This window comes from Vanellus vanellus, assembly GCF_965231255.1.
Source record: "Vanellus vanellus genome assembly, contig: HAP1_SCAFFOLD_742, whole genome shotgun sequence".
Lineage (NCBI taxonomy): Eukaryota > Metazoa > Chordata > Aves > Charadriiformes > Charadriidae > Vanellus > Vanellus vanellus.
The window spans coordinates 1-66,607 of record NW_028126792.1 but is presented as its reverse complement, the minus strand read 5'-3'; the positions used below and the strand labels follow the sequence as shown (position 1 = coordinate 66,607).

Here is a 66,607-nt window from a genome sequence, read left to right as displayed (position 1 = left end):
GTGCTCCATGAGGTGCACAGCACCCAACAGGGATGACCATCACCCAGCACAGATGCTGAGCACCCAGAGGTGATGCTGAGCACCCAACAGGGATACCGAGCACCCAATAGGGTTGTTGGGTGCTCCATGAGGTGCCCAGCACCCAACGGGGATGACCATCACCCAGCACAGATGCTGAGCACTCAGAGGTGATGCTGAGCACTCACCAGGGAGGCTGAGCATCCAGCAGAGATGCTGAGCACCCAGAGAGGATGCTGAGCACATGGTAGAGGTGTTGAGCACCCAGCAAGGATGCTCAGCACCCATCAGGCATGCTGAGAACCCACCAGGGAGGCCGAGCACCTACTGGGGATGCCCCCAACACCCAGAGAGGGGGTCCCACATGCTCAGAGGGGTCTAAGCAGGGTGGTGAGGGTGCTGAGAGCTCGGTGGCGACGCTGAGCACCTGGTAGGGATGCTGAGCACCCAGTGGGGAAGCTGAGCACCCATCCAGCATGCTGAGAGCCCGGTTGGGGTGCTGAGAGCCCGGTTGGGGTGCCGAGCGTCCAGTGGGGATGCTGAGCTCCAGGAGCACCCATGAGGGGTGCCCGACACCCGTACCTGGTAGGTGACGCCGCGGGGGAAGTACTCCATGAAGACGTCGGACTCGTTGCCCTGCACCTCGCGGTGCGTCACGGGGCGCTCGCCCAGCAGCGCGTTGAGTTGGGTGGAGAGGAGGGCGCAGGCGCCCTGCTCGTCCCGCGAGGAGTCCCGACCTGCGGTGGCAACCAGAGCTCAACCCACCGGTCCCACCACCGCCATCACCCTGATCCCACCACCACCATCACCCCGGTACCTCCACCCACCCCACCGGGGCTCACCCATCCAGAGGTGGAGGTGGGCTCGCTCGTCCGGCCCGTTGTGCAGCACCAGGTAAGCGTCCCCCGAGAAGAAGACACCCCACGTCGTCTTGGGGACCTCCACCGGCCGCAGCTTCTCCACCCGCCAGATGTGCAGCCCCGGGTGGGTGGCGGTGGGGCCAAAAGGGGAACCGCTGTGGGGTGAGGGGGTGGGGTGAGGTGGGGGGCGAAGGGGGCGGTGGGGAGGGGGCGGGGGGGAGGGGGTTGGTACCTTTTGGGGAGAGCGGTGTACATGGCGTCGGGCGGGTGGTGAGGGGTGGGGTGGGTGGGTGGATTGATGGACCTGTGGATGGAGGGACACCATGAGATGGACAACACAAGGGATGGAGAGCCAGGAGGTCAAGGACATCCCGGTGGGGAGATAGGTGCCCCGACAGACGGATGGACACCCAGAAGGACAGACAGACACTCCAACAGACACTCAGAAGGACAAGTGGACACTCCAAGAGACACCCAGGACAGGCAGACACCCCAACAGGCAACCAGGGCAAGTGGACACCCTGATGGACCAATGGACGCCCAGAGGGACAGACAGATAGACACCCCAACAGACACCCAGAAGGACAGACAGACACACCAACAGGCAACCAGGGCAAGTGGACACCCTGATGGACAGATGGACACTCAGAAGGACAGACAGATAAACACCCCAACAGACACCCAGAAGGACAAGCGGACACCCCAATGGACAGATGGACATCTAGAAGGATGGACAGACACCCCTACGTACAGATAGATGCCCCTACAGGTAGGTGGACACTCGGAAGGACAGACGGACACCCCAATAAATGGACACCCAGGTAGACAGACACCCCTAATAGCCAGATGTACCCCGACGTACAACTGGACACTTGGAAGGACAGACGGACACCCCTACAAACAGATGGGCACCCCGATGGATAGGTGGACACCTAGAAGGACAGACGGACACCCCTGCAGACAGACAGACACCCCAGTAGGTGGGAAGCCCCCGAGACAGACAGATGGACACCCCCCGAGGCACACTCTCCCCCCCCCCCCCCCAATGGACAGACAGACACCCCGGAAGACACCCCCATAGACAAACAGACACCTGGACGGACAGATGGACGCCCTGAAGGACACCCGGAGGGACAGCCGCCCCCCCCCCCCTCCAATAGCCAGACAAACGCACAGCTGGACAGCCGGACAGCCGGACACCCCGAGGGACAGCCGGACACCCCTCTGGCTGGACCGGAGGGCCGCAGGACAGACGGACACCCCGACGGCAGCGGGACACCCGGAAGGCGGTGGCGGTGACTCAGGCGCAGGAAAGGGTGGGGACGGGGGGGGGGGGACGGGGGGGGGAACAGACGGGGGGGGGGGGGACGGGCATGGCCACGCCTGGGCCCCCCCCGGGGAGGGGTTACGTGGCCTCGAGTGGGGTCTCCCCCACTGGGACCCCCCCCCCCCCCTTCTACCCCCCCCCTCTGTTGGGACCCCCCCTCGCCTTCCTGGGACCCCCCACCCCACTGGGACCCCCCCCCTTCCTGGGACTCCCCCCCCCCCTTCCAACCCCCCCCCCGGTAGGGACCCCCACCCTCAAGGGACCCCCCCACCCTGCAGGGCCCCCCCCTTGCATTCCTGTGCCCCCCCTCCTCACTGGGACCCCCCCACCCTACTGGGACCCCCCCCACCTCACTGCCCCCCCCCCCCCCGCTGGGACCCCCCCTCGCCTTCCTGTGCCACCACCCCCCCCCCACTGGGACACCCCCCCCCCCCTTCCTGGGACTCCCCCCCCTTCCAGCCCCCCCCCCCACTCTGTAGGGACCCCCACCCTCAAGAGACCCCCCCACCCCACAGCTATTCCCACCCTACTGGGACCCCCCCACCTCACTGGGATCCCCCCCCCCGCTGGGACCCCCTCTCGCCTTCCTGTGCCTCCCCCCCCCCCCCCCCCGGACCCCCCCCTTCCTGGGACTCCCCCCCCCTTCCAGACCCCCCCCCCGGAGGGACCCCCACCCTCAAGGGACCCCCCCACCCCACTGCTATTCCCACCCTCCTGTGCCCCCCCTCCTCACTGGGACCCCCCCACCCTACTGGGACCCCCCCCACCTCACTGCCCCCCCCCCCCGCTGGGACCCCCCCTCGCCTTCCTGTGCCCCCACCCCCACCCCACTGGGACCCCCCCCCTTCCTGGGACTCCCCCCCCCTTCCAGCCCCCCCCCCCTCTGTAGGGACCCCCACCCTCAAGGGACCCCCCCACCCCACTGCTATTCCCACCCTACTGGGACCCCCCCCACCCTGCTGGGACCACCCCCTCGCCTTCCTGTGCCCCCCCCCTCCTGCTGGGACCCCCCCCCCCCGCCCCCAGGGGGGGTCCCAACCCTCTGCCCTGTCAGGGGCTGGGGCAGGTCTGAGGGTCTGGGGGGGGGGGCGCTGTACTGGGAAGGGAGGGGGGCTGTACTGGGAGGGCTATACGGGGTGGGACTGCACTTCGGGGGTATACTGGGGGCTGTACTGGGAGGTTGTACTGGGAGGGGGTTGTACTGGGGGGGGGGTTATACTGGGTGGGGGGACTGTACTGGGAGGTGTGTGTGTACTAGGGGTGTATACTGGGAGCTGTACTGGGAGGGGATTGTACTGGGGGGGCTATACTGGGAGGGGATTGTACTGGGGGGTGCTATACTGGGTGGGGGGACTGTACTGGGAGGTGTGTGTGCACTGGGGGGTGTACTGGGAGCTGCACTGGGGAGGTTGTACTGGGAGGGGATTGTACTGGGGGGGGCTATACTGGGTGGGGGTCTGTACTGGGAGGACTATATGAGAGGACCGCGCTGAGGGGGGGTATACTGGGGGGAGGGGGGGGCTGCAGTGGGAGGGGGTTGTACTGGAATGCTGTACTGGGAAGGGAAGGCTGTACTGGGAAGGGGGGACTGTGTGTGTGTGCACTGTACTGGGGGAACTGTAAGGAGTGTGGGGGGGCTGTACTGGGATCTGCACTGGGTTGGGGGGGGGGGGGGCGCAGCGGAGGCTCACTGGGAGGCACTGGGAGGCACTGGGAGGCCTCACCCTCCTCGCACCCCCCAACCCCCCCTCCCCCAGTTTCCCCACAGGCCCCAGCCGCAGCATTGCTGGGAAGTGACTCACGGTCGGGGGGGGGTGGGGGGGGGGTGGGGGTGTGTGTCACACGTGTGATGAGCGCGGGCGGCCTCAGCGCCCCACGTGGGCCCGGGGAGCCTGGGGGGCCCTGGGGGGGGGAGGGGGGGGCAGAACGCCTCTGGTGGCACTGGGGGGGCACTGGAGGGGTCATGAGCCCCCCCCCCTCCCCCATTCTTTCCAGAAAGTGGGGTGGGGGGGGGGGGGCGTCACGCGTGTGCGTCGCGTGTGCGCCGCGTCCCACCTGCGGTAGGTGTGGGGTCACCTCAGGCGTGGTGTGTCCCGTGTGCCCCGTGGGCGGTCTGCCACGCGTGTGCGGGGACTCGTCTGCGGTGCGTGTCCCGTGGGCAGCGTCCCATGTACGGTGCGTGTGCCGTGTGCGGGGTCTCACGTGTGCGGTGCGTGTCCCATGTGCAGGATCTCATGTATGGTGCATGTCCCGTGGGCAGCGCCTCCACATGTACATTGCGTGTGCAGGGAGCCCACGGGCGGTCTCCCATGCGTGTGCGGGGTCTCACGTGCACATTGCGTGTCCCGTGGGCAGGATCCTGTGTGCGGTGCGTGTCCCGTGTGCAGCATCTCATGTACGGTGTGAGTTCCGTGGGCAGCGTCTCCACGTGTGCGGTGCGTGTGCAGGGAGCCCGTGGGCGGTCTCCCATGCGTGTGCGGGGTCTCACGTGCACATTGCGTGTCCCGTGGGCAGGATCCCGTGTGCGGTGCGTGTCCCGTGCGCAGCGTCTCATGTACAGTGCGTGTGCTGTGTGCGGGGTCTCAAGTGTGCGGTGCGTGTGCAGGGCGCCCGCGGGCGGTCTCCCACGCGTGTGCGGGGTCTCACGTGCACAGTGCGTGTCCCATGTGCAGGATCCTGTGTGCGGTGTGTGTCCCGTGGGCAGGATCTCATGTATGGTGCGTGTCCCGTGGGCAGCGCCTCCACGTGTACATTGCGTGTGCAGGGAGCCCACGGGCAGTCTCCCATGCGTGTGCGGGGTCTCACGTGCACATTGCGTGTGCTGTGTGCAGGATCCTGTGTGCGGTGCGTGTCCCGTGTGCAGCATCTCATGTACGGTGTGAGTTCCGTGGGCAGCGTCTCCACGTGTGCGGTGCGTGTGCAGGGAGCCCGTGGGCGGTCTCCCACGCATGTGCGGGGTCTCACGTGCACATTGCGTGTCCCGTGGGCAGGATCCCGTGTGCGGTGCGTGTCCCGTGCGCAGCGTCTCATGTACGGTGCGTGTGCTGTGTGCGGAGTCTCACGTGTGCAGTGCATGTGCAGGGAGCCCGTGGGCGGTCTCCCACGCGTGTGCGGTGTCTCATGTGCACAGTGCGTGTCCCATGTGCAGGATCCTGTGTGCAGTGCGTGTCCCGTGGGCAGCGCCTCATGTACGGTGCGTGTGCTGTGTGCGGGGTCTCACGTGTGCGGTGTGTGTCCCATGTGCAGGATCTCATGTACGGTGCGTGTCCTGTGGGCAGCGCCTCCACGTGTGCATTGCGTGTGCAGGGCGCCCGTGGGCGGTCTCCCACGCATGTGCGGGGTCTCACGTGCACATTGCGTGTCCCGTGTGCAGGATCCTGTGTGCGGTGCGTGTCCCGTGTGCAGCATCTCATGTACGGTGCGTGTCCCGTGTGCAGGGTCTCCACGTGTGCGGTGCGTGTGCAGGGAGCCCGTGGGCAGTCTCCCACGCGTGTGCGGGGACTCGTGTGCGGTGCGTGTTCCGTGGGCACAATCTCATGTACGGTGCGTGTGCCGTGTGCGGGGTCTCATGTGTGCATTGCGTGTGCAGGGCGCCCACGGGTGGTCTCCCACGCGTGTGCAGGGTCTCACGTGCACATTGAGTGTCCCGTGGGCAGGATCCTGCGTGCGGTGCGTGTCCCTTGGGCAGCGTCTCATGTACGGTGTGTGTGCTGTGTGCGGAGTCTCACGTGTGCAGTGCGTGTCCCGTGTGCAGCATCTCATGTACGGTGCGTGTCCCATGTGCGGGGTCTCACGTGTGCAGTGTGTGTCCCATGTGCACCGTCTCCATGTATGGTGTGTGTCCTGTGGGCAAGGTCCTGTGTGCGGTGTGTGTCCCGTGTGCAGCCTCTCATGTACGGTGCGTGTCCCGTGTGCAGCGTCTCCACGTGTGCGGTGCGTGTGCAGGGAGCCGGCGGGCGGTCTCCCATGCGTGTGCGGGGTCTCACGTGCACATTGCGTGTCCCGTGTGCAGGATCCCATGTGCGGTGCGTGTCCCGTGGGCACAATCTCATGTACGGTGCATGTCCCGTGTGTGGGGTCTCACGTGTGCGGTGCGTGTGCAGGGCGCCCGCGGGCGGTCTCCCACACGTGTGCGGGGTCTCAGGTGCACATTGCGTGTCCCGTGGGCAGGATCCTGCGTGCGGTGCGTGTCCCATGTGCAGCGCCTCATGTACGGTGCGTGTCCCACGCGCAGTGTCTCCACGCGTGCAGTGCGTGTGCAGCGCGTCGGCGCGCTCCTCCGTGCCGCGATGCGGCTCCCGCGTGCTGCGCGGGCGGTGTCGTGTGCGTGCGTGTGCCCGGTGCGCGCGCGGGCAAGGCGGCAGTGCCAGGGCACTGTGTGTGGGGGTGTGTGGGTGTGTGTGTGTACACGCACACACGTGTGCACACGCGGTGTCCGTGCGGGGCTGCAGCGCGCGGGGGCAGTGTCTCCGTGTCCAGCGCTGTCCCTGGCACCGGTGTCGGTGCGGTGCCGGTGCGGTGCCAGTCCCGGTGGTGTCATGCAGTGCGGTGCGGTGCAGTGCCAGTGCCATTCCGGTGCACTCCAATGCCCGTCCCCTGCTGGTCCCAGTCCCAATGCAGTGATGGTGCGGCGCCAGTGCAGTGCCAGTCCCAATCCTGGTGCTGTGCCATTCCCAGTGCCGTTCCCAGTGCTAGTGCAGTGCTGGTCCCAGTGCTGGGTCAGTGCCATTCCCAGTGCCATTCCCAGTCCCGCTGCAGTCCCATTCCCAGTACCGGTGCAGTCCCATTCCCATTCCCATTCCCAGTCCCAGTGCAGTCCCATTCCGAGTGCCACTGCAGTCCCATTCCCAGTGCCATTCCCAGTCCCATTCCCAGTGCCATTCCCAGTCCCATTCCCAGTCCCAGTGCAGTCCCATTCCCAGTCCCGCTGCAGTGCCATTCCCAGTCCTGGTGCAGTCCCATTCCCAGTGCCATTCCCAGTGCTGGTGCAGTGCCATTCCCAGTGCCAGTGCAGTTCCGTTCCCAGTCCCAGTGCCGGTGCAGTCCCAGTGCAGTCCCATTCCCAGTCCCAGTGCAGTCCCATTCCCAGTCCTGCTGCAGCCCATTTCCAGTGCCGGTGCAGTCCCATTCCCAGTCCTGCTGCAGTCCCATTCCCAGTGCCATTCCCAGTCCCAGTGCAGTCCCATTTCCAGTCCCGGTGCAGTCCCATTCCCAGTCCCAGTCCCAGTGTAGTCCCATTCCCAGTGCCATTCCCAGTGCCAGTGCAGTGCCATTCCCAGTCCCGCTTCAGTCCCATTCCCAGTCCCGCTGCAGTCCCATTCCCAGTCCCAGTCCCGCTGCAGTCCCATTCCCAGTCCCGCTGCTACCATTCCCAGTCCCAGTCCCGCTGCAGTCCCATTCCCAGTCCCGCTGCAGTCCCATTCCCAGTGCCATTCCCAGTCCCACTGCAGTCCCATTCCCAGTCCCGGTCCCGCTCACCGCCGCAGCCGTTCGGTGCCGCCCCCTCCTCCTGCTCCCGCCCCCCCGCCCCCCTCCCTCCCGCCCTCCCGGGGCTCTCCGGGGGCTCTCCGGGGCCGGGACCGGTTGCGGCGGGACTCGGCCATGGGGTTTGCGGGGCCGCCCCGCTCCTGCCTCCTGTTGACGGCCGCTTTGCTGCCGCTGCTGCCTCCCGGGGCCGCCCCGGGCCCCGCCGCTCCCCCCGCGCTCACCGACGCCGAGATCGAAGCGTTTTTGCGGGGTTTCCTCGGGCCCGGAGAAGGCGGTGACGGCGACGGCGACGGGGATGGCACCGATCTGGGTGACATCACCCATCTGGGCATCGCCACCGATCTGAGCATCGCCACCGGCACCGGTGAGCCGACGGTAACGGTAGCGGTCACCGGTACGGCGGGGTGGGTCGGGGTTTGGTCCCGGTGTCGGGCACCGGGGGGGTGGAGGGGGGGGGGGGGGGGTGGGGAGGGGGGGGGATAGGGGGAGGGGGGGGGGACACCCTCCCCCACTCCCCCCCAGGTCGGTCCCGGGCGCCCCTCACCCCGCCGAGGTGGGGGGGGGGTTGCCCCCCGGTTCTCCCCCCTCCAGGCTCCCCGGGGCGGCTGACGGAGCCCGAGAAACCCAAGAAAGGGAAGAAGGAAAAAGCTCCCAAACCCACCAAGAAGCCCAAGGAGAGACCCCGGGGTTCCAAGAAGGACAAGGACAAAGATAGGGATAGGGGCAAGGACAAGCCCCCCAAGAAACCCAAGGAAAAGCCCCCCAAAGGCTCCGAAAAACCCCCGAAAGGCTCCGAAAAAAACCCGAAAGGCTCCGAAAAAACCCCAAAAGGCTCCGACCCTCCTCCAAAAGGCTCCAAAAAGCCCAAGGAGAAGCCACCCAAGGCCACCAAAAAACCCTCCGGCAAGAAGCCACCACAGCCCCCGCCCACTCCTCCGGAGCCCCCCACCACCCCATGGGGCGAAGATGACGTGGGGACACCCCGGTTCCCGGAGCAGCCTTTGCCCTACGAGGAGGAAGAGGATGGAGGTGGCCGAGGTGAGTCTTGGGGGGGCCCCGTCTCGCTGCCAGCCGGGTGGGGGGGAGGGGGGCTTGGCACCCCACCAGCGTCACCCCATGTCCCCCTCGGCTCCCTGGTGGCACCCCTACTTCTGGCCTGGCTTTGTCCCCCGTGGGTGTCCCCAGTGGGGTGGGGGACGATCCGTCTCCCCGATGGGATTTTCTATCGGTGTGGGGCTGCCGGAGGGGGGGGGGGGGAGGGGGAGTGGGGTGTCCGGGCTGGGGGGGCTGGGGGGCACCGCCAGCCCCTTGCTCTGTGTCCCTGTCCCCAGGGGAGCTGGAGGAGCCACCGGGAGAGGGCAGGGAGGACTGGCACCCCGAGCCCGAGCCTGGTGAGTGCCTTGTCCCCGGGGCCACCTCCCTGTGTCTTGGGGCCACCTTCCTGCACCCCAGGGCCACCTCCCTGTGCCCAAGTGCCACCTCCCTGATGTCACCTGCCTGAGCCCCAGGGCCGCCTCCCTGAGTCCCAGCGTCACCTCCCTGCATCTTGGGGCCACCTCCCTATTCCCAAGTGCCACCCCCCTGCACCCCAGTGCCACCTCCCTGTTCCCAAATGTCACCTCCCTACACCCTGGGGCCATCTCCCTCTGCCCCAATGCCACCTCCCTTCACCCCAGGGCCACCTCCCTGCTGCCCAGTGCCACCTCCCTGCACCCCAATATCACTTGTTCCCAAATGCCACTTCTCTGCTCCTTGATGTCACCTCCCTGTGCCCCAGGGTCACCATCCTTCACCCCAAGGCCACATCCCTGCACCCTGGTGCCACCTCCCTGCACCCCAATATCACCTCCCTGTTCCCAAATGCCACTTCCCTGCTTCTTGATGTCACCTCCCTGCTCCCTGGTGTTACCTCCCTGTGTCCCAGGGCCACCTCCCTACACCCCAGGGCCACCTCCCTGCTGCCCAGTGCCATCTCCTTGCACTCTGGGGCCACCTCCCTCTGCCCCAATGCCACCTCTCTGCTCCCTGGGGCCACCTCCCTGCGCCCCAATGCCACCTCCCTGTTCCCAAATGCCACTTCCCTGCTCCTTGATGTCACCTCCCTGCTCCCTGGTGTCACCTCCCTGTGCCCCACAGTCACCTCCCTCTGCCCCAATGCCACCTCTCTCTGCCCCAATGCCACCTCTCTGCTCCCTGGGGCCACCTCCCTGCGCCCCAATGCCACCTCCCTGCTGCCCAGTGCCACCTCCTTGCGCCCCAATATCACCTCCCTGTTCCCAGATGCCACTTCTCTGCTCCTTGATGTCACCTCCCTGTGCCCCAGGGCCACCACCCTACACCCTGGGGCCACCTCCCTCTGCCCCAACGCCACCTCCCTCTGCCCCAATGCCACCTCTCTGCTCCCTGCTGTCACCTCCCTCTGCCCCAGGGTCACCCCTGCGCCCCTTCCCCACGTGTCCCCTCCCCACAGATGTCCCCGAAGAGCCGGAGCCACCCACGCTGGACTACAACGAGCAGCTGGAGCGGGAGGACTACGAGGACTGTACGGTGTTGGGGGGCGGCTTGGGGGGGGACCGCTGGGGTCCCCTGGCCTGCAGGGAGGGATGGAGGGGGTGTCGTCCTCCTCCCCCCCCCCAAATCAGTGCCACCCCCTCTTTCTGTCCCCAGTCGAGTACATCCGGCGGCAGCAGAGACCCCGAAAGCCCCCGAGCAGGAAGAAACCCCAGAGAGTCTGGCCCCAGCCCGAGGAGCCACGTAAGTGAGGTGACAGGGGGACAAGGGGGGGCTGGCACCCCTCGGAGTATGGAGGGGTGGGTGGAGGGGGGACAGTCCCCAGCTTTGGGGAGCATCATTTTGGGGCAGCCTGCCCCTGGGGTGGGCATGGGGACAGCACAGGGGGCATAAGGGGTGCAGGGGACACTGGAGGGATGTGGGGACCCCTTGGGGACGCAGGGATCCTGTGGGGATATAGAGGGGTCTGGAGGGGACATGGGGCACCCATAGGGTCACAGGGATCCCGTAGGGGCATAGGGGACACCATAGGGGCATGGGGACCCTACAGGGGCACGCTGACCCCGTGGGGACACAGGGGACCTTGCAGGGACATGGGGACCCCATAGGGACATGGGGGTACTATAGGAGCATGCTGACCCTGTGGGGACACAGGGGACCCTACAGGGACATGGGGACCCCATAGGGACACAGGGGACCTTGCAGGGGCTTAGGGACCCCATAGGGGCACACTGACCCCGTGGGGACACAGGGGACCTTGCAGGGTCATGGGGACCCCATAGGGGCATGGGAAATCCTGTAGGGACACAGGGATGCCACAGAAGCATGGGGACCCCATAGGGACATGGGGACTCTATAGGGGCATGCTGACCCCGTGGGGACACAGGGGACCCTACAAGGACATGGGGACCCCATAGGGACACAGGGGACCTTGCAGGGACATGGGGACCCCATAGGGACATGGGGACCCCATAGGGGCACGCTGACCCTGTGGGGACACAGGGGACCCTTACAGGGACATGGGGACCCCATAGGGACACAGGGGACCTTGCAGGGACTTGGGGACCCCATAGGGGCACTCTGACCCTGTGGGGACACAGGGGACCTTGCAGGGACATGGGGACCCCATAGGGATACAGGGGACCCTTGGGGGCACAGTAGAGGTGCGGGGACCCCATAGGGGCATGGGAAATCCTATAGGGACACAGGGACGCCACAGAAGCATGGGGACCCCATAGGGGCACTCTGACCCCGTGGGGACACAGGGGACCTTGCAGGGACATGGGGACCCCAGAGGGACACGAGGGCACCTCCATTTCTCGCCCCCCATCCCCAGCACGGTCCCTTTCACCCTCCCCAGCGAAGCCGGAGGTGCCACCCCCACAGCCACCCCCACAGCCACCCCCACCGCCCATCCCGGTGACCGAAGGGGACTACGAGGAGGGCTTCGAGCCACCCGACTACGATGACCGTGAGTGACGACCTTGGGGGGGAGGGGGCGGTCACCCCAGACCCCCCATCCCTGGGGAGCTCTGCCCGGCCCCACGGGTGGGGGATGTCCCCCCGTGCCCAGCTGGGCTCCCATGGGTGGCACCCACCCGTGCCCTCCCTGGCCCTAAAGGGGTGTCCGACCCCCCCCCCCTCCGGCAGTGGCGTACGGGCTGCCCCCCCCCCCGAAACCCAGGAAACACCCGGACAAAGGGGATGAGATGGAGACGGACGAGGAGAAACTCAAACCCTGTGAGACACGGGCAGGGGCTGGGTGCCGCGGCGGGTGGCATGTCCCCGGGGCGGGTGGCATGTCCCCGGGGTGGGTGGCACATCCCTGGGGTGGGTGGCAGTCCCCAGGGTTGGTGGCACATCCACGGGGTGGGTGGCAGGTCCTTGGGGTGGTTGTCATGTCCCCAGGGTTGGTGGCACATCCATGGGGTGGGTGGCACATCCCTGGGGTGGGTGGCACATCCCCAGGGTTGGTGGCACATCCCTGGGGTGGGTGGCACATCCCCGGGGTGGGTGGCACATCCCCAGGATGGGTGACACATCCCCAGGGTCAGTGGCACACCCACAGGGTGAGTGACATGTCCCTGGGGTGGGTGAGATGTCCCTGGGGGGGGTTTCATGTCCCCAGGGTTGGTGGCACATCCATGGGGTGGGTGACATGTCCCTGGGGTGGGTGGGAGTCCCCAGGGTTGGTGGCACATCCCTGGGGTGGGTGGCACATCCCCAGGGTCAGTGGCACATCCATGGGGTGAGTGACATGTCTCTGGGGTGGGTGTCATGTCCCCAGGGTTGGTGGCACATCCACAGGGTGGGTGACATGTCCCTGGGGTGGGTGGTGCATCCCCAGGATGGGTGACACGTCCCCAGGGTCGGTGGCACATCCATGGGATGAGTGACATGTCTCTGGGGTGGGTGTCACGTCCCCAGGGTTGGTGGCACATCCACGGGGTGGGTGGCTCGTCCCTGGGGTGGGTGGCACGTCCCCAACAGCCACTCTCCCATCCCAGGGAAGCCCAAGAAAGGTGGCAGCAGCAAGGAGGAGGAGGAGGAGGAGGAGGACCCCTGGGTGGAGAAGGGCCATGACCGCAAAGGTGGGTGCCAGCCCCCTGTCCCCGTCCCCTCCGACCTCTGCCCGCCCCCCACCCCCTCACATGCCCCTTTTCCAGGAAAACCCAAAAAACCAGGAGGGAAGAAGTGGGAGCCGGACGAGGATGAATGGGCCCCTCCGGAGGAGAAGACAAGTGAGTGTCCCCCTTCCCAGGGCGGGGGGGGGAAGCGGACATCCCGCTGTGGGGGGTGGGGGGTGGTGTGCCCATCACCCCCTCCCACTGTCCCCAGAATGTCCCCCCATCGGCTTGGAGTCCCACCGCATCGATGACGACCAGATCTTGGCCTCCTCCATGCTGCGCCACGGGTTGGGCGCCCAGCGCGGGCGCCTCAACATGCAGGTGAGGGTCACCTCACCCCATCCTGCGCCCCTCCTCCCCCCCAGCAGCGCTCGCGGAACATCCCCCCCCCCCCCTCCCCACCCATGTCCCCCTCGCTGTCCCCACCCCAGGCGGGCACCAACGAGGACGATTTCTTCGACGGGGCTTGGTGCGCCGAGGACGACAGCCGGGCGCACTGGATCGAGGTGGACACCCGTCGCACCACCAAGTTCACCGGTGTCATCACCCAGGGCCGGGACTCCCAGATCCAGTACGGGGTCGGGGACAGGGGACGGATTTGGGGACATGAGGTGGGAGAGCAGTTTGGGGACATCCCATCCCAACCCACTCCCAACCTGTCCCCTTCCTCCCGCAGCGAGGACTTTGTCACCAGTTTCTACGTGGGCTTCAGCAACGACAGCCAGAACTGGGTGATGTACACCAACGGCTACGAGGAGATGGTAGGGGACCCCAAAATGGGCCAGTTGGGGTGGGGGACGGGGACAATAGGGACCCTCTGCCCCCCCCCTCCCCTTCGGCGACATCTCACCCTCTTCGGCAGATGTTTTACGGCAACGTGGACAAGGACACGCCGGTGCTGACCGAGTTCCCCGAGCCCATGGTGGCCCGTTACATCCGCATCTACCCCCAGACGTGGAACGGCAGCCTCTGCCTGCGCCTGGAGGTCCTGGGCTGCCCCCTCTCCAGTAAGAGCCACCCAAAAGTTGGGGGGTGACACCACCCATGGGTGGGGGTTGCAGCTCCCCGGCCCCCCCCCCACCGCTGTGTCTTTGTCCCCTCCGCAGCCATCAGCAGCTACTACGCCCAGCAGAACGAGGTGACCTCCACCGACAACTTGGATTTCCGCCACCACACCTACAAGGACATGAGGCAGGTGAGGACCTCCGTGGGGTGGGCATCACCGTGGGGTGGGCTCCTTCACGGGGTGGACACCTCTGTAGGGGTGGGGTCCTGTGTGGGGTGGACAACTCCATGGGTTGGGCACCTCTGTGGAGCAGGCATCTCCGTGGGGTGGGCTCATCTGTGGGGTGGGCATCTCCATGGGGTGAAGACCTCAATAGGGGTGGGCTTCTCTGTGGTGGTGGACACCTCTGGGGGTGGGCACTTCTGTGGAGTGGGCATCTCAGTAGGGTGGGCTTTTTCATGGGGGTGGGCTCCTCTGTGGGGTGGACACCTCCATGGGGTGGACACCTCTGTGGAGTGGGCATCTCTGTAGGGTGGGCCTCCTCATGGGGGTGGACTCCTCTGTGGGGTGGGCATCTCCATGGGGTGGGCATCTCCATGGGGTGGGCTTCTTTGTGGGGGTGGGCATCTCCACAGGGTGGAGACCTCAATAGGGGTGGGCTCCTCTGTGGTGGTGGAAGCCTCTGGGGGTGGGCTCCTCCATGGGGGTGGGCACCACTGTGATGGTGGGCTCCTTCATGGGGTGGGCACTGCTGTGGGGGTGGGCTCCTGCGTGGGGTGGGCACCTCCATGGGGTGGACTCTTCTGGTAGAGTGGGTTCGGCTCCCCGAGCGCTGCCCCCCATTGCCCACCCTCCCCTGCACCCACAGCTGATGAAAGTGGTGAACGAGGAGTGTCCCACCATCACCCGCATCTACAACATCGGCAAGAGCTCGCGGGGACTGAAGATCTACGCCATGGAGATCTCCGACAACCCGGGCGAGCACGAGACGGGTGAGGAAGGTGGAAGGGCGGGGGGGGGGGGGGAAACAGGGGACGGGACCTGACCACGGTCCCCCCTGGTGCAGGCAGGGGTGCGGAGACCACCCTGACCCTGCCTGCACCCTGCCTGCAGGCGAGCCAGAGTTCAGGTACACGGCGGGGCTGCACGGGAACGAGGTGCTGGGCCGGGAGCTGCTGCTCCTGCTCATGCAGTTCCTGTGCAAGGAGTACCAGGATGGCAACCCCCGGGTGCGGAGCCTGGTGACCGAAACCCGTATCCACCTTGTGCCCTCCCTCAACCCCGATGGCTACGAGTTGGCCCGCGAAGCGGTAAGAGGACGGCGGGGCAAGGGGATGGGACAGCAGGGTGGTGGGATGCCATGGTGGGGCAGGGGATGGGATGGGATGGGATGGGATGGGATGGGATGGGATGGGATGGGATGGGATGGGATGGTGGGATGCAGCCCCCAGGCTCACCACTGCCCTGGGCTGCCCACAGGGCTCCGAGCTGGGCAACTGGGCGCTAGGCCACTGGACAGAGGAGGGCTACGACCTCTTTGAGAACTTTCCCGACTTGGCTTCGGCGCTGTGGGCGGCCGAGGAGAGGAGGCTGGTGCCCCACAAGTTCCCCAACCACCACATCCCCATCCCGGAGCACTACCTGGCTGAAGATGCCACGGTGAGCCATGGCACAGAGCACGGCGGTGGAGTGGTGATGGGGACGTGGTGTCTCACCCCGCCGTGCCCACCTTGGTAGGTGGCGGTGGAGACACGGGCCGTCATGGCATGGATGGAAAAGAACCCCTTCGTGCTGGGAGCCAACCTGCAGGGTGGGGAGAAGCTGGTGTCCTACCCCTTCGACACAGCCCGGCCCGTCAGTGAGACGCCAGCGGCCGCCCCTCACCCGCCGGACGACTACGAGGACAACCCCGAGCTGCAGGAGACACCCGACCACGCCATCTTCCGCTGGCTCGCCATCTCCTACGCCTCAGCCCACCTCACCATGACTGAGACCTTTCGTGGGGGCTGCCACACGCAGGACATGACCAACGCCATGGGCATCGTGCAGGGGGCTAAGTGGCACCCCCGGGCTGGCAGTAAGTGGGTGCCACGCCGTATGGCGTCGGCTTGCCTGCTCCACGCTCCCGCCCCGTGAAGGTGGGAGCGAGCGGCTGGGTGGGCGTTTGGTTGTTTGTCTTTCAGGCATGAACGACTTCAGCTACCTGCACACCAACTGCCTGGAGCTCTCCGTCTACTTGGGCTGCGACAAGTTCCCTCACGAGAGCGAGCTGCAGCAGGAGTGGGAGAACAACAAGGAGTCGCTGCTCACCTTCATGGAGCAGGTAGGTGCTGGGAGGCACTGGGCAGGGAGCCGGGAAGCTGCCCCGCCTGCCCCACGCTTCTCCTCTCATCCCTTTTCCTCCTGTAGGTCCATCGGGGCATCAAGGGCTTGGTGACGGACCAGCAGGGAGAACCCATCGCCAACGCCACCATCGTCGTGGGGGGTATCAACCACAACATCAAGACAGGTAGGGCGCAGGGTAGGGTGCTGGGCAGGGTGCTGGCAACACCGTGCTGCCTCCTTCACACCCTGCTGCCTCCTCTCGCTGTCCGCAGCCAGCGGCGGGGACTACTGGCGCATCCTGAACCCGGGCGAGTACCGCGTTTCGGCTCGGGCCGAGGGCTACAACCCCAGCGTCAAGACCTGCAGCGTCTTCTACGACATCGGGGCCACCCAGTGCAACTTCGTCCTGTCGCGCTCCAACTGGAAACGCATCCGGGAGATCATGGCCATGAACGGGAACCGGCCCATCCGCCGCATCGTGCCTGGCCGCCCCATGACACCCCGCGAACGCATGCGCCTGCGTATGCGCCTCCGGCACCGCATGCGGCTCCGGGAGCAGATGAGGCTGCGGCGTCTCAATGCCACCACGGCCGCCAGCGGCCCCACGGCTCCACCGCCCACCACGGCCCTGCCCTTCCCCTTCAGCAGCACTGCCTACGCGCCCTGGAGCCAAGAGCCACCCACAGCCGGCACCTGGGAGATGGAGACCGAAACGGAGGTGGTGACCGAGCTGGTGACGGAGACGGAAGCCTGGGAGCTGGGCACGGGGACGGCGCAGCCCTTCACCACGGCCGAAACCTACACCGTGAACTTTGGCGACTAGGAGATGCTCGTCCCCTCGCTCCTGCCTCAAGCCAAGGCCGGACGCTCGCGGCCGGTTTGGTTTCGCCTGCCGCAGGCTCCGGCATCTGCTTCTGAAGTCTTCCTAGAGCCCCGGGCAGCCCGCTTTGGGTAGCCCGCTCCGGGTGGGCTCCAGCTCCTCACCCGCTCTGCTTCCAAGGACTGCAGGGCACGCCATGCCGACGCTCGCCCCCAAGGCTGGGCGGCTGCGGAGCGTCCCCCCCCCCCTTGCCGGGCTCAAGAGCCAGGCAAGAAAGGACGTGCCACCCCGTCCCTCGGGGCTGGGCAGTGCCAGCCCTCGCCTGGCAAGGGAGGGGGTGACACAGGACCCAGCCCTCACCCCGTGCCCCGTCCCAGCGGGGTTGGCAGGGGTGGTCCCGCTCTCCAGGGCAGGGCCCGCACGGAGGCAGGCGCAGCCCCTGTCCCTTCCACACAGTTTTTTTTATTACACAAATAAATCAAGTTATATTGGTAGGAGCATCTCCTCTCTCCCGCGCCCCGGCAGCTCCATGCCAGCCCTCCCAGGAGGACAGACAGGGATGACACCAAGGCGGTGGGAGCCAGGAACCTCCGAGGGGCCAGGGGTTTATCGAGTCCGCGCCTTGCCTGCTCAGTCAGTGTCCCACCTCCATGTCCCCGTCGTCGTCCTCGGCCCCGAAGCCGGAGAAGCTGATGGGCTGGCAGCTGAGGTCGCGCAGGTTGACGAGGCAGGCGGTCTGCGTGGAGCTGAAGGCGGGCACCGTCACCAGCAGGACCTGCTGCCCGTCCTCCCCTGCAAAGACAGGCGGGCGTCAGGCGGACGAATTCCCCGGTCGGCACCCTGGTGTGGGGTCCCAGACCCGAGCGAGGATCGGGGGCTGCTGTGGGACTCACCTTTGAGCAGCTTGGACTGGAAGCGGGGAGCATTGCCGCAGAAGTAGACGTGAGGGCAGTCGGTGAGGATGAAAGGGTCGGATTTGTAGAAGGGGTAGCAGCCTGGGAGGGATGGAAATTAGGAGGGGAATCTGCACCTGCACCACTTTGGAGGGCAACCCCCCCCCTCCCCAGCCTCGGCGCCCACCCAGCTCTCGCCTTACCCAGGGTGTCCGGGGCTGTGGGGCTGATGTGTCCCGCCAGCAGCGTCCACTCCAGGATGTCCAGGTAGTCGTCCATGCTGCTGTATTTGAAGATGTCGCTGACATTCTGCCCTGACGTCCCCAAAAACCTACAACGTTTTGAGGGAAAGAAGGAGAGATTCAGCTGATTGTACTCGCCGTGACTTGGCCCGCGATCCCACGCCACCAGCAGTTGTCACAGAGCTGGTGGCACACCGGGCTTTTTTACCTGATGCCGTCCACGTCAGCCTGGTAGGGGTTGGTGACCAGCCGGAGCGTGGAGTAGGCGCTGGCGAGGGGCAGCATGCAGTGATGCAGCGGTTGCTGGGGCAGCGTATAGTTGGTGGGGTCAAACTCACCGGGCATCACGTCCACGGGCACGGAGGTCTGTGGGCAGAGCAGGGATTACCGAGGACGGCCAAACCACCCGCCTTCCAACGGGCTCAGAGCAAAGCCCCGGCTGGAGCTTGCTGCCGGCTCTGCCTCGCTCCCCGATTTGGCTCCTGCCCCACAAGAAGCCCCGCTCGGCTTCACCGCAGAGACCAGATGCCGGGCGAAGGATGTGAAGCTGGGCCGTGCGCTGCCTCCCCTTCTTGCTGTGTTCCCATCCGGCACCATATGTGGTGCTCAAAGGGAAGCCGGGGACCGGGAAAGGGGCATTTGCCACCACCCTGTGTCCCCGGGCTGCTGGCAGAGCACTGCTTCCCCGGCATGGGTGCCAGGCTCCCTCCCCCAGAAGGTACCCAATTCCTTGGCCAACCCTATCCTGCTCCAAGCACTCACACAAAGCTGCAGCAGGATCTCATCCAGCATCTTCACAGCCTCCACGCTCGCTGCCTGTGTCTTCTTGGTCAAGTATTTGGCCTGGGTCGGTGGGGAGACAGTGAGGGAACAACCCTGTGCCGCCTCTGATCCCTCCTTTCCCACCTCCGTGGGACTCCCCGTGCCAGCCCGAGCCTCGGAGAGCATCGCCGAGGCTGAAGACCCCTTCCCCGCCGTACCTTGTTGATGGTGTCCCGGCTCTGCGTGTTCTGACTCAGCAGGTTCCCCGCCAGGATGACGCGGGAGATCTGCGCGGCGCAGCTCTGCTGGCCCTCGGCGCCCAGTTGCCCCGTCACCACGTCCACCAGCAGCTGCGTGCTCAGCAGGGACTCGCCGCTCCCGCTGCCCAGCCCCAGCCCCGACACCAGCAGGACAAACCTAAGGCAGAAAGACTTGGGCAGCACGCTGTGCTGCCTGCCTGCGCCAATCCCTGCCTGCACGGCCGTGCCAGGGCTGCCCACATCAAGGGAGCCGGGTGGGGGGGACACCAGCCCTCACCCGCCATCTCTCTTGGCACCTACGGCGATGGGCACATGGGGGAGATGGGGAGGGACTCATTGGGCAGGGAGTGGAGCGATAGGATGAGGGGGAACGGTTTTAAACGGAAAGAGGGGAGATTGAGATGAAATATTGGGAAGAAATTCTTTGCTGTAAGGGTGGTGAGGCACTGGAACAGGTTGCCCCAAGAACCTGTGGCTGCCCCATCCCTGGAGGTGTTCAAGGCCAGGTTGGATGGGGCTTGGAGCAACCTGGGCTGGTGGGAGGTGGCCCTGCCTGGGGCAGGGGGGTGGAACGAGATGATCTTCAAAGTCCCTTCCGACCCAAACCAGTCTGTGATTCTATGAAATGGTCCGCTGGGGCTCAGGGATACGGTGGGGGATGCGGTGCCAGCCCCACTCCTGTCACTGTGGAGACTCACCGGTCCAAGGTGGGACCTTTCCAGGGCAGCGGCCGGGGCAGGTTGGCGAAGCAGTGATCCTCCACCAGGAACTTGCCGTCATTCTGCTCAGAGCCATACACGGCAAAGATGGTCCCTACGGCAGAGAGAGGGAGGTCAGACCCCAGCCAGGACCCACGAGGTGGCTCCCACCGAAGAGCCATGGTCCCCTTACCTGTCACCAGCTTCTGCACCTCGACGGCTCCTTCCAGTTTGATCCGCTGCAGCTCATCCTCCAGGATCAGCTCATCGGAGGGGTGGATGTACTTGGGCAGGGGTGGCTGAGGCACCAGGTTGTGCTGGGGACAGGGGACAGGGCAAGCTGTGACACCCTCGGGTGAGGCTGAGCTCCCCCAAAGAGCCCTTCCTCCCCCCAGCCAAAACCCCGCTCGTGGAAACCAGAGCGTGGGCGTGTGACTCACGAGAGCCACTGTCGCGGCTCCCCCACCGCTGGCCCGGTGGCCGTTTTGGAGGCCCCGGCAGCTCTCGGCGCTGCTCGCCAGCTGCACACCACCCGGCCGAGCTGGTTTTGCTTAACGTTTCCCCGCAGCGCCCCGGCGAAGCAAACACGAGCGCGACTCCCCGGCCAAGGAGGAAGCGGCTCAGCCAGGCGGCGGGGGGACGGTGCGCTGGCTCGCCTCGGGAAACGTGTTTGCAATCACCGCCCGGGCAAGCTCTCCGCTGCCTTTGAACCCTGCCCGGCAGGCAGGGTGCTAACCTCATGCCGTGACGAGCAGGCTCTAAACATCCCAACGTGCTCCCCGCGAACCGGCTGGGAGCGGAGAGACGCCCGGAACCGTGTGGGGACAGCAGAGCTTCCCTGGATGCCCCTCTCATCCTCCTTCCGCTACATCCAAACCCTCCAAGGGCAGGAAAAGCAGGGCCAAGCAGGGGCATAAGTGATGCATGCTGGCACAAAGGGGGGGCACCAAGAGCGGCATCATCTAGGGATGGGGTAGGCACCGAGAAGACTATACACCGGCTCCCCAGGTCAAAGCCCTGGCAGTTCCCACTTGCTCAGCCACAGCGAGCATGAGGGAAGGGATGGGAAGGGATGGGAAGGGATGGGAAGGGATGGGAAGGGATGGGAAGGGATGGGAAGGGATGGGAAGGGATGGGAAGGGATGGGAAGGGATGGGAAGGGATGGGAAGGGATGGGAAGGGATGGGAAGGGATGGGAAGCGATGGGAAGCGATGGGAAGCGATGGGAAGCGATGGGAAGCGATGGGAAGCGATGGGAAGCGATGGGAAGCGATGGGAAGCCAGCTGAGGTCCCGATGTGTGCTGGCACGTCCCCCAGAGCCGTGCGGAGGAGGAAGGGGAGGATGACCATGGAAGGGAATGTCCCTGCTGTTACCTCCTCGCTGATCTCCTGCAGGATGGAGGGCTGCAGCTGCATCGCCTTGAAGAGCGTCCCCACCACGCAGCACTTCTCACCCGCCCGCAGCTCGCAGAGCTTCCGCAGCGCCACGCCATTCCCTGCGGAGAGAAACGGGGCTCAGCCGGCCTCAGAGATGGCCGTGAGGGCAAGAAAGGCTCAAGGCTGGCCGGGACCAGCTGAAAGGGCCTAAACATCGAAGCGGTGGGGGAACGTTGCTAAGCCTCTCATTTTTCCTCGGGGCACAGAGCCGAATCCACATGTGTAGGCCAGATGGGGCCAACAGAGCGTACCAGAGAGCCAGCACTGCCTGCAGGCATTTCCTCTGCATTAAGGGGGGAGGAAAGCCGGGTCATGCCGCGGTCTGGGGGACCCGCAGCTCCCAGTCACCACCCAGAACAGTGTACAGAGCTCCCGCTGTGCCCACAGGTCCAGCTCTGCCCAGGAAGGGAGGATGCCCGGGTCCAGGATCTCCCCGCCTGGGAACGGAGCCGGTGCTCTTGCCTTTGGACACGAAGGGGCCGGTGTTCCTGCCTCTCCATCCAGGAGATGATCTAAAGATCTCGCTCAGATTTGACAGGCAGGAGAGATTGTTCACCACCCCCAAGTCTGACCTCTGCCAGGGCCACATCCTCCACCCGGGATCCCTGCTGGAAGCCAGGATGCCCCTCGCAGCCAGGCATTTGGGAAGATGCCGGCATGAAGACAGGCTGCTGGGGAGGGACAGGGTTTCCTCTGCCTGAAAGGCACAAACAGGTCCAGGGAGACACGGGCCAGGGGGAACCAACACGTGCCTCAAGAGGTGCAAAGAGCATCGCAGCCCCGGCGCTTCACGTCTTTGTGGCTGGGGAGCCTTTGCAGAGAGCACAAAAATACATCTCCCCCACTGCAAGCGGAGCCCAAGCCTTCTCACCCTCCCCCACGAGGACCCAGAGACGCTTCAGCCTCATCGCGTCCGTAGGACTTTTATTTCCCCCTGTTTAAATCAAGCCGCGAAGCCCATCCATCCCGAGCCTCAAGCCCTGGAGGGAGGAGGACTGGCTGCTGGGCTGCACTGGCGCTGCGAGAGCTGCCGGGCTCCTCTCCCAGAACAACACTGCCAAAGCCCACTGCTGCGCCGGCTCCTCCGTCAGGTCATCCTTTCTGGCCGTGGGCGGCGGGGGTGATGTTTCCCCCCCAATCTCTCCCTTTTGCTAATCACGCGCCTGCTGAACGTGACTGCTGTCCGGTGGAAAGCACCCCGCTGCGATCACAGGCACCCCGAGCTCAGCGGAGCTGGAAACATGGGTTCATCAATCCCAGGAACGCAAACACTCAGAGTCAGAAAAAACAATCCAGTTTTAGTTTCTTATTCTTGGCTCTAACCCCCCAAAATGCATGTGTTTAGGAGGAGGGGGGCTGCTCTCTCCAGATTTTGCCCGCAGGCGCATCTCGCTGCGAGACAAACCCCAGAAAACTCGTCCCATCACATGACTCCAGGAAGTGGAGCTTTACAAAACCGCTGGTTGCCGTCACCCTCGGCAAAATCCAAGGTTACGACGCAGGGGAGGCCGGCCAAGGAATGACAGACACTGTGGAACCGGCACAACCCGGCGCGGCCTTTGCTTCCCCACGCAGCCCACGGGGCTGGGGAGAGAAAGAAAAACAAGCGGCCGGCCCGAAAACCTCCATAGAAGGGCAAAGCCGAAAGTTTGGCTGGCTTGGGAGGGGTGAAATTCGATAACAGGCTTTTACCGCACTCGGAGAGCTGTGCGCCGCACCGAAGCCTGCCAGAAAGCTCAGCCACCGGGCTCTGGCAGCGGCGAGGCGGTTGCTCCATCCAGCGCTGCCGTTACGCCTTCGGATGGAAACTCTCTAGCGTGAGGATCCCACCCGCTAACCGCTCACGCGGCCTCGCCGGGCGAGGAAATGGCCCCCCCACCCCTCTCCGCCTCGGACGCAAGCGGCACCTCTCCCACCCCCCTCGACAAACCTCACGCTTAACTCGTGCTGCTGACAGCGAGCGGAAGCTTTGAGCCGGCCTGGTGTGCCAAAAACAAAATGAATATGGTTTTCTCCGCACAGCTGATGTTTAAAGGCAATTTTAGAAACGTTGAGATGCTGTCCGGCGGAGAAACCATCCCCCAACACCCCCCCCCATGGATTATTCGACCCCTCAATGTGTGTGTAAGCTTAATAACCGACGGCGACTGTGAAAAATCCCCGAAAAGCTCCCAGCCTGTCAGCCGGGTGGCTTTGCCCTCTTTTCCCAAAACAGGGAGGGGTGTGCGGGGGGGTGTTATGCCCCAAAGGGACTCACCCCACTTCTGTCGCGCCCGCTCCTCCAGGATGGGCCGCATCTGGATGAGGCGGGCGGCGTAGATGTGAGCGTACTGGCGGCTGAAGCTGCGCTCTCCCAGCAGGAAGGGTTGGGAGCAGTCGGCATACGCCGAGACCGGCACCCGGGCGAAGGTGGAAGCCTCGGCGGAGGGGGGGGTCAGCAAACCCTGCGCCGTGGGGGCCGCCTGCTCCGAGAACATGGTGGGCATGGAGAAGCGGGGCTGGACGCTGGAAGCAGCCGGGGGAGGGGGGGGGGCTTTAATGGCGGGGCTGGAAAGCAAACGGGAAAATTAAGGATTCTGGCAAATTCCTGGCAACCCCTGGTCAGCACCGTCACCCCCAAGACATCACGAATCCCCCCCTGCCCACTCCCAAAATGACCCCCTCGCCCCCCAAAACACAAAACGGGTCTAGGTAGGTCTAACCCACCCCCCCCCTCCCAGAACACTGCATGCCCCCCCCTTCCCTCCCCTCCCCTCCAACACCAGGGCACCCCCAAACTCATCCAGGATGCCAGGAAAACCCAAGCACCACTCCCCCCCCATCCAAAATCACACCCCAGCAGCAGGACACCCAAAGTCCCCCAAAATACACCCTGACCACTGGACCACCCTGGGGCTCCCCCCCAATCCCCCCCAGCACCAGGAGCCCTGGACACTCCCTGGCACCAGAGCCCCCCCAGGACAACACCTAAACACACCCCCTGGCATAAAGACCCCTCCCAGAGCACCTGGACCCCCCCGAAAACACCTCCTGGCACCAGGACCCACCCCAGTGCACTGGGACCCCCCCCAGAAACACACCCTAAAACCAGAGCTCCCCCAGGGCACCTGGACCCCCTCAGAAACACACCCTAAAACCAGCCCCCCCACCCCACCCCCAGGACAACACCTAAACACACCCCCTGGCATAAAGACCCCTCCCAGAGCACCTGGACCCCCCCCAAAACACCCCCTGGCATCAGGACCCCCCCAGTGCATTGGGACCACCCCCAGAAACACACCCTAACACCAGACACCCCCCAGGGCACCTGGACCCCCCCAGAAACACCTCCTGGCACCAGTGCTCCCCCCAGGACACCCCCTAAACACACCCCCTAGCATAACCCCCCCCCCAGGGCACCTGGACCCCCCAAAAAACACCTCCTGGCACCAGAGCCCCTCCCAGGACACCCCCTAAACACATCCCATGGCATAACCCCCCCCAGGGCACTGGGACCCCCCCCCAAAAACACCTCCTAGCACCAGGGCCCCCCCAAGACACCCCCTAAACACATCCCATAGCATAACCCCCCCCCCGGGCACTTGGACCCCCCCCAAAACACCCCCTGGCATCAGGACCCCCCCAGGGCACCGGGATCCCCCCAAAAACACCTCCTGGCACCAGAGCCCCCCCCAGGACACCCCCTAAACACACCCCCTAGCATAACCCCCCCCCCAGGGCACCTGGACCCCCCAAAAAACACCTCCTGGCACCAGAGCCCCTCCCAGGACACCCCCTAAACACACCCCCTAGCATAACCCCCCCCCCAGGGCACCTGGACCCCCCCAAAACACCTCCTGGCACCAGAGCCCCCCCCCAGGACACCCCCTAAACACATCCCATGGCATAACCCCCCCCAGGGCACCTGGACCCCCCCAAAACAACTCCTGGCACCAGGACACCCCCTCCCCCCCCCAAAAAACACTCCAGCCCAAGACCCCCCCAGCTCCTCCCCAGGCAGCAGGACCCTATAGGCCCCCCCCGGGAGCTCCCCCCGGGGCAGAACCCCTCAGCGCCCCCCAGAAGGCTCCAGGACCCCCCAGCGTCCTCCCCCCCCCCCCCCCCGGCCGCAGGTCACGTACGGGTCAGGGGTCAGAGGTGGCGGGGGGGGCCGCCAGCCCGGCACCACGGTCCCGCCATGGGGAGGGGCGGAAGGGGGGGGGGGTGTGTAGGGAAGGAAAGGCGCGAACGCCGCAAAGAGCGGAAGTCGCATGGCCGCGGAGCGGAAGTGACGTCAGGGCGGCAGGTCGCCGTGGCAACCGCTGGTGGCGGGACTGTTCCTGTGGAAACGGGGGGGGGGGGGCAGGGGGGACACTTACCGGGAGGGGACGGGGACACCGGGACGGAGCCCTGGGACTCTGCGTTGCTCGTGGGGGACAGGGGACACAAGGCCCGACCCCTGGGGGAGGACAATGGGGTCCAGAAGGGGGTAGGGGGACACTGGGACGGACCCCTGGGACCCCACGGAATCCATGGGGTGACAGCGGACAACGAGACTGATCCCCGGGGGGGACACTGTGACCGAGCCCTGGGACCCCACGGAGCCTGGGAGGGGACGGGGCACCAGGACTGATCCCCATGGGGGATACCGGGACTGAGCGCTGGGACCCCATGGAGCTCATGGGGGGGACAGGGGACACTGGGACCGACCCCTGAGACCTCAGAGAGCCCGGGAGGCTACGGGGGAGATACCAAGATGGAGCCCCGGGATTCCATGGAGCCCATAGAAGGACAGGGGACACTGGGACTGACGCTCGAGACCTCAGGGACCCCCGGAGGGGACGGGGAGGACACTGGGACTGACGCCCAGGGGACACCAGGCCTGAGCTCTGGGGACCCCAAGGAGCCTGGGAGGGGATAGGGTGACATGGGGACGGACCCCCAGGACCATGTGGAGCCCAGGAGGGGACAGGGGACACAGGAACTGACCCCCATGGTGGACAAAGTGACCAACCCCTGAGACCTCAGAGAGCACAGGAGGGGATAGGGGGGACACTGGGACTGACCCCTGGGACCCCACGGAGCCCATGGGGGTACAAGGGACACCAGGGCCAGCCCCCAGGGGACACCGGGACTGACCCCTGGGACCCCACAGAGCCCGGGAGGGGATGGGGGGACAGCGGGATGGACCCCCAGGACCCCACAGAGCACAGGAGGGTCCTGCCCCACACCCACCTCCTGCCCCTCGTGGCGCCCTGCGCTGGGCCCCGATCGGGCCTGGGGCTGGGGGGGGGCTGGGGGGCCCCCCCGTCTCCCCTTCCTGCTGCGGAGGCGGAGGTGTGAGGGAGGAAGGGGGGTGGCGGGACGGCAGCACTCCATTTTAAGGGCTTTTGGGGTTTCGGCGGCGCTGAGTGGCGCGGCCGTCCCCGCAGCGCACTCGGCGGGCTATAAAAGCCGTCAGGGTGGGACACGCCAGCTGTCACCCTCTGTCACCCGCTGTCACCCGCTGTCACCCTCCCAAGTGGGCTCACCATGGCTGCCGCCTTCCTCTTGGTGCTGGTGGCGGTGGGAGGTAATGGGGGTCCCTGCCGCCCTGTGTGCTGGTGGGGGGACGGGCACCCCGGGGTGGAGGGGAGGGGGACACGTGGGGACGGACATGAGGACAGCGGGGATGCCAGCCTGGGCTTGGGGACAGCACCTGGGGACGGGGTATGTGTGGGGACCTGGGGATGGTGAGGATGGGGTCTTCATGGAGACAGACACTCAGGGATGGGAGGGACAGGAGGACTTGGGGACAGGCAGGAGGGATGGCAGGGACAAAGTCTGGTGGGGACCTGGGGGTGATGGGGACAGGGTCTATGTGGGGACCTGAGGGTGGTGGGGACAGGAGGACATGGGGACAGGTACATGGAGATGGCAAGGAGAAGGTCCGCATGGGGACCTGGGGAGGGTAGAGATGGGGTCCTTGTAGGGACAGGCAGGAGGGACAGCAGGGACAAGGTCCATCTGGGGATGATGGGGACAGGGTCCTCATGGGGATGGGGTCCTGATGGGGACAGGCACCTGAGGATGGCAAGGATGGGATACACATGGGGGCCTGGGAATGGTGGGGATGGGGTCCATGTGGGGACCTGAGGGTGGTGGGGACAGGAGAACGTGGGGACGAGCACATGGAAATGGCGGGGAGAAGGTCTGCAAGGGGACCTGGGGATGGTGGGGATGGGGTCAGTGAAAGGAAAAACACCTGGGGATGGTCAGGGTGACAATGGGGGAATGATGGGGATGGGTCTGCATGGGGACCTGGGGTTGGTGGGGACAGGAGGACATGGGGACAGACAGGAATGATAGCGGGGATGTGGCTGAGTGGGGTTGAGGACCCGAGGCTGGTGGGGACAGGGTCTGCATGGGGACGGGGTCTGGGTGTCCCTAGGGCACACAGGGACCTCGGTGACAGGCATGCACTGCCATGGCCGTGCTCACCGTCCCTGTCCCCACTCAGTGGCACAGGCTGCCATCCCCAAGTCCTGCCAGGGTGGACCCGCGTCCTGGTGCCAAGACATGGCCACTGCCACCCAGTGCCACAAGGAGCAGTACTGCCGCGACCTCTGGGACAGCCTGGACCTGGTAAGCACCAACCTCGGGTGCCAGCCGTGGGGCAGCCCCACACTTGTGTTGGGGGCACGCTGGGGGGCCCGGCACAGCCCTGAGGGTCTGCGATGTCCCCCTGCAGGGGGATGTGGCCGAAGCGGATGTGGCCAACTGGGACGTGTGGGCGCCAGGCAGAGGGAAGAAGTGCAGCCTCTGCACCAAAGTCCTGGAGCAGATCAAGGCGATGGTGGGCGAGGACCCCGACGAGGTAAGGCGTGGCTGGGGGGGCTCGGGAGAGCGGGGCGGGGGGACGGCACCCCAGAGGTGGCCCTGCTGATGCCACCGTGCTGATCCCGGCAGGCTGTGGTGGAGCAGGCGCTGGGCAAGGCCTGCCGGGCACTGGGCAAGCGCCTGGGCCGACTCTGCAAGCAGCTGAAGAAGTACCGGGAGCAGATCAGCGAGGCGCTGCAGAACGGCGACGAGCCCCAGGACACCTGCGCCGCCATCGGCTTCTGCAAGGCCTGAGCATGGTCAGCACTCACCCTGCGGCCGGCATCCCGCACCCTGCATCCCACATCCCGCACCCTGCACCCCACATCCCGCATCCCGCACCCCACACCCTGCATTCCACATCCTGCATCCCGCATCCTGCATCCCGCATCTTGCATCCCGCACTCCATATCCTGCATCCTGCACCTCACATCCTGCATTCCACATCCCACCCCCTGCACCCTGCATCCTGCACCCCACATACTGCATCCTACAGCCCGCATCCTGCATCCCACACCCTGCATCCCGCATCCCACGTCCCAAACCCACATCCTGCATCCCGCATCCTGCATCCCACACCCCGCATCCTGCACCTCTCATCCTGCATCTCTCACCCTGCACCCTGCATCCCACATCCCGCACCCCACATCCCACATCCCACGTCCCAAACCCACATCCTGCATCCCGCACCCCGCACCCCGCACCCTGCATCCCGCAGCCTGCATCCCGCAGCCTGCATCCCGCATCCCACACCCCCCACCCTGCATCCCGCACCCCGCACCCTGCATCCCGCAGCCTGCATCCCGCATCCCACACCCCCCACCCTGCATCCCGCACCCCGCACCCTGCATCCCGCAGCCTGCATCCTGCATCCCACACCCCCCACCCTGCATCCCACATCCCGCACGCTGCATCCCACACGCCCCACCCTGCATCCCGCACCCTGCATCCCACAGCCTGCATCCCGCATCCCACACCCCCCACCCTGCATCCCACATCCCGCACCCTGCACCCCACATCCCGCATCCCGCACCCCACACCCTGCATTCCACATCCTGCATCCTACATCCTGCATCCCGCATCCTGCATCCCGCACTCCATATCCTGCATCCTGCACCTCACATCCTGCATCCCACATCCCACACCCTGCACCCCACATCCCGCATCCCGCACCCCACACCCTGCATTCCACATCCTGCATCCCGCATCCTGCATCCCGCATCTTGCATCCCGCATCTTGCATCCCGCACTCCATATCCTGCATCCTGCACCTCACATCCTGCATTCCACATCCCACCCCCTGCACCCTGCATCCTGCACCCCACATACTGCATCCTACAGCCCGCATCCTGCATCCCACACACTGCATCCCGCATCCCACGTCCCAAACCCACATCCTGCATCCCGCATCCTGCATCCCACACCCCGCATCCTGCACCTCTCATCCTGCATCTCTCACCCTGCACCCTGCATCCCACATCCCGCACCCCACATCCCGCATCCCACGTCCCAAACCCACATCCTGCATCCCGCACCCCGTATCCTGCACCCTGCATCCCACATCCCACACTTCACACCCCACATCCCGCACCCCACACCTTGCACCATTCTTCCTGCATCCCACACCCTGCACCCCGCATCCCTCATCCCACACCCCACATCCCGCACCCTGCGTCTGCCCCGGGAGCAGGAGGGCACTTGGGGATCCTGTGCCTCCAGGAGGGAACGTGCCTGCGCCCCTGTAGGGTGCGGGTGGGACAGGGGACCCCAAAGTGCTCCCTGGAGAGGGGGGAAGGTCGGAGGAGCCACTTTCACTGGCACCTGAGTTGGGGGTGACGGGATGACAGGGTGACATTGCCCCCTGACTTACCGCTCCTTCCTTGTCTCCGCAGGGCTCAGCCCCACAGCCGGTCCCGTGTGCCACCCCCCGAGCCCCCAAACCCCTCCCAGCCCCACTTGCCACCCCAGATCCTGCTCCCCATGCAATAAAGCATCTTGCCCCAGGCCACTGTGTCTTCTGGGGACGGTGGCCCTGCTGTCCCCTGTGCCGGGGGTCCCCCGGGGGCCCACCCTTTGGGGGAGGGGGGGCATCCCTTGTGTTGGGGACACTTCAGCTCTGTGGGGACGCCGGGTGCCACGCGGGGGTGCGAAGCCCAGGCTAAACAGAGCCACCTCCCTCCCTGGGGACACTGCGGATGGACAGATGGATGGAGAGGATCCCCTCATTTGGTGGTTTATTTGCCCGGAGTGCGAGCAGTGGGGGTGGGGGACGCGCTGTCCCCTCAGTCCTCCTTCTCGTCCCCGTGGGTGATGATGTAGCACAGGGACTTGTAGTCGATATTCCCCGAGATGTCGATGGGTGTCACCGCGAACATCTGCTCCACCTGTGTGGGGACACAGACCCTGTGGGCTGGGACAGATCCCTGCCGAGTGCCACACGGGGACCGTGGGGATGGTGACCTTGGGGGACACACAGGGACCTCGGGGATGGGGTCCAGGATCTTGGAATTGAGGACTGCAGGGGACACATGGCAATCTTGGGGACAGGACAGGACACATGGAGACCTTGGGGACAAGGTCTATGGGGGACACATGGCAGTCTTGGGGACAGGGTCCATCTGGGGCACATGGGAACCTTGGGGATGAGGTCTATAGGGGACGCAGGGCAATCTTGGGGACAGGACAGGACACATGGGGACCTTGGCGACAAGGTCCATGTGGGGCACATGGGGATCTCAGGGATGGGACTGGGGATCCTGGGGGTGGGGCTGGGCACATGGGGACTTTGGGGTGGGGTCTTTGGGGGACACACTGGGATCTGGGACTGGGGGCTGTGTCCCCCTCCCCACATGTCCCCATGGGCAGGCAGAGCTGGGTGTCCTGGGCACCCGCTTCCCCCGAGGGTCCTGTTGCCCCCCTCATGCAGGGACGTGCGGGGGGACCAGGATGGGCAGGGGACTGTGACAATGGAAGTGACAGTGACGGTGACAGCCAGGGAAGCCACCTCACCTCCTCCGGGGAGAACTTATCCGCCTGGGTCAGGAGGAGCTGCTTAAACCTGTGGGAAGAGGGACCGGCTGAGCGCAGGGTTGGCTCCTGTCCCCATCCCGGGGGACGCAGAGTCCGGGTGGGTGCCCCGAGGGTCCCCACCCCACCCCACTCACTCGTCCTTGTTCACGGTACCGGTGCCAGCGGGGTCGAAGAGCTTGAAGGCATTGAGGATGGACTCCTCGGGGTCGGTGCCTGGGGGGCGAGGCATTGGGTGGTGTTTGGGGACAACCCCCAGGGGCGTCACGGGGTGTCACAGGGTGTCACGGGGCAGCCGGGGCCACTCACCGTTCAGCTTCTCTCCAAAGAGCGTCAGAAAGACGGTGAAGTTAATGGGCCCCTTCCCCTCCTTCAGCATCTCCTCCAGCTCCTCATCGCTCACGTTTGTCTTCCCTGGGGGGGGGGACATGGTGACAAGGCCACATGGCACCAGGGACAGCCTGGCACCGGGAGGGGAGAGGTGCCACTAGAGGTGCCAGCTGGCACATGTCCCTTGGGAGATAAAGCGAGCGGTTCCCTCCACACACCCGGGTGGCCCCGGCTGTCACTGCCCCATGCTTGGCACCGTCACTGTCCTCTCACTTGGCACCGTCACTGTCCCCTCACTTGGCTCCGTAATTGTCCCCTCACTGGGCACTGTCACTTCCCCATGCCTGGCACCACATCTGTCTCCACACTTGGCACTGTCACCGTCACCCACTTGGCAGCATCACTGCTCTGGTCTTGGCACCATCACTGTCCCCACCCTTGGCACTGTCACTCCCCGTGCTTGGGATCATCATTGCTGCCCCCAACTTGGCACTGTCACCGTCCCACACGTGGCATCACCAACTGTCCCACGCTTGGCACTGTCCCTGTCCCCAACTTGGCATCATCACTGTCCCTGCAATTGGCGTCACCGCTATCGCACACTTTGGACTGTTGCTGTCCCCACATTTGATGTCATCACTGTCCCCACACTTGGCATTGCTATTGTCCCACACTGACATCATCACAGTCCCACATTTGGCACCATCACAGTCCCACACTTGGCACTGTCACTGTCCTCTGTCACCGTCACCGCCTCGACTCATCACCCCAGCCATCCCCATCCCCGTCCCCGTCCCCGTCCCCGTCCCCGTCCCCGTCCCTGCGCAGTGCCGCTGACCCAGCTGCAAGTAGGTCTCCTTCAGGTCCGCCTTAGTGATGATCCCGTCCCGGTTCTGGTCGATGCAGCTGAAGGCCTGGAGCAGAGCGGGCGGGGGGGTCGGGGGGACGGAGCCACCGGGACCCCCCCTGCCCCAGGACCCCCCCACCCCGGGACCCCCCGACCCGCTACCTCCTTGAACTCCTGGATCTGCGACTGCTCGAACATGGAGAAGAGGTTGGAGGAGCCGCGCTGTGCCCTCCTGGCCGCCGTCCTGCCGCGCGTGCTCGCCCTCCTGCCGGCCTGCGGGAGCCAACCGGGGCGCGGGGAAGCCTCGGTTCAGCCTCGGCCAATCAGAGCACAGGGAATCCCCCCCCCCCCTCTTTTTATTTTCTTTAGTCCCAGCCAATCAGAGGACAGGGAATCCCTTTTGTTTGTCCCCAACCAATCAGAGCACAGGGAATCCTCTTCATTTGGGGTCCCAGCCAATCAGAGGACAAGGAAGCCCTTTTTGGTGCTAGCCAATCAGAGCACAAGGAATCCCTTTTGTTTGGCCCCAGCCAATCAGATCGCGGGGAATCCCTTTTTGGCCCAGCCAATTGGAGCACAGGGAATCCCATTTTTGTCCCCCCAGCCAACCAGAGAACAGGGAATCCCTTTTGTTTGGCCCTGGCCAATCGGAATGGAGAGAATCCTGCTAGCTGAGGTCTGCAACCAATCAGAGCTCAAGGATGTCTTTCCAGTAGCAACCAATCAGAGCACAGTGAGTCCAGCTGGCTGAGGGCTGTGGCCAATCAGAGCACAGGGAATCCATTTTTGGCCACGGCCAATGAGCAGAGGAAGCCCTGCTGCTGCTGGCCCCAGCCAATCAGAGCACAGGGAATCCTGCTGGCGTCAGCCAATCAGAGCAGAAGGGATCCCCTTCCCCTCCTCCAATGAACTGGGGGGATCCCGGCGCTGCTGAGGCCTTTGTGGGGGCACTGCTGGGGTGACCCTGTCCTCAGGGTGACCCAGACCCCCCCAGTGTCCCCAGCCCCCACGGTGGCCCAGCCCCCCAGCCCTTGGGTCACCCCACACTTTGGGGTGGCCCCAAAACCCCACAGTAGCCCCAGACCCCCAGGGTCACCCCACACCCTGTGGTAGCCCCAGCTCCCCAGGGTAGCCCCAGATGGCCAATGGTGGTCCCAGGACCCTGAGGTGACCCCAACACCCTGAGATGTCCCTAGATCCTGGGGTAACCCCATGTGCCGGGGTGGCCCCAGACCCCCTGGGGTGGTCCAGACCCATGTGGTGGCCCCCAGATTTCCAAGGGTGTCCCTGGAACCCCCAAGATGGCCCATACCATGGGGTGGCCCCACAGCCCCGAGGCTGACTCCAACAACCTGGGGGGGTCCCAGACACTGGGGTGCCCCCAGACCCTCAAAGGGACCCCAACACCCTGGGGTGCCCCAAACCCTCAGAGGGAACCCAACACCTTGGGGTGCCCCAGGAGGACTCCAACTCCGTGGGATGCTCCCGCACACCCAGAGGGACCCCAACGCCCCAGGGTGGCCCAGGGTCCAGAGGACCATCCTGGGGTGTCTCCAACTCCCAGGGGGACCCCAACACCCTGGGGTGCCCCCAAAGGATGCCAACATCCCGGGGTGCCCCAGACCCTCAGACAGACCCCGACACTTGGGGGTGCCCCAGGAGGACTCCAACTCCCTGGGATCTCCCGCACACCCAGAGGGACCCCACACACCCTGGGATGTCCCAGGAAGACCTCAACACCATGGGCCCCTCCAGACCCGCAGGGGGACCCCCAACATCCTGGGATGCCACCAGATCCCCAGAGGGACTCCAGCGCCCATGGGTGGCCCAGACCCTCTGAGGGACCCCAACACCTTTGGGTGACCCAGACCCTCCAGGGAACTCCAACACACTTGGGGTACTACCAGATCCTTAGAGGGACCCTAACACTTGGGGTGCCCACGACCCCCCGAGAGACCCCAACACCCTGCCCCAGACCTCTGGGGCACTCAAATCCCTGGGGTGCCCCAGATCCTTCAGGGAAACCCCAAATCCTTGGGGTCCCCCAGACCCTCTCGAGGATCCCAACACCTTGGGGTGCCCCCAACCCACAAAGGGACCTCAACACAACCCTGGGGTGCCCCAGACCCTCAGACAGACCCTAACACTTGGGGGTGCCCCAGGAGGACCCCAACACCCAAGGGTGACCCCAGACCCCCCAGGGAACCCCAAAACTCTGCCCTGGACCCTCCGGGGAACCCAACACCCCGGGGTGCCCCAGATCCCCAGAGGGATCCCGACACCCTGGGTGTGCCCCAAACCTTCAGCAGGATCCAAATCCCTGGGGTGCCCCCACACCCCCAGAGGGACCCCAATAGCTGGAGATGCCCAAGGAGGACCCCAACACCCCGGGGTGCCCCTAGACTCTCCAGGGAACCCCAATGCCCTGGGGTGCACCAGATCTCCAGAGGAACCACAACACCCCAAACTGCCCCAGATCCCCAAGGGGAACCCCTACACCCTGGGGGGTGGGGGGGGAAACCCCCACAACCTGGGCTGTCCCAGGAGAACCCCAACACCCGAGGATGCTCCTAGACCCCAGAGGGACCCCCACACCCTGGGGTGTCCCCCCCCGTCACCCCTGCAGCATCCCCACGCCCTGGGGTGCCCCATCCCTGGCTCCTGGGGGGGTCCCCAGCCGCACTCACCATCCTCACCGCAGCCCTGGGCTGGGGGTCCCTGGAGCACCCCGGCTTTTATCCCCCCCTCCTTATCACCCCGAGCTAAATCCGGCGGCGGATGCAGGTGGGCGACCGAGCCAAATTTGGTGCTGACACCGCCGGGCTGTGCCGGACACAAGCCAGGCCAGGGGGCCCCCCGGGTGTCACCGGAGGCGGGTGGACACTATTTTTGGCTTCTTGGGAAGCTGCAGCATCCCAGAGCATGAAACAGCCTCGGGGGGAAGGGGGGGATGTCACCCGTGTGCCCCCCTGTTTGGGGTGGGCTGGGACACGGTGGGTTTTGGGGTGATGCTGCTGGTGGGAGTGGGATTTACCCCTTTGTGGGGGGGTCCGGCACAGCTCTGGGGCGCCCCACTCGGTCTCTGCACCCCTGGGCTCACTGGTGGGGGGTGGCCCAGCCCCCTCTGAACCCCCCAACCCCCAAGTACCCCCCAATCAGCCCCTTATCTCTCAGCCAACCCCTCCGGGGCAGGGGGTGTGTGTCATTCCCAGCAAAAGATGCAGGGGGTACGGAAAGACCCTCGTCTGCCCCACACGTGGGGCAGCCCCACTGGGGGCATTGTCCATGCGAGCGTGAAGAAGATGAGGAGCTCTCGCTCAAGCGGCCCCGGAGAAGTCCACGCAAACCCCGTTTATTGGGGAGCCGGGAGCCGCCTCCGCCGGCGGCAAATCCCATCCCGCGTCCGTCTCTGCTCCTTGCAGAGCTCTGAGCGGGACCACCGTCATCCCACTTTCCCCCTGCCCCCCACCATCATCATCCTCATCCTCCCCCCCGAGTCCTCTCTCACTGCCCCATCATGCAGGCCATTTTGCAGGCGACGGCCGAGATGAGCGCAGCCCCGCGCCCGCTGCCTTCCTCCGACTGGATGAAGGTGATGTCGCAGCCGGGCGTCAGCTGCCGAACCGTGGCGTGGAAGCGGTCCTTGAAGCTGCCGCAGGGGAAAAAAAACGGGGTCAAAGCTTGGAGGATGCAGGAAGAGGAAGGGGATGGCGGTGGGAGGAAGGCTCCTGGGGTTCCTCACCTGGGATGGAGCTTGTAGACGGAGCCGTCGACCCCCACGGTGATTTTGAGGGTCTCCTGGCTCCGGCTTTCCCGCATGCGGTTGATGACGCCGGCCAGCCCGGCGGAGCACATCTGGGCGGCGCGGGTGGAGACACTCTCGCAGACCATCCGCACGATGTCACAGTCCGTCCCCGAGGGCAGCAGCTCGAAGGCCGTCAGGATGTTGTAGATCTGCTTGCGGTCACCGGAGTCGCTGGGATGGGGAGAGAGGGGTGTGTTGGTCAGGGAAGAGGGGGACCTGGGGACCCCAATATGGGGCAGTTGCAGAGGGCTGGTGTGGGGTGATGGGATGGGGAACCCCAATATGGGGCAGTTGCAGAGGGCTGGTGTGGGATCATGGGACAGGAGACCCCAATATGGGACAGTTGTCACAGTCTGGTGTGGGGTGACAGGATGGTGGACCCCAATATGGGGCAGTTGCCATGGGCTGATGTGGGGTGATGGGATAGGGGACCCCAATATGGGGCAGTTGTAGAGGGCTGGTGTGGAGTGACAGGATGGCAGACCCCAGTACAGGGCAGCAGTAGAGGGCTGGTGTGGGGTGATGGGACGGGGGACCCTAATATGGGGCAGTTGTAGAGGATTGGTGTGGGGTGATGGGATGGGGGACCCCAATATGGGACAGAGCAGGCTAGTGTGGGGTGACAGGACATAGGGACCCTGCTGTGGGACATTCTGTCGTGGGGTAACAGGTCAAGGGACCCTGATATGGGACAGCCAGAGCATGTTGGTGTGGGGTGAGGGGACAGAAGACCTCACTGCGGGGCAGTGCAGCGGGCTGGTTTGGGGGTGCCGGTCCCCCCGCCGCGGCCCCGCCAGCCCCGTACCTCTCGATCTGCGACACGAAGCGGGTCTCGAAGGTCCCGCGGGTCTTGAGCTTCTCGGAAGCCTCCCCGTTGAAGAGGAGGTTCTCGTCCACCAGCTTCAGCAGCACCAGCCGGACAATCTCCCCCATGTACTTCCCCCCGATGATCTTCTCGTAGCTGCGGGGGGGGGGGGGGGGTACACAGGCAAGGGGGGGGGCTATCAGAGCCAGGATTTGGGGGGGGGGGCATGTCCCGCGGCACCCCCTCTTTCCTTCCCCCCCTCCTTGCCGGATGCATCCCTGGCGTGCGGGCAGGGCAACCAGGGCAACGGACCCCCACTTTGGGGGTACCTGTGATGAGTTGCACCGGCCTCAGCTGAGCCCAGCGTGGCGCGGGTGGGCAGGGGGAAGGAGAAGGATGGGCGGAGGGGGACGCGGCCGGGGCAGGGGACGCCCAGAGGAACTGGATCTGTCCTATTCCTTACAGTTGCTGACCGGGGTTAAGTGAGGTCTCGTCCACCACGCGGTCGTACTCCAGGAGGAACTCGTCCAGCTCCCCCGAGGCGCCGAATGCCCCCCACTCCGTGTTGACGCACATCCGCCCCTCGTCGCCCTCCACCAGCTCCACGTTCTGCATCTCCTCCATGTAGCAGGCGTTGCAGCCCGTCCCTGCCAGCGGGAACTGGGGATGGGACCCCCCGACACCCACGTCCCTCCCATCCCCGTGGCATCGCGGCCGGGGCAGGGGGGGCTGCGCTCGGAGCTGTACGGCCCCATGCTGGTTCGGATGGGGAAGCTCAGCCCTCCTGCTCCCCCCTGGTCCTTCCCTGCAGCCCCGGCCGGCTGCTCATCCCCGGTGGGTGTTGGAGACGGCCACCGCGGGGTCCCAGGGGCTCCGGTTGCTGCGTGGCAATGGCAGCCCGGCCTGCGGCGGAGCTGATAAACAGCCCGGCGCGGTGTTTACCCAGGCCGAGAGCCGGTGCGGAAAGCCCAGATGGCCGCATGGTTGATGGCACTTAAGACAGAGTGGGTCTGGGGGGAAGGGGGGCGGTGGGGGGCTGCTCCCCTGGGGAGGGGGAGCGAAGGAGCCTGTGGGGTTCAAACTCACCTCCCAGGCTCCCCGGCACAACCGGCACCGGCCACCTCCAGCGGGTGCCCACCCCATACGGTGAGATGCCAGAGCCACCGGCAGCCCGGAGAGAGGATGTCCCTTGGGGACAGACCCACACTGTGGGTCACCAGACCCGTTACGGTGACCACCCCCTTTCCCCCCTGAAGGTGCCCCCACCACCACGCTGGGGCCAGTCGATGCCGTCTGGAGTCCCAACCTCAGGACACCTCGGTAGGGTGTTGCTGCCACCCCCTGTCCTCGGTGTGTCCCCCCCAAAACGGACAAGCCCCTGCTCGCAGCAGGGGAGCGTGAGCGGGGCCGTGGGAACGGTCCCCCCCCTCGCCTGCCGCGTGTCCTGGCGGGAAGGGGCCGTCTTACCCACAATCATCCCAACCTCGCACCGGTGATCTTCGTAGTAGCAGGAGATCATCGTGGCCACCGTGTCGTTCACCATCGCCACCACGTCCATCTCGAAGTCCTGGGGAGGGGAGAGGGACCATCGGGGTCTCACCGGGGGTCCGGGCTGTCCCGCAGCAGGGGTGGTCTTGGGTGGGGGGGGTCCCCGAGGGTGAGGATGCACAACATATATCACGGACACGTGTGTGCACACTCATGGAATGAGGACATGCGGGGTTTCGGCAGCCCCGTCGTGGGGACAGCTGGGCTTGATGGTGTCTCCCCCCCACTACGGTACCGCCACAAACCGTACGATCATCTCACCCCTCGCCGTTTGATGGCGTCTCTCAGGAGCCCGACCACGTTGTTCCCTTCCGCGCCGGAGGCTTTGAAGCCCTTGGTCCAATTCAGGAGGATGCCCTGGAGCCAGGGGAAGACCAAAACGGGGCCGTGGGTGTAGTTGGGTCACGGGGCCCCCTGAGTCCTTGTGCCACCTGGCCACCCCCTCACCTTGTCGATGTCCTCGTGCCGCACGGGGAAGGAGAAGGTGAAGCCCAGGGGCAGCTTTTTGTGCTTCATCTGGTGCTTGTCCAGGAAATCGGAGATGCACTCGGAGATGTAGTCGAAGAGCTGGAAGAAAGGAGGTCCAGCCTTCGCCAGGGGCTTTCCCCATCCTCCCACTGCCCGCGGGTGGCCACCGTCCCCACCACGGGTCCCCTGAGTGTGGTCACCTCCCTGCCACCCCCTGGCTTCTGCCAGAGGGAGGAATAAGGGATGTACCCGCTGACATCTTCACCGAAATGCGATACGGTGACGGGGACCGTGCGGGAGGGGACGGGATGCCCCCTGTGCCCAGCTCACCATCTCGGCTGTCCCCGTCATGGCATCCTCTGGGATGGAGTACATCTGGTGCTTCGTCTTCACCTTCCACTGCCCTTCCTCCCCCTCGCCCACTTTCACCAGCATCACGCGGAAATTGGTGCCGCCGAGGTCCAGCGACAGGAAATCTCCGACCTCTGCAAAGCCGGGGGGGGTACCCATAAGGTGACCGACTCATGGCGGGTCTCAGCCTCCCGCAATGAGCTTGGCGAGGTCCGGGGAAGAGGTGACACGACAAAGGACTGGGAGCAATGCCTGTCCAGCCCGGCAGCGCCGTACCTGAGCCCTCGGGTGTGGAGCGCACGTAGGTGGGCAGCATTTTGACGGAGGCTTCCTCGTGCGTCTCCAGCTTTAGCCCTCGGTCCATCTCTTTTTGCATTCGGTACATCACCTTCTTCAGATCCTCCTCCTTCAGCCGAAACTCCGACAGGATCTGCTCCACCTGCAGCAGGATGGACGGCATCAGTTGGGGACTGGGGATATGGGACCCAGCTGGCATGAACCGCTATAAATAATCCAAATTTTCCTTCCCCTGGCCCTGGTTTTCCCCATCAACTCACAGACACCCCCGGACCACCTTATCCCATCTCTCCACTACCCTGCCTCCAACCTAACGGACATGCTGGTGAATCCGCAGGGCCGGCACAAGGCGCTACCAGCCCCAAATCCTCTCCTGGCACTGCCTGCGAGACATCCACGGTCGGCACAGGGCTCCCCGTGCCGTCACCTTCAGCCGTTTCTTTTTCCACCTTCTTTGAAGCCGGCGCTGTTCCAGCGGGGCTTGGACCAGTGACCTGGGACATCCCATCCCACCGAATCCCAGGGTCTTTCCTGGTGAGGAGCGCTTCCAGCCATGCCATTTAGGAGCTCAGCGGCTCCCGCTGAGGATGTGGGACCCCCACCCTGTCTGCGACGAGGATGCTGTGTCCTCTTTGGTCCCCCAGGAGCATCCTTCTCCTTGTACCCCCTTGGGAACCGCGGGTACCATTTTCCACCCGTCAAACTCGGTGCGAGTTGGGGGCCGTGGGCAGGCAGGACCGCGGGTAAGATATAAAAAGTATTATCGGGAAATGCTCCCTTGCCTCGCTACCAGGGAGAATCGCAGGGCCCACTCGAGGGAAGCGCCTGGCAGGTAGGACCTGTATTTACCCTTTACGTAGCAACCCCGGGCTCCGCCACCGGCACAGCCTCCATTAGCCACGGCACGTAATCGGGGGCAGGCAGCCCCGGGCTGTCAGATGGAGCCGGAGGGGGGGGGGAGAGAGCGCTCGCTGCTCGGCCAGATGTAGCCGGCGGCATTAGAGGGCTCATTAGTCACCGGGATCCGGGCAAGCTTAAAACGCTCCCGCTTGCACTTTCGCCAGTGGACGGATGTTTTCCTCGAGGCTGCTGCCGTTTCCCGATGTGTTTCGGGGTGGGGGGCGCTGTAAAAAGGCTTTGAGATGTGGTTCGGAGCATCCCGGCACGAGGAGAGCACCCACTGCCTCGGCTCAGCCAAACCTGCGGCCACTCGCCTCGACCCCCTCAATGCATCCTGATAAATCACCCGGCGCCAAATGCCGTCCCTCAGCCTCCAGCCCCCCGAGTGGGGACTCATCCCAAAGATCTCCTCATCCCGAAAGCTCCTGTCCCACAGAGCCCTTGTGCCAGGGGCGGGGGGGGGGGGGGGGGGGGATTCCAGCACCCCGGCGGCTCTCCAGCCATCCTCTCTGCTCCTTCCCAGTGCCAACTCCTGGGGTCTCCATTAATCCATAAGACAAGATGTGGCTGCACCATGAGGAATACCGCTGTGCCAGGGAATGCCACCGACCACCGTGGAAAGGGGACAAGGCAGCCCAAGACAGCATTGTGGTGAGGTTGGCCATGACCCTGAGGGAGTTCAGGCTGGGATGGTTGGAAAAATCCTGCCAGGAAAAGTGCGGGGCCGGATTCGAGCATCTTGCTGGAGCCGGCGGCTGAAGGCATTTGGCGCTCCACAACACGGAAGCCAGCCTGCGGCGCTGTTCGGCACACGAATGCCAAATTTGCCACAGCCGGAGGTTCCCTGTCCCTGGGGCTGGCACCTGAGGATGGCAGCGGAAGGTCCGAGTTTTAGTCCTCCAGTGGTTTTTCCATCTCAGGCACCGTGTGTCCCAACTCATCCCTTCTCTTGCCTCCAAAACGACGGGTTTGGTTCTTCCTCGGTGGGATTCGGTTCTTCCCATGCGACTGAATCCGGTTCTCGGCTTCAAAGGTAACTGCTTGCTCTGATGTACCCCGCAAAGGAGCCAAAGCTGGAAACCGCGTGGCCGAAGGCTGCCGTGGCTGGTGATGCCTGGATCTGCCAGCCAGGCAGGGGCAGCCCCTGGCACATGCTGTGTCCCTTCGGTGTCCCCTTGGATGTCCCGGTCCACAGCGGGGAAGCGTCTCGCTGTCCTCGCCCACAGCCCGGCCCCATGAGCTCAATCCATCTGGGAGAGGGGACGGCAGTAGCTGCCCCCAACTGACATTTGGCCGGGGATGAGCCGAGTGCCATCCCCCTGAGTGGCTCAGTGGCAACGGCGATGACCAGCTGAAGGAAGTGGTGGGCCCCGTCTCATCCCGGGGATGGCAGCCACTTGGCCGGCAGCAAGATGCCAAGGGCGATGCCCGGGCGGTCAGAGCATCCCAGCCAGGTGGTGAGGTCCCGCAGATGCTCCCGGCTCCATCCCGTGTCCTCGGTGGCATGGGGACAGGGCACGGCCCGTGCTGTGCTGAGACCCGGCGCACCAAAACGCAGAGCCCCGGCTTATGGTGCTGGGATCCATCCCCGGAGCATGCCAGGGGGTGACCACAGGGACCCCCCTGGGCACGTCAGGGTTGACCCCAGGCTGCATGGCTTTGCCCCCGGAGCTGCTGTCCTCCCTGCCAGTCATCCTCCCCTCCTGGCTACCTCCGTCCCCAACAGGGACCTTGCCCGGTGGGAGACGCCCGTGGTGTCCAGCCACTTGCCGCAGGGATGGCTTGCAGCCTGGGGAGGATCTGTGCCGCTCCCTGCACCCACCGGGTGCCCCTCACCCCATCTCCCTGCCACCCCCTGCTCTGGGATCGCCCCCGGCAGCGGCCTCACCTTCTCCTTCCTGCCGCTCTCCATCCTGGCTCGGTGATCCAGCATGGGGGCAGCCGTCGGGGCGGGGTGGGCTGCAGGCCGAGCCGTCCCCCCCGCAAATCCCGGGCACCCCGCTGCCGTGCCTGCCCGGGGGAGCGAGCCCCCTTCCCCGTCCTGCCGCTGGGCTGCTCCGTCCCTCGCTCCGCTGAAGGATGCTCCACTTTCGCCGCTTTATCTCATCCGATGGTGGCCGCCTCGTCTCCAGCACGGCGCTGAGAGGGGGATCCCAATCTTCTCCCCCCCTGCCCCGGCCTCCGGACCCTCAAGCGGAGGGGCAGGGAGAGGGGCCCGGCGTCCCAGTGGGCTCAGCCCTCTCGCTCCGCATCCTTCACACCGGAGGGAATGTGGGTCGTTCTTTCCCCACTTGCTTCCTATCACTGGTAAATTTATTTATCGGTGCGCCGGATGGTTTTCAGCGTGGCGAGGGGAGGTAAGCCCAGTTTGGTGGGTTTCTACAGCCAGCGGGGAAGTCCCGGTGTAGCGGCGAGGCTTGGCCGGGACCCCTCCCCGCTGGGGGCCGCTGGCCCCGTCATGCGAAGCACCACGCCCCGGGCCACCCGTGTCCCCGCTCCAGTTGTCATATCAACGGCTCGATGTGCTGGCGGAGGGTGGCAAGCACTCCACCGGACGGCTTAGCAACCCAGCACGCTCCCATGGAGACGGCGGCGGGGCCGGAGGAGCCAGTGGCTCGATGACAAAGGTTACGGCCACTCGGCCGGGGGCGAGGGTGACTGGAAGTGCTCCATGGCCCCAGGATGGGAAAAGCTCCGGCGATGGCGGGATGGATGGCAGTTTTGGGGCTTGTTTTGGGGGATGAGGACACGGCGATGTCCCTTTAGTGGTGCCATCAGCCAAGCGTTGGGGAAACGCCGGCTTATGGGGGCCCCCAATGGGTAAGGGGATGCTCCTGGCTATGGGAGGTCCCCAAAACCTCCCAGTGTTGGTCAGTGGCAGCACGCCCTTGGATACGGAGCTGGGGAGGGAGCAGGAAGGGTCCCCTGGGGGGGCTGGATGGGGGCCAGGGCTGGCAGCCCCACAGGGGGACGAGGGTGCCGTGGGGACAGCAGAGGGTTTGGGGGTCCCCAACCCTGAGGGCTCAGGCATCCCTGCCCCAGCAATGGGTGCCAACCCCATGGAGGGAGCCGGCCCCATAGAGGGGCTCCCACCCCACAGAGGGGTCCTCACCCCATAGACCCCTCGCCATGCCCCAAGGAGCCCTCACCCACGGGCAGAACAGCCCCATAGAGGGGTCCCCACCCCACAGAGGGACCCCCACCCCACGGGGGAGGCCAGGTCCACGGCGGGGCCCGGCCCACGGAGCGGCCTTGCCCCACGGAGAGGCCCACAGCACCAACTGGGCCCACCATGGCAGCCCCCGGCCCCTTCGCCCCCCTCCGCGCAAAGAACGCCGGGATAGAGCGCCCCCCGCTGGATGTCCGGCGGGAGAAGCCCCGCCCCATGACACCAGAAGCGGCGCTGATTGGTCGCCCGGCTCGGAGGCGGGCAGGGAGAGGCGATCGGCGTGGCTAGAGGGAGGTGCAGAAGCTTATTGGACAAGATGTATAGAGGGCGGGGCGAAATCGGCGCCTGCGCAGAGCGGGTGAGGCCCCGTGGCAGTTGCCCGGGGCCAGTGTCACTTCCGGCCGCCGCGGTTCTGCTTCCGGGTCGGGCTGTTTTCCCCGTCGGCCGCCGCCTCCTCACAGCCAGTGCCGGAACCGCCGGTACCGCCGGGCGGGGGAGATCGGGGCTGGGGCTGGGGCTGGGGCTGGGGCTGGGGCTGGGGCTGGGGCTGGGGCTGGGGCTGGGGCTGGGGCTGGGGCTGGGGCTGGGGCTGGGGCTGGGGCTGGGGCTGGGGCTGGACACTGGGGTGAGGGGTTGTATTAGCTGGGTTATACTGGGGTGAGGGGGTGGGTTATACTGGAGGCCAGGGACTGGGCTAGCAGGGTTATACTGGAGTGGGCTGGGTTAGCTGGGTGGTGCTGGGGGCCGGGGACTGGGTTAGCTGGGTTGTACTGTGGACTGGTTTAGCTGGGTTCTACTGCTGGCCAGGACTGGGTTAGCTGGGTTGGGCTGGGGACTGGGTTGGCAGGGTTATACTGGTGTGAGAGGCTGGGTTGTAGTGGGGGCCGGGGACTGGGTTAGCTGGGTTGTACTGGGGGCCGAGGACTGGGTTAGCAGGTTACACTGAGGGCTGGATTATACTGAGGACTGGGTTATACTGGGGGCTTGGTTAGCTGCGTTATACTGGGCTGGGGGGCTCAGCTGGGTTATACTGGGGACAGGGCAGGGTGGAGGTCCCACAGCCCTGGGGTGGGAGGAGGGTCCTGCCACGTCCCCGCCACACAGGGAAAGTCCCACTGGCGCCTGCTCCGGGGCTCCGTCTCACCCCGGGGCTCCTTCCCCCACCCAGGGCAGCCAAGGAGCCACCGCCATGAGGCTCTACAGCCTAAGTGTCCTTTACAAGGGAGACCCCAAAGTGCATTTACTGAAAGCTGCCTACGACGTGTCCACCTTCAACTTCTTCCAGAGGTCCAGGTGGGTGTCCGGAGGGCCGGAACCTCCTAGTGGGGTGGGGGTGGGGAAATCTCCCCTGAGCGCTGCGGGGCAGGCACATGGCTCGGGCAGAATCCTGCAGAGAGGGAGTTGAAGATATTTTTTTGGGGGGGGCGGTTCTTCCTTATTCAACAAGGCCAAGTGCAAGGTCCTACATCTGGGTCGGGGCAATCCCAAGCACAAATCCAGGCTGGGCAGGGAATGGCTGGAGAGCGGCCCTGAGGAGAAGGACCTGGGGGTGCTGATTGACGAGAAGCTCAACATGAGCCAGCAGTGTGCGATCGCAGCCCAGAAGGCCAACCGTATCCTGGGCTGCATCAAAAGAAGTGTGGCCAGCAGGTCAAAGGAGGTGATTCTGTCCCTCTACTCCACTCTCGTGAGACCCCACCTGGAGTACTGCATCCAGCTCGGGAGTCCCCAACATAAGAAGGACATGGACCTGCTGGAGCCTGTCCAGAGGAGAGCCACGAGGATGATCTGAGGGCTGGAGCACCTCTCCTATGAAGAGAGGCTGAAAGAGTTGGGGCTGTTCAGCCTGGAGAAGAGAAGGCTCCGGGGAGATCTTATTGGGGCCTTCCAGTACCTAAAGGGGGCCTACAGGAGAGCTGGGAAAGGACTTTTTACTGGGGCGTGTAGCGATAGGACGAGGGGGAATGGCTTTAAACTGGAAGAGGGCAGGTTCAGATTGTCTTCTTCTTAGGAAGAAGGTTTTCACTCTGAGGGTGGTGAGGCACTGGAACAGGTTGCCCAGAGAGGTTGTTGAGGCCCTATCCCTGGAGGTGTTCAAGGCCAGGCTGGACGTGGCCTTGGGCAACCTGGTCTGGTGGGTGGTGTCCCTGCCTATGGCAGGGGGGTTGGAACTGGATGATCTTCAAGGTCCCTTCCAACCTAAACCATTCTATGATTCTATACTCCTTATTCTTGCTCCTGTGTCCCCCGGGGATGCGGTGGTGACGATAACAGGCTTCTCCTAATGGATAACCGCCCCCCTCCTCCCCCCACAGCGAGGCTTCCCTGGGGAGCTGTGACCCTGCATGTGGGGTTTAGCGATGCAAAATCCACTTTGAGCCATCAGGAACGGAACGAAACTTCGTTTTCCCTACGAGCCGCCCAGGCCCAGCAGCAGGAGCTCAGGTTCGACTCGGGGAAATCATCCACCGAGCGATAAAATCTGGGTGCAGGGAAACACCCCGAGTGCTCGGGTCAGCCCTCCTCCCTCCGGCGAGTGCCTAAACCCGGTAGTCACGGTGGCTCCTGGGGCGCGAGAGGCGAGTGGGAGGACTCTTGTATGTGTCAGGCTAACAAAGACACGCATGACACCTCTGATATCTTTTAATTTAGATGTTTGGTCTAATCTTAAACTTTGCCCAGCCCCCAAACCTCCACTGGGGTTATTCTGATGGCTTTAGGTGAGCTGGTTTAGCCCTGAACGGTGATCCGGGCATCCCGCTGCCCGCTCCGTGCACACGGAGAGGCCGCAGAGCTCTCTGAGCTGCTGCCCTTAACGCTCGCAGCTGAGGGGAGCTCCTAAAAGCTGTGAAAATAAAGTGGGTGCCTGTTGCGAAACAGCTCATTTCCCAGCCCCCGGCTCCAGACGATAAAGTCTTTAGGAAATATTCACCTACAGCACTCGAATTTTCCATGCCCCGTCCCTGCCAAGGTTTTTATGGAGCCTCGAGCACATTTGGTTCTGCAATTCCAGTGATAAAGGGAAAACACTGAAGTAAGATTGTCTTAAAAAAAAAAAAAACAAAAAATCCTCTTTTGCCAAATATGCGAGAGGGATAGAGGAGCTGTGCCAGTGTTGCCAACGCACGCGCTTGAAGATGGATTGCGGCGGGTGAACTAATCTCTTAAAAACCCAAATCCCTTCGTAGTCTCAGCTCTCTCGGTTTTCCAAATCCTCAGAACATTCCCCGCCTGGTTTTTGCCATCGGCTACGGCCAAAAGAGCCGCTTCCCCGGCAGCTGGTTATTTCTTTGCTTTAAAAAGAAAAAAAAAGTCTTGGCTTTTTGGAAACAGCAGTACCTTTTACGGCAGGTGAGGGGGGTGTCTGTGCTCGTTAGTCTCGCGGCTTTCCTCTGGTGGCTAATCCTTGTCCTAAGCTGGTTGCCCGGTTGTGCTCGGAGGGACTGCTTGCGTCTCAGCGCCTGTGAGAGTGCAGCCTAGGTGCCATATTTAAGGTGCGATTAACTTGAGGTTTGGGTTCAAAATACGGTATGTGTGGGGTTTTTTTTGAGGCTGTGGAGTTACCAGAGAGTTGGGTTTGGGGTTTTAAATCCGGGAAAAATGCCGTTGTGGTTCCTGGGAGCCGCGACAACCTGCTGGGCAGGAGGACGGGGCCAGCCTGGTGTGTCTGCCCTCAAACCTCTGCTGGATAATTTGGGAGAGTTGGGAACGCCGTGGGAGGGAATGAAGTCTTCGGTGGCTGATTCCTCTGGGAATACTGTGAAATACTGGAATTGCGATGGCTGTGGCTGCCAGCAGCTCCCCAGACCAGGAGGAACATGTCGATCCTCTGTTTTTGCTGAAGTTGAATGTTAAGAAATCTTTGGGCCGGTCTTTTCTCTGCAGCGCTTGGAAACGGTTTGGAGTCTCGGTGAAACCGGTGTCTGATCGCGTGGTGTCCGGGCTGGGAGAAATGCAAAGACCCCTAAGGAATATGTAAACTGTGAGGGGCAAATCCCCGTTTTGGAATTGTTTCCAGCAGTGGAAGGCAGGGAGGAAACCGTGCCGGTGTCCGTTGAGGTTTCGTCAGCGCCGTGTCACGGGAAGCTCCCGAGCGGGAGCTGTTGGTGTGGGGGATGTTTGAGCAAACTCTGCAAGCTGAGCTCTGACGGGTTTCCCTTCCTGGGACTTCCCAGCCGAAGTGGGGAATCTCTCACCTCGAGTTCATTGATCCCGGTGTGCCCAGGAGAGCGTGCGTTGGGAACGGCTTTGTTTTTGTGCTTGCTCGTGATTTTCTTTTGGCCTCTCTACCTTTACTGTGGGGTGAAGAGGATGGTTTACGCGAGGAACGTGTTTGGCAGGACTCGACTCTGGGCTCGGGAAGGTTTTCCAGACTTGGAGCGAGTCTGGCTTAAGGGTGTTCCTTAATTTTGACTCGGTGGTAGGCAACTGAGGTGTGGTTGTGGGTCAAAACAGCCTCCCTGGCATGCTGGCGCCTTCCGTGGGATTTGGGTAAAGACCCCGAGCTTGGGATAAAGGCTGAGGGGAAGGAAGGGGCTGGAGCGTCCCTGCAGCCCCTCGCTGCGTGTGAGCGGGGCGCAGTCACTCATCAGGGGAGAGCTCCGTGGGCCGAGAGCCTTTTATTTTCTGCTAAATCACCAAAAAAAAAAGGCAAGTTCAGCCCGAGGATGCGAGTCCCTCGCCGCAGCTGAGGGATGTGAGCGCTCACCTGGGCCCGGTGAAGCCGGAGGTGTTTGGGTGGTGGCTACGGCTCCACGTAGGTGCAGGGTCCGACCTCTTCCCTGAGGAAAACCTGCGGCTCGGCCACGTCCACCGCTACCCAAACATGGCGGTGGGGTCACGGGGAAGGATTTCAGTCCACCCAAAACGCCGGAGACCTCTGGGACGGATGATCTCCCCTGCGGTCGGAGTGCCAGCACCCTTCCCGCCGAGCGGACTCGAGTGCCGACGCTTTTGTGTTTTGCAGCGTGCAGGAATTCATGACCTTCACGAGCCAGCTGATCGTGGAGCGCTCGGAGCTGGGCAGCAGAGCCTCCGTCAAGGAGCAAGGTAAGAGGAGAGATAACCCGGGGTCAGCGCGTGCAGCCGCACGCGCTTCGCTCCTTGTCCGTTCACGATAAAAAATGAGACCTCAAAACAGCTCCCAGGCGAGTGACGTTAAAGGCGTGAGGTGGCTGAGCCGGGCGAGAGCCCTGCCCGCCCCATGAGAGGTTACAGGAAGAACGGGGACCTGCCTGACAGCCGGCTGCCGCCTCCCACCTTCGTTACGCTCCTTGCCGCCCTTGGGACACTCAGAGCTGTGCCACCGCCGCCCCTCAACTTGCCCGGTTTGTCCCATCCCTGGCCCGCACGGCAGCTACGGTCCCCGGAGGGGTGGCTGTGCTGCCGTAGCCCCCGTCCCTTCTCCCTTGAGCTCTGCCTTGTGAATCCGGGCTCCGTACTCCGATATCTGACCTCATCTCCAGCCTCCCTGCCCCCCTCCACGTGCCTCCCCGACCCTGGGACGTGCAGGGTGCGGTCTGGCGTTGGCCGCCGCTGCCTCTTTAATAACACTCCAGGCTTGTGACAAGTTGTTATTTATTAAAATTGGGCTAAGCGCTTCCCCCTTCTGGTTTTTCTTTAACTCTGGCAGTACCTGCTGCCCTGGAAAGGTAGCGTCGTGTCCCGCACCGCGTGGCCAGGCTGCGGTAACCTACTGAAGCGCAATTTGAGGCTGATTTTGATCCTTCCTTGAGCCCTTCCCGCTCTCTTAAGGAAAATCGCGTGAAACGCTGAATGAAACTTTCCAGGGCGATTCGTGGCTCGTGGAAGAGCCGCTGGGGCCGGGCGGAAGGCGGCAGGCGCTGGGGGAGGCTCTGACCCTTCCCGCTGCTTCTCTGACATGAATTCTCTGCCCAGAGTACCTCTGCCACGTGTACGTCCGGAACGACGGGCTGGCCGGAGTGGTGATCGCAGATAACGAGTATCCGCAACGGGTTTGCTTCACCTTGCTGGACAAGGTGAGCGCGTGGACCGGGAGCAGCTCCGGAGGTGACAGTCTGCGGTGGGGGCTGCTCCGGGGAGTTCCTCTGGGGCTCCTGTTCCTGCTCTGACAAGGAAACGACCCTCCTGCTCGTTAGCTGGGTGTCATCAGAACTGAGCTCGGCAGGATCCGGCCAGCCCAAAGATTTCCAAGCTGTGTGGTGACTTGGTTTTGCCCACGATGGTTTAGTCCCAGCTCCGTTCCGCCAGCCCAGGCATTGGCCTCGCAAACACCCCATCCTCCCTGTCTGGCGTGGGTTTTATGTGGGGAAAACCGGGTGCAGCCGCACTACTGGCGTTGCCGAAAACCCGTGATGATGTGTCTGCCTACCCTGGCAGGGCGCGGGGCTTTGGGGGCAGTTGGGGACGGCCATCCCTACCTGGCGTGGGCACCGCTCTGTCGGTCGTTTGCCGAGGAAGTTGGTTTCTGTCTGTTCCCTCGGCTGGTTCAAAAGGGAACGAGGAGGAGGAGGAGAAAAATCTCCTTTTTAGAGGAGATGATCCCTTCTGCGGAGCTGCCAGGCAGTAACTGCCCGCTTCCTCGCCTCGTAGGTGCTGGATGAATTCTCCAGGCAGGTCAGCAAAATAGACTGGCCTTCGGGATCCCCGGCGACAATCAGCTACGCAGCCTTGGACGGGTACCTCAGTAAATTCCAGGTACGGGGACCCCCGTGGGTGACACTGGGCTCGTGGCCTGGGGGGACTCCGATGTCCCTACGGCCGTGGTGCCGACGCCGTGTTGTTTCTCTCCGAGAACCCCCGCGATGCCGACCCGATGACCAGAGTGCAGGCGGAGCTGGATGAGACCAAAATCATTCTGGTGAGGAGAACACGGGGCCAACGGCCGGGATGCTCCAGCTGGTGCATCTTCTGGGGTGTAGGGTGGCCTTCCAGGAGCCAGGGTGGCTCTGGAGGCTCATCCCCGGATGGGGACACGGTGGCAGCCCCATCTTCTGCTCTGGGTTTGGGAGGGAGCGGGGAGGGCCCGGTGTGCCGGCGCTGTGGCTCAGCGCCGGTTTCTTTTGGCAGCACAACACTATGGAGTCGTTGTTGGAGCGAGGGGAGAAGCTGGACGATTTGGTCTCCAAATCGGAGGTGCTCGGGGCACAGTCCAAAGCCTTCTACAAAACTGTGAGTGCAGATTTTCATCCTGGGGCAGGGTTACCGCCTTCCCCAAGGAGCCAGGGGTGCGTTGGGGCTGGGGAAGGGCAGAATAAACCCCCGGGGCGGTGGATGTGGGTGCCAGGCAAGGACCACCCTCCTCTGGCCCAGCCGCTTTGGGCTTGCAGGGAGCTCGGTTGCCCAAACCCTGCTTGCGGAGCTCCCCAAATCCCTCGCTCAGGCCGTGGGGCTGGTGGACGGGGACGCCGAGCCCGGCTGTGGTGGTTCCTGGCACAGGCTGTGGCTGAGGGGGTCAGATCTGCGCCACGAGCCTTCGCCGTGGGGCAAACCGTGAGGGCTGGGACCGTGCCGGCTTCCTCCGGCGGGAGGAGGGCTGTGCGGGCGGCTCTGTGCCCCCCTACCTTTATCCTTGAGGACCTGCAGTGGGTGTCATTCCCATTTTTTTTTTTTTTTTTTTCTTCTTCTCTTCCCAGGCCCGAAAGCAGAATTCCTGCTGTGAAATCATGTGACGCGCAGCCCGGGCTCTCCTGCTCCGGACCACCAGGCCTTCGCTCCCCCTTCCGACCTCCCCCAGGACAGAAAGCAGAAGCCCAGGGCTGAGCATCCCTGGCGCCGTTGGCTTCCGTGACTTTTTTTTTTTTTTTTTGTGTCATTTGGTGGGGATGCCGAGGCCGACATCGGGTCGGCACTCCGCGGGGTTGGGGGAAGCGCCGGAGACCCGCTTGCCCTCGCTTTTCCCGAGGGTGGTTTGGACCACGGGGCGCCCGGCTGCGCCCCCTCCCTGCCTTCGCACCTGTAACACTAGCCAGCGCCTCGGCGGCACGGCACTGCCGGTGTCGGGGGGAGAGAGGAGCCGGGGCTGCTTAGGGGGAGCTTTAGGGAGGGGTGGGGGGGATGTCTTTTATGTATTTGTGTCCTAAGAGTGAGCCTGAGGGGGGAGGGTGAAGGGGGGGGGGGAAGAAGAGGTGCTTTCCTTTGGTGGGGGATGCTCCCTGCTGCGTTATTGCCCCGTGTCTCCCTGGACAGTAAACTTGGTGGCCCCGGGGAGGGGTGGGGGTGTCATCTGTGGGCCCCTTCCCTCCCTTGGGTGGTGGGAGCTGAGCTGGGATGGGGGACACACACACACACACTCAGGCAGCCCTTGCCGCCCCTGGCTGGCTTGGGGGGGGGGTGGTGTCTGTCCCCTGTTGTGCCGGTTTGGGGACATGTCTGAGCCCCCCCCCCCCCCAGCCCCGGGCTTTGCCAAGGTGGGGAGAGGGAAGCTGGGGCAGCGTGGGGCCGGCTGGAAACCAGCCCCAGAGCTCAGGTCCCTGCGCTGGGAGGGGAGCAGGGCCGGGGGTGGGGGGCACGGAGACCCCCTCCCCTGCTCCTGTCAGCCTGAGGAGGGGCTCAGCAGCCTTCGCTGCCTCCTCCTCCTCCTTTGCAAAGGTGGTGGTGGGGGGGAAGCTTGTGCTCGAGGTTGTATCGTGATCGGTGTTGCCTGTCGTTTCCGTGCTGCCGGCCGCACCGGCCGGGCGAGGATAAAATAGTCTTTGGCGGTTGTAGCCCGGCTCTGACTCTCTTTTTGGCTTCCCATGGTGGGAAGGGGGTAGTCCGGGCATGGCCACGGGGCAACCCCGCGGGCACCTATGGCAGAGCAGTGGGTACGGATTCACTCAGCGTTTATTTTTTTTGGTTGGGTTTTTTTGTGTTTTTTTTTTTTTTTTCTCATAATTTATTTGCAGTTTTCCCGAGACAAAAACGAAATCAGAGTCATCTTTTACACTTACAAGGCTCAGAAAGAAAAGACGAAGGGGTCCGGGAAAGGGGTGGGGGTGGGGGGAGGAGGCGGAGGTGGGGGGGATATGCCGGGGGAAGGGGAAGGGGGGGTGTGTGTGTGGGGGGGGGGACGGGACGGAAAAAGAATGAGAGAAAAGGGGAGAAGAGAAAAATTTTGGCAACGATCCACCAGCATTCATGGGACAGTAACAGCTCAGCTCAGCTCCTCGACATACAGCGTTAGCGCCCGAGGTTTGCTCCCGCGCAAAGGGCATGCAGAAAAAAAAAATAATAATTAATAATAATAATTAAAAAAAAAACAAAACAAAAACAACCCCAAACGAACAAACCAAACAAAAAAATATCCCCCGCCCCTCCCACAACCCCCCCCAACCCACTTCCCCCCCCCTCCCCCCAGCCAAAACTAGCCCCCAGCAACACATGGCACCTCCGGACACGGAGATGGAAGAAGGGGAGACGCCTTCCCCCCCCACACCCCCCAAATCTGGGGGAACACGCGTGGAGAGTGCCCGGAGTGGGGTGATGCCTCCCCCGGGGGGGGGGGGGGGAAGAAAAGGGGTGGGGGTGGGGAAACTGGGGATGAGGGGGGGGACCCCCCGGCACCCGGCGGAGCAGCCTGTGCCCCCTAAGAGACCCGTTCTCTTAGTCTAAAGTGCTTTCGATGCTGCGTCAGTGCTGGCTGGATCGCCCCCCCCCAGCCACCCCCCCCCCCTCGCAGCCCCCCGGTCTGTCTATATGTGTATGTATACACAACCCCCCCACCCCCCCCCAATGCCAAAATCTACCGGCACCCGCTCACCCGGGGAGGGGGGGAAACGGGGTGCTGGGTGCCCGCTCTGCGTCAGCGGGATGGGGACGGCGGATTGGGGGGGGGGGGGGATCCTCCCAAAGGCACCCACCCTCTGCGTGTGTGTGTGTGTGTGTCACGCATCTTGCTTCCCACCCGACAGCCCACACACCCCCCCCCCCCCCCCCTTCCCGGCCCGGAGCACCCCGTAGCCGGGGATCCCCCCGTTGGGAATTCAAAAATAAAGAGCTCTCTCTATGTACAGGGCCCGGGGAGGGGGAAGAGCGAAAGCGGAGTCCAAAGAACAACATCCACCACCAGCAACAGCGAAACGCCACAAGCACAGCCGGGGAGGGGGGACGGGACACCCCCCCACCCCACCCCCCCACCCCCTCCCCCACTGCCGGCCGGGAGACATTCCCCCCCACCCCCCCCAAAAAGGCAGAGACGGGCAGAGAGGGGGACACCCCACCCCACCTCCCCCCCCTCGCCTGTGGCCGAGCGGCTGGGTTGGTTTTTGGGTGTGGGTTGGATTGGGTTTTTTTGTTGTTTTTTTTTTCTTTTTTTTTTTCTTTTTTTTTTTTTTTTTAATTCTTGTCATCATTTTGGTGCTTTTTTTGTTGTTGTTGAGGGTTTTTTTTGGGTTGGGTTTTTTTTTTTTGTTTTTTTTTTTTTTTTGTCTTTTTGTTTTCTGCAAACACAGGCACTGGAGGGGGGGGGGGTGGACGGTGGGGGAGGAGGAGGAGAGCAGGTGCCGGGGTGGAAAAGAAGGGGTTTTGGGGGGGTTGAGGGGGGGGGGGGGGGGGGAAGAACAGGCATGCGGACGCGTGCTTCGGGGCCGCAGCTCCGGCTGCCGACTGGGCTCCCATCGCCGTCTCCGTCGAGCTGGAACCAGGACAGCCACCGCGAGCTCTGCGGGGACGAGGGACGTCGGTGAACCTCAACCGGGTCACCCCCCGCCATCCATCCTTCCATCACCCCAAAATCCATCCCCCCCCCCCCCCCCCCCGCCTTCACCTTCACTGGAGCGGGGCGACGGGGGCTCCCGAGCCGTGGAAGTGGACGTTCTGCCACTTGCCGTCGCGACGGTGCCAGACGCGGGTCTCCTCGGACTGACTGGTGCGGGGTCGGCCCTGGGCGTCGATGTACTGGGTGAGGCGGATGTAGGCGATGCAGGCGGCGTCCTCCCCGATGACGTGGACGTGGGGGTTCAGGATGGTGGTGTGGATGGGCTTGTTGTTCTTGGAGAGCACTGCGGGGAAGGGGGGGTGGGGGGGGTGGGTGGGTATGGGGGGGGACGAGGAAGGGGGACGTCAGTGGGAAAGGGGGGGGAAGGCAGGGCGGGCAGGGCAGCAGGCACGGGCGGGCAGGGAGGGATGCAGGCAGGGAGGGATGCAGGCAGGGAGGGATAGAGGCGGGAGGGACAGGCAGGATGCGCAGGCAGGGAGGGATAGAGGCAGGAGGGACAGGCAGGGAGGGATAGAGGCAGGGAGGGATAGAGGCAGGGAGGGATAGAGGCGGGAGGGACAGGCAGGGAGGGACAGGCAGGATGCGCAGGCAGGGAGGGATAGAGGCAGGAGGGACAGGCAGGGACGGATAGAGGCAGGGATGGACAGAGGCAGGGACGGATAGAGGCAGGGATGGACAGGCAGGGAGGGACAGGCAGGGAGGGATAGAGGCAGGGAGGGATAGAGGCAGGGAGGGATACAGGCAGGGAGGGATACAGGCAGAATGGGCAGGGAGGCATTATGGGCAGGCAGGATGGGCAGGCAGGGAGGGATAGAGGCAGGGAGGGATGGATGGACATGCAGGTAGACAGGATGGGCAGACAGGCAGGAGGGACAGGCAGGGAGGGATAAAGGCAGGAGGGATAGTCAGGATGCGCAGGCAGAGAGGGATACAGGCAGGGTGGTATAGAGGCAGGGAGGGATAGAGGCAGGAGGACAGGCAGGATGGGGGACAGGCAGGATGGGTAGGGAAGCATTATGCACAGGCAGGATGGGCAGGCAGGTGGGACAGGCAGGGAGGGGTGGATGGACAGGCAGAACAGGCAGGATGGGCAGGCAGGGTGGGATATGGGCAGGATAGGCAGGGAGGCATTATGCGCAGGCAGGGTGTAGCCAGGGTGCGGGCAGGGTGCAGGCAGGGCGGGCAGGGCACAGGCAGGGTGCAGGCAGGACAGTCAGGGTGTAGGCAGGGGGCGGGCAGGGCACTCACAGTTCTCGAAGTAGAAGCGGTGGAAGTCCATGCCCTCCACCAGGTTGCCCAGTGCCTCGGGCTCAAAGGAGGTGAGCCCCGGGTCGCAGATCTTCCTGCAAGGCAGGGGGTCAGCAGCGGCCCCGCCCCGCCCCTCCCGGCCCCGCCCCACTCTGCTTGGCCCCTCCCAGCTCCACCCAGCCCCGCCCCACCCTGCCTGGCCCTGCCCTGCCACGCCCTGCCCTGCCTGGCCCCTCCCAGCTCCACCCAGCCCCACCTCACCCTGCCTGGCCCTGCCCCGCCCTGCCCTGCCCTGCCCTGCCCCACCCTGCCCCGCTCCTCCCAGCCCCGCCCCACCCTGCCTGGCCCCTCCCAGCTCCACCCAGCCCCGCCCTACCCTGCCTGGCCCTGCCACGCCCTGCCCTGCCCTGCCCTGCCCTGCCCCACCCTGCCCCGCCCCTCCCAGCCCCGCCCCACCCTGCGTGGCCCCTCCCAGTTCCACCCTGCCCCGCCCTACCCTGCCTGGCCCCGCTCTGCCACGCCCTGCCACGCCCTGCCCTGCCCTGACCCACCCTGCCCCGCCCCTCCCAGCCCCGCCCCACCCTGCCTGGCCCCTCCCAGCTCCACCCTGCCCTGCCCCACCCTGCCTGGCTCCGCCTTGCCCTGCCCCGCCCCGCCCCTCCCAGCCCCGCCCCAACCTGCCTGGCCCTGCCTGGCCCCGCCCGGCTCTGCCCTGCCCTGCCCTGCCCCGCTCCTCCCAGCCCCGCCCCCCCCGCCCCTCCCCGCCCTGCCCCAACCTGCCTGGCTCCTCCCAGCCCCGCCCCACCCTACCCCCCCCCGCCCCTCCCAGCCCCGCCCCACCCTGCCTGGCCCCTCCCAGCCCCGCCCCGCCCCGCCCGTGGCCCCCCCCACTCCACTCACGCGTAAGCCTCGAAGTCCCCGTTGTTGACGGCCTCGATGAGCTGCTCCGTGATCTTGATGATCTCCTGCTTGCGGGCTGCGGGGGGGGGGCGGGGGGGGACAGGGCCACCGTCACCGCCCCGGCCCCGCCCCGGCCCCACCGCGGCGTCCCCCGGGACGGAGGGGGGGGGGAGGGAAGGTGACGGGAGGGGGGCGGCGGGGGGGGGGAGAGGGACGGCGGAGGGGCTGTGGGGATGGAAATGGGGACGGGGGACGTGGAGAAGGGACTGGGGGGAGCGGGGGAGCCTGACACACGGACCCTGGGGACAGACAGACAATGGGGACACACAGACCTTGGGGACAGACACACGGACCACGGGGACAGACAGACAATGGGGACAGACACACGGACCATGGGGACAGACAGGCCCTGGGGACAGACACACAATGGGAACAGACACGTGGACCTTGGGGACAGACAGACAGACAATGGGGACAGACAGACCCTGGGGATACACAGACCTTGGGGACAGACAGACCATGGGGACAGACAGACAGACAATGGGGACAGACAGACCCTGGGGATACACAGACCTTGGGGACAGACAGACCATGGGGACAGACAGACTGACCTTGGGGACAGACAGACCTCGGGGACAGACACACAATGGGGACAGACACATGGACCTTGGGGACAGACAGACAGACAATGGGGACAGACAGACTGATCTTGGGGACAGACAAACCATGGGGACAGACAGACAGACCTTGGGAACAGACAGACAGACCTTGGGGACAGACACACAATGGGGACAGACACACGGACAATGGGGTCAGACAGACCATGGGGATAGACAGACCATGGAGACAGACATATGGACCATGGGGACAGACACATGCACCTTGGGGACAGACAGACGGACCATGCGGACAGACAGACCTTGGGGACAGACACACAGACCATGGGAACAGACAGACAATGGGGACAGACAGACAATGGGGACAGACAGACCATGCGGACAGACACACAGACCTTGGGGACAGACAGACCATGGGGACAGACAGACGGACCATGCGGACAGACAGACCTTGGGGACAGACACGCAATGGGGACAGACACACAGACCATGGGAACAGACAGACAATGGGGACAGACAGACCATGCGGACAGACACACAGACCTTGGGGACAGACAGACCATGGGACAGACACACCTTTGGGACAGACAGACCGACCACGGGGACAGACAGACCATGGGGACAGACACACAGACAGTGGGGACAGACAGAGGGACCTCCGCACGCCCAGGGCCCCCACAGCTCTGCCACACCAGTATCAGCGTCCCCACGGCCCAGCGCCCTCCCAGCATGTCCCAGTATACCCCGGTGCCATCCCAGTGCATCCCAATACGTCCAATTCCATACCAGTGTCTCCCAGTCCCACCCCGCTGTGGCTCAGTGCCACCCCAGTGCCCAACAATAGTTCCCAGTTCCACGCAAGTGCATCACAACACATCCCAGTGCCATCCTATCGCATCCCAGTGACGCTCCAGTGCACTACGATACATCCCAGTGCATCCCAATATGCCCCAGTTCCATCCCAGTGCAATCCTACTGCATCCCAGGGACACCCCAGTAGATCCCAGTGCATTCCACTACATCTCGGTTACATCCTGGAGTGTTCCAGTTCCATTCCAGTGCATCCCACTACACCCCAGTTTACACCGGTACATCTCAGGGCCATCCCAGTGCATTTCAATGCAAACCAGTGCCAGCCCATGCTGTCCCAGTGCTTCTCCAGGCATTCCAGTTCACCCCAGTTCCACCATCAGAGCATCCCAGTGCCTTCCTATTGCATCCCAGAGTGTCCCAGTGCCCTTCCAGCACATTCCAGTTCACCCCAGTTCCATCCCAGTGTTGTGCTGTTGAATCCCAGTGTGTCCCAGTGCACCTCAGTACAATCCCAGTGTGTTCCAGTGCCGTTCCAATGCTGTCCACTCCACTATATCCCAGTGCCTCATTTCATCCTGATGCCACCCCAGTGCATCCCAGTGCCATCCTACTGCATCCCAGTGTCACTCCAGTGCATTCCAATACAGCCCAGTTCCACCCCAGTATATCCCAGTCCTATTCCATAGCATATCGCTACACTCCAGTTTGTCCCAGTGCATCCCAGTGACACCCTGCTGCATCTCAGTGCCAATCTACTGTGTCCCAGTGGTATTCCAGTGCATCCCAATACATCCCAGTTACTTTTCAGTCCACTGCAGTACCATCGTATTGCTTCCCAGTCCATACCAGTACCATTCTAGTGCATTCCAGTATACCCCAGTTCCACCCAAGTGCATCCCATTGCCATTCCAGTGTGTCTCAATTCATCTTGGTATCATCCCACTGTGTCCCAGTGCATCCCAGTGCCATCTTACTGCATCCCAGTATGACACTGTGCATGTCAATGCATCCCAGTGCCATCCCAGTCCACCCCAGTGCCATCTCAGTATATCCCAGTGTATCCCAATGCCACCCCAGTGCCATCTCAATGCATCCTAGTGCCATCCCAGTCCATCCCAGTGCACCCTAATGCACCTCAGTGCCATCCCAGAGCATTCCAGAGCATCCCAGTGCCATCCCAGTGTGTCCTCATGCCATTGCAGTGCATCCGCATCCATCCCAGTTCCGTCCCAGTCCACTCCAATGCATCCTAATGCAATCCCAGTGCATCCCAGTGCCATTACAGCACCCTCCCAGTGCATCCCAGCTCCATCCCAATGCATTCCAGCGCCTTCCCAGTGCATCCCAGCTCCATCCCAGTGCCATCAAATTGCATCCCAGTGCCATGTCAGTGCACCCCAGCTCCATCCTAGTGCATTCCAGCACCCTCCCAGTGCATCCCAGCTCCACCCCAGTGCATCCCATTGCGCCCCAATGCATACTAGTGCCATTCCAGTGCCATCCCGGTGCCATCCCAGTGCCTTCTTAATCCATCCCAGTGCCTTCTCAGTGCATCCCAGTGCATCCCAATGCATCCTGGTGCCATCCCAGTGCCATCCCAGTGCATCCCGGTGCCATCTCAATGCATCCCAGTGCCATCCCAGTGCATCCCAGTGCCATCTCAGTGCATCCTAGTGCCCCTCAATGCATACTGGTGCCATCCCAGCGCCATCCCAGCTCCACCCCGGTGCATCCCATTGCCCCCCAATGCATCCTGGTGCCATCCCAGTGCATCCCAGTGCCATCTCAATGCATCCCAGTGCCATCTCAGTGCATCCTAGTAACCCCCAATGCATACTGGTGCCACCCCGGTGCATCCCAGTGCATCCCAATGCATCCCGGTGCCATCCCAGTGCATCCCGGTGCCATCTCAATGCATCCCAGTGCCAGCTCAGTGCATCCCAATACATCCCAGTGCCATCCCTGTGCCATCTCAGTGCATCCTAGTGCCCCCCAATGCATACTGGTGCCATCCCAGTGCCATCCCAGCTCCACCCCGGTGCATCCCATTGCCCCACAATGCATCCTGGTGCCATCCCAGTGCCATCTCAATGCATCCCAGTGCCAGCTCAGTGCATCCTAATGCCCCCCGATGCATACTGGTGCCACCCCAGTGCATCCCATTGCACCCCAATGCATCCCAGTGCCATCCCAGTGCATCCCGGTGCCATCTCAATGCATCCCAGTGCCAGCTCAGTGCATCCCAATGTATCCCAGTGCCATCCCAGTGCCATCTCAGTGCATCCTAGTGCCCCCCAATGCATACTGGTGCCACCCCAGTGCATCCCATTGCACCCCAATGCATCCCAGTGCCATCCCAGTGCATCCTGGTGCCATCCCAGTGCATCCCGGTGCCATCTCAATGCATCCCAGTGCCATCCCAATGCATCCCAGTGCCATCCCAGTGCATCCCAGTGCCATCTCAGTGCATCCCATTGCCCCCCAATGCATCCTGGTGCCATCCCAGTGCATCCCAGTGCCATGTCAATGCATCCCAGTGCCAGCTCAGTGCATCCCAATGCATCCCAGTGCCATCCCAGTGCATCCCAGTGCCATCTCAGTGCATCCTAGTGCCCCCCAATGCATCCTAGTGCCACCCCAATGCATCCCAGTGCCATCCCAGTGCCATCTCAATGCATCCCAGCCCCCTCCCCGTGCATCCCAGTGCCAGTCCTGCCCCGCCGCCCTCCCGCGCGCGTGTGTGTGTGTGTGTGTGCGTGTGTCCCCGTCACCTTTCGTGTCCTCGTCCTCGATGGTGGTGTTGGTGCTATCGGACGACTCCTGCCAGCGGGACGGCGGCGGTGTTTGGGGGGGGGGGGGGGGGGGGGAGAGAGACACAAACAGAGAGGGTCAGAATGTGGCCCAGCCGAGGATGGGGGTGCGGGGGGGGGGGGGAGAGGGGGGAAATTGGGGGAGGTGGAAAGAGCCCGGCTGGAGCTCGGCAGGACCCCGGCGATGCCGGATGCCGTGACGGAGGTGTGGGGGGGGGGGGGGACGACACACACACACGATGAGACCCCCCCCCCCCTCTCTGTGCCATCGCCGTGCCCAGTGCCCGCTCCTCATCCTCTCCAGCGCCACGTCAGCCCCCTCCCTGCCCCGTGCCATGGCTGATGTTGGGGGGGGAAGGTGGAGGGGGGTGGGGGGAAGGATGGAGGTGGAAAGCGGGGCCCAAAATGACCCCGGGGAGTAACGGACGCGGGCGGAGGCGCGAAGGGAAGAGAGGCAGCAATACCTTGATGCCGTCCGCGGGGTTATGAATTACGGTAGTTTGAGGTTCCTATGGGAGAAGGGAGAGAGACAGAGGCGGGGGGGGGGGGGGGTGGTAGTGGGGGGTGGGGGGGGGGGTGGTGGAGGTCGGAAGCGAGAGCCCGGGGGGTGGTGGGAGGGGGACGGACACAACGGAGTTGGGGGATGACGGGAGCGAGCGGCACGCGGACGGGGGCGAAGAGAGACCCAGACCGGATTCGGGGAGGGGCGGGGGGGGGGGGGGGGGGAGAGAAGCAGAGAGTCATTAGTCCAGCGAAAGCCAAATGGTTTAATTCACAGAAAGACAGAGGCTGGGGGGGAGCTGGGGGGGGGGGGGGGGGGGGGGGAAGAAAAGAGAAAGGAGAGAGCCGGGGAGGAAGGGGGGGGGAGAAGAGACGCAGCGGGGGAGGCCGAGGTGGTGGAGGGCAGCCCCGTGCCCGTATCCTGCGCTCGCTGTGTGCGCTGAGCATCCCTTCGCCTCTGTTCTGCGCTCACAGTACCAACCGGACATCCTCATGTCCGTATCCCGCACTCCCTGTGCCAGCCGGGCATCCTTCTGCCCGTATCCAACACTTACTGCACCGGTTGGGCATCCCCATGGCCGTATCCTGCACTCACCGCATGCGCTGAGCATCCCTTCGCCTCTGTTCTGCGCTCACAGTACCAACCGGACATCCTCACGTCCGTATCCCGCGCTCCCTGTGCCAGCCGGGCATCCCTCTGCCCGCATCCCGCACTTACTGCACCGGTTGGGCATCCCCACGGCCGTATCCTGCGCTCACCGCATGCGCTGAGCATCCCTTCGCCTCTGTTCTGCGCTCACAGTACCAACCGGAGATCCTCGAGCCCGCATCCCGCGCTCCCTGTGCCAGCCGGGCATCCTTCTGCCTGTATCCCGCACTTACTGCACCGGTCGGGCATCCCTCTGCCCGTATCCTGCACTCACCGCATGCGCTGAGCATCCCTTCGCCTCTGTTCTGCGCTCACAGTACCAACCGGACATCCTCACGTCCGTATCCCGCGCTCCCTGTGCCAGCCGGGCATCCCTCTGCCCGCATCCCGCACTTACTGCACCGGTCGAGCATCCCCATGGCCGTATCCTGCACTCACTGCGTGCGCTGAGCATCCCTTTGTCTGTGTACTGCACTCACAGTACCAACCGGACATCCTCACGTCCGCATCCCGCGCTTACCGCACCGTCAGAGCCACGCTCAGCATCCCCGTGCCCGTATCCTGCACCCACCTTGCCATCAGGAGGACGGGGCACCTCCACGGTCGCATCCTGCACCCACCTCGCCGTCCCTGTGGTGGGAGCATCGCCGTGCCCGTACCCTGCACCCACCTCGCCGTCCATGTCACCAGGGATGCCACTGCCCGCGTCCCGCACCCGCTGTCCCCATGGTGGGGACACCTCTGTGCCACCTCCTGCACCCATCTCACTGTCCCCATGGTGGGGACACCTCTGTGCCCCCATCCCGCACCCGTCTCACTGTCCCCATGGTGGGGACACCTCTGTGCTACATCCTGCACCCGCTGTCCCCATGGTGGGGACATCACTGTGCCACATCCCACACCCGTCTCACTGTCCCCATGGTGGGGACACCTCTGTGCTACATCCTGCACCCGCTGTCCCCATGGCGGGGACATCTCTGTGCCACATCCCGCACCCACTGTCCCCATGGTGGGGACACCTCTGTGCTACATCCCGCACCCACTGTCCCCATGGCAGGGACAGCACTGTGCCACATCCCGCACCCACTGTCCCCATGGTGGGGACACCTCTGTGCTACATCCTGCACCCGCTGTCCCCATGGCGGGGACACCTCTGTGCCACATCCCGTACCCGTCTCACTGTCCCCATGGCGGGGACACCTCTGTGCCACATCCCGTACCCGTCTCACTGTCCCCATGGTGGGGACACCTCTGTGCCACATCCTACACCGACTGTCCCTATGGTGGGGACACCTCTGTGCCACATCCCGCACCCGTCTCATTGTCCCCATGGCGGGGACACCTCTGTGCCACATCCTACACCCACTGTCCCTATGGTGGGGACACCTCTGTGCCACATCCCGCACCCGTCTCACTGTCCCCATGGTGGGGACACCTCTGTGCTACATCCTGCACCCGCTGTCCCCATGGTGGGGACACCTCTGTGCCACATCCTACACCCACTGTCCCTATGGTGGGGACACCTCTGTGCCACATCCCGCACCCGTCTCATTGTCCCCATGGCGGGGACACCTCTGTGCCACATCCCGCACCCGTCTCATTGTCACCATTGTGGGGACACCTCTCTGCCACCTCCTGCACCCATCTCACTGTCCCCATGGTGGGGACACGTCTTTGCCACATCCTGCACCAGTCTCACTGTCCCCATGGTGGGGACACCTCTGTGCCACATCCCACACCCACTGTCCCCATGGCGGGGACACCTCTGTGCCACATCCGCACCCGTCTCATTGTCCCCATGGTGGGGACACCTCTGTGCCACATCCCACACCCACTGTCCCCATGGCGGGGACACCTCTGTGCCACATCCTGCACCCGTCTCATTGTCCCCATGGTGGGGACACCTCTGTGCCACATCCCGCACCCACTGTCCCTATGGTGGGGACACCTCTGTGCCACATCCTGCACCCATCTCACTGTCCCCATGGTGGGGACATCTCTGTGCCACATCCTGCACCCACTGTCCCCATGGCGGGGACACCTCTGTGCCACCGCCTGCACCAGTCTCACTGTCCCCATGGCGGGGACACCTCTGTGCCACATCCCGCACCCGTCTCATTGTCCCCATGGCGGGGACACCTCTGTGCCACATCCCGCCACCCACTGTCCCCATGGTGGGGACACCTCTGTGCCACATCCCGCATCCGTCTCGCTGTCCCCATGGTGGTGGCATCATCCTGCCCGTACCCTGTACCCACCTTCTCCGTACGGTGGGGACACCCCTGTGCCCCTATCCTGTACCCACCTCGTTGTCCCCACGGCGGGGACACCCCTGTGCCCGTATCCTGCCCCCCCCCCCCGCCCCCCCCTCCATCCCTATCCCCATGACACCGCCCTCATCCAGGGACTGACGTGCTGGACAGACAGCTGGACGCGGCGGCGGGGAGGGGGGGAGTGGGGGTGCGGGGGGGGGGGGGGATGACGATGGATGGGATGGGATGGTGGGATGGATGCGGGGGGGGGGCTGCGGGGGGGGGGATGGGGGGCGATGTGTCACCTACCAGCGCGGCGGGCGGGAGTGTCCCCTTGGGGCTGGTGACACCGGCGCTGCCTTTGGTGCTGTTGGTCTGGGGTGGAGGGGGGGGGGGGGAGACATACAGAGAGAAGGGGGGGGGGACACGACTCAGCGACATATGGGGGTGGCTCTGTGTCCCCCCCTCCCCCAGGTGTCCCCCCCCCCCCGCTGCCACTCACCTTCACGCCGTCTGCCTTCTTGTTCAGTAAGCTCTTAGCTGCTGCGGGGGGGGGGACACACAAAGCGTCAGCATCTGTCCCCTCCCCTGGGGACAAGGGACATCGTGTATCTTGTCCGTGTCCCCCCCCCCGACACCCATCTCTGGCCCCCCACCCATATGCCCCCCCCCCCTCCCGGGTGCAGGCAGCGCTTGCCACCCCAGTGTTGGTGGGGGGGGGGACACATACGCTGGGAGGGGGGTGTCCCCATCCTGGGGTGTCCCCATCCTTAGGGGGGGTGTCCCCCTATCTAGGGGGCTGTCCCCATGCTGGGGGGCTGTCCCCATCCTGGGGGTGTGTCCCCATCCTGGGGGGCTGTCCCCATTCTGGGGGGGATGTCCCCATGCTGGGGGGGATGTCCCCATCCTGGGGGTGTCCCCATCCTTAGGGGTAGTGTCCCCTATCTAGGGGGCTGTCCCCATCCTGGGGGGTGTCCCCATCCGGGGGGGGGGCTGTCCCCATCCTGGGGGTGTCCCCATTCTTAGAGAGGGTGTCCCAACCCTGGAGGGGCTGTCCCCATCCTGGGGGGGATGTCCCCATCCTGGGGGTGTCCCCATCCTTAGGGGTGGTGTCCCCAATCTAGGGGGCTGTCCCCAACCTGGGGGTGTCCCAACCCTGGAGGGGCTGTCCCCATCCTGGGGGGTGTCCCATACTGGGGGGTGTCCCCATACTGGGGGGTGTGTGTGTCCCCATCCTGGGGGGGGGCTGTCCCCATGCTGGGGGGGATGTCCCCATCCTGGGGGTGTCCCCATTCTTAGGGAGGGTGTCCCAACCCTGGAGGGGCTGTCCCCATCCTGGGGGGTTGTCCCCATCCTTAGGGGGGGTGTCCCCATCTAGGGAGCTGTCCCCAGCCTCGGGGTGTCCCCACCCTGGAGGCTCTGTCCCCATCCTGGGGGGTGTCCCCATACTGGGGGGTGTGTGTCCCCATCCGGGGGAGGGGCTGTCCCCATCCTGGGGGTGTCCCCAATCTAGGGGAATGTCTCCTTCCTGGGGGTGTCCCCGCCCTGGGGGGGGGCTGTCCCCACCCTGGGGGGGGTGTCCCCAACCTGGGGGTGTCCCCACTCTGGGAGGGCTGTCCCCACCCTGGGGAGGATGTCCCCATCCTGAGGGTGTCCCCACACTGGAGGGACTGTCCCTACCCTGGGGGGGCTGTCCCCACTCTAGGGGGGCTGTCCCGATTCCTGGGAAGGATGTCCCCAACCTGGGGGTGTTCCCACCCTGGGGGGGGTGTCCCCAACCTGGGGGTGTCCCCAGTCTGGGAGGGCTGTCCCCACCCTAGGGGGGGTGTCCCCAACCTGGGGGTGTCCCCACTCTGGGAGGGCTGTCCCCACCCTGGGGAGGATGTCCCCATCCTGAGGGTGTCCCCACACTGGAGGGACTGTCCCTACCCTGGGGGGGCTGTCCCCACTCTAGGGGGGCTGTCCTGATCCTGGGAAGGATGTCCCCAACCTGGGGGTGTCCCCACCCTGGAGGGACTGTCCCCACCCTGGGAGGGATGTCCTCATCCTGGGGGTGTCCCCATGCTGGGGGGGTTGTGTCCCCATCCTGGGAGGGATGTCCCCATCCTGGGGCTCTTTCCACCCTGGGGGGGGTGTGTCCCCATCCTGGGGGGGGTGGGTTCCCATCCTGGCAGGGGTCCTCAACCTTGGGTGGTCCCCATCCTGGGGGGGGGTGTCCCCATCCCGGGACAAACAGACATGAGCTGGAGGGGGGGGGATCCCCATCCTGGTGGCCCCCACGTGGGGGGTGGGGGGGCAGGGCTGGCTTACCTTGGAGAAATGCAGAGAGGAAAGCAAGAGAGAAAGGGGGGGGGGGGGCAAGAGAGAAAAGGGAAGAAAAGGAGGAAAAAGGGAAAAACATAAAAAAAAAATATATAAAAAGATGAGTTTGAGTCCGGGGGGTGGGGGTGGGGGGCGGCCCCCTGTGCCCCCCCCCCCCCC

General features: G+C 64.4%; 8 protein-coding genes across 9 annotated transcripts in view; 3 read left to right on the top strand and 5 right to left on the bottom strand.

The window, feature by feature from the left end:
* The window catches only part of CAPG (capping actin protein, gelsolin like), a 5,407-nt gene extending 3,215 nt beyond the window's left edge, over window positions 1–2,192 (bottom strand). The window contains exons 1-4 of the mRNA XM_082501483.1: window positions 2,053–2,192; window positions 1,111–1,182; window positions 861–1,033; window positions 601–755 (exon numbers count right to left, since the gene is read on the bottom strand). Of these exons, the coding sequence (XP_082357609.1) occupies window positions 601–755; window positions 861–1,033; window positions 1,111–1,133 (351 nt within the window). The 5' untranslated portion in view covers window positions 1,134–1,182; window positions 2,053–2,192. The remainder of the gene's footprint in view (window positions 1–600; window positions 756–860; window positions 1,034–1,110; window positions 1,183–2,052) is intronic.
* A 5,278-nt stretch (window positions 2,193–7,470) lies between these two features.
* AEBP1 (AE binding protein 1) lies at window positions 7,471–16,984 on the top strand (the record flags this gene model as incomplete). The annotated part of the gene is made up of 22 exons (XM_082501487.1): window positions 7,471–7,491; window positions 7,594–8,056; window positions 8,284–8,730; window positions 9,024–9,083; window positions 10,163–10,234; window positions 10,360–10,446; window positions 11,564–11,674; window positions 11,854–11,943; window positions 12,711–12,794; window positions 12,870–12,944; window positions 13,042–13,151; window positions 13,262–13,401; window positions 13,507–13,591; window positions 13,693–13,837; window positions 13,937–14,025; window positions 14,705–14,828; window positions 14,950–15,146; window positions 15,316–15,495; window positions 15,574–15,913; window positions 16,020–16,159; window positions 16,246–16,345; window positions 16,434–16,984. The coding sequence occupies exons 2-22, from the start codon at window positions 7,807–7,809 to the stop codon at window positions 16,982–16,984; spliced, it is 3,477 nt and encodes a 1,158-aa protein (XP_082357613.1). The 5' UTR covers window positions 7,471–7,491; window positions 7,594–7,806.
* A 497-nt stretch (window positions 16,985–17,481) lies between these two features.
* POLD2 (DNA polymerase delta 2, accessory subunit) lies at window positions 17,482–23,850 on the bottom strand. 2 transcript variants are annotated; one of them, XM_082501484.1, is made up of 10 exons: window positions 23,532–23,850; window positions 21,212–21,333; window positions 20,030–20,153; window positions 19,837–19,951; window positions 19,097–19,295; window positions 18,879–18,959; window positions 18,325–18,482; window positions 18,078–18,205; window positions 17,875–17,976; window positions 17,482–17,773 (listed from the first exon to the last, which is right to left on the bottom strand). In XM_082501484.1, the coding sequence occupies exons 1-10, from the start codon at window positions 23,758–23,760 to the stop codon at window positions 17,616–17,618; spliced, it is 1,416 nt and encodes a 471-aa protein (XP_082357610.1). In that variant the 5' UTR covers window positions 23,761–23,850; the 3' UTR covers window positions 17,482–17,615. The 2 variants fall into 2 exon arrangements, with proteins under 2 accessions (XP_082357610.1, XP_082357611.1); XM_082501485.1 differs by having other exon boundaries at window positions 17,482–17,727.
* Window positions 23,851–26,785: 2,935 nt separating this feature from the next.
* LOC309685765 (antimicrobial peptide NK-lysin-like) lies at window positions 26,786–30,035 on the top strand (the record flags this gene model as incomplete). The annotated part of the gene is made up of 5 exons (XM_082501490.1): window positions 26,786–26,825; window positions 27,753–27,877; window positions 27,984–28,109; window positions 28,202–28,371; window positions 30,004–30,035. The coding sequence occupies 4 exons, from the start codon at window positions 26,786–26,788 to the stop codon at window positions 28,364–28,366; spliced, it is 456 nt and encodes a 151-aa protein (XP_082357616.1). The 3' UTR covers window positions 28,367–28,371; window positions 30,004–30,035.
* Window positions 30,036–30,393: 358 nt separating this feature from the next.
* MYL7 (myosin light chain 7) lies at window positions 30,394–35,761 on the bottom strand (the record flags this gene model as incomplete). Its single annotated transcript, XM_082501486.1, has 7 exons — window positions 30,394–30,495; window positions 31,121–31,169; window positions 31,276–31,354; window positions 31,448–31,552; window positions 32,307–32,382; window positions 32,478–32,588; window positions 35,663–35,761. 7 exons carry the CDS (start codon window positions 35,759–35,761, stop codon window positions 30,394–30,396), a joined length of 621 nt encoding a protein of 206 aa, XP_082357612.1.
* Window positions 35,762–35,819: 58 nt separating this feature from the next.
* Window positions 35,820–42,422, bottom strand: GCK (glucokinase; the record flags this gene model as incomplete). The annotated part of the gene is made up of 10 exons (XM_082501491.1): window positions 35,820–35,964; window positions 36,058–36,291; window positions 36,926–37,081; window positions 37,389–37,572; window positions 38,393–38,492; window positions 38,735–38,830; window positions 38,921–39,040; window positions 39,272–39,426; window positions 39,569–39,731; window positions 42,378–42,422. The coding sequence occupies 10 exons, from the start codon at window positions 42,420–42,422 to the stop codon at window positions 35,820–35,822; spliced, it is 1,398 nt and encodes a 465-aa protein (XP_082357617.1).
* Window positions 42,423–44,068: 1,646 nt separating this feature from the next.
* Window positions 44,069–51,648, top strand: YKT6 (YKT6 v-SNARE homolog). The gene is made up of 8 exons (XM_082501488.1): window positions 44,069–44,137; window positions 44,827–44,951; window positions 48,625–48,707; window positions 49,557–49,657; window positions 50,232–50,336; window positions 50,434–50,499; window positions 50,709–50,810; window positions 51,275–51,648. Exons 2-8 carry the CDS (start codon window positions 44,848–44,850, stop codon window positions 51,308–51,310), a joined length of 597 nt encoding a protein of 198 aa, XP_082357614.1. The 5' UTR covers window positions 44,069–44,137; window positions 44,827–44,847; the 3' UTR covers window positions 51,311–51,648.
* Window positions 51,649–54,174: 2,526 nt separating this feature from the next.
* LOC309685757 (calcium/calmodulin-dependent protein kinase type II subunit beta-like) lies at window positions 54,175–64,669 on the bottom strand (the record flags this gene model as incomplete). Its single annotated transcript, XM_082501482.1, has 7 exons — window positions 54,175–54,279; window positions 54,385–54,619; window positions 55,585–55,679; window positions 56,485–56,560; window positions 60,686–60,734; window positions 61,189–61,233; window positions 64,629–64,669. Coding segments are annotated over 6 exons (539 nt in total), but the record flags the coding sequence as incomplete, so codon positions are not given.
* Between the last annotated feature and the right edge of the window lie 1,938 nt (window positions 64,670–66,607).

Coding starts and splice junctions, on each gene's coding strand:
- POLD2 (XM_082501484.1), bottom strand. CDS start 23,760: ATGCCCACCATGTTCTCGGAGCAGGCGGCCCCCACGGCGCAGGGTTTG. Junction 21,334..23,531: donor GCGGGCGCGACAGAAGTGGG/GTGAGTCCCTTT, acceptor TTCTCTCCGCAG/GGAATGGCGTGGCGCTGCGG. Junction 18,483..18,878: donor AGATCCTGCTGCAGCTTTGT/GTGAGTGCTTGG, acceptor CTCTGCCCACAG/ACCTCCGTGCCCGTGGACGT.
- YKT6 (XM_082501488.1), top strand. CDS start 44,848: ATGAGGCTCTACAGCCTAAGTGTCCTTTACAAGGGAGACCCCAAAGTG. Junction 48,708..49,556: donor AGCCTCCGTCAAGGAGCAAG/GTAAGAGGAGAG, acceptor TTCTCTGCCCAG/AGTACCTCTGCCACGTGTAC. Junction 50,337..50,433: donor GGTACCTCAGTAAATTCCAG/GTACGGGGACCC, acceptor TTTCTCTCCGAG/AACCCCCGCGATGCCGACCC.